Raw genomic sequence first — 72,089 nt, 5'->3', positions numbered from 1 at the left:
CTGCACAGCTCTTCACTAGCTGGCCTCCGTTACACAGCTGGAGCAGGGGCGAGCATGGCCAGTTTTTTGTCTTCTATAGCCACAGTGCTCGGTTTTGATGTCCTCAAAGACTTTCAAGGCCAGTTTATTAAATATATCAAACATTTCCCAGTCAGGCATCCTACAAGCAAGAGCATTTAAACTCACCGGACTGAATGATGTTTATATATTTCATTTTCAGCTGCTGCCATGTACTTTTTTATTGCAGAAGGATTGCACCTACATGACAAAAATCGTAGCTATATATATACATATATATACAGTGCCTCCTATTGTTTTGGCGAGAAATAAACGAAGCGCTTTTTGTCACGTGCCGTTGCCATGGTGAATCGTGTTATCTCCACTCAATTGATGATGGCTTTTTAAAGCCGCAGTGAACACGCGTAACCTTGAGTGAACTTACTCAGAGTGGATTGAACTCATTGAAACCAGCTGTTCTGAAACAGAAAACTCAGAGTAGAGATTATCTGAGTAAATCAACTCAGAGTTCATATTTTAATTCAGTGTTGCTTGAACCTCCTTATTGAAACGGGTCCCTTATCACAACCAGATCAAGTTATGATCATTTGATGCAGTTTAGTGATTCACTTTCAGTTCTAATCTTCTGCATTTGTGGTTTATCAAATAAATGAAAGCTTAATAATTCCTCCACTGTCAGAAATAAAGATTTAAAAACAGAAACCAACCTCTGTGTTCTTTAGTCCTCTGAGTTTCTGTTGTGTGTCGTTCTGGATCTCTCGTGTTCTCAAGCTTCTCTTCCACAAACTCCAACAACTGTGTGAAGATTTCAGTTCTTACACCTGAAGTGATTCTTCTGCTTGTTGCTTTCTGGTATTTATTGGTGGTTTGATGTAGGAGGAGCTTTACTGAAGGTGTCAATCACTGTTGGTGTGAACTGGAGATGTTAGAGAGACATTGTCAATAACTCAACTCAGCTTCACTTATATAACATCACTAAAAACAACAATTGTTGACCAAGATGCTGTCCACTATATCAAATACCAACATTTATCTCCATGTGTAACAAAAATGACAAAAACATCTCGGCCACATCACAAATCAACTACAGAAACCCAAGCAAAGTGAGAGCAGTTGTCATAAAAACATCTAACAATGTTCAATTTCTTTGGTCTTATTCATGATGGATAAATATTCAACTGCTTATTATTTACAGTGTTTCTAACTGTAACTCTCATTATATTAGGGCTGTGTATTGACAAAGGCCTTGTGATACGATACATATCACCATAGATGATAACAATGCAATTGAGTTTCATACTCAACATTTTGCAATAGATTTTTAATAATAAAATGTAATAAAATAAAGTCTCCCTCTTGAGACATTGGCCATACGTACTGTAGCATATATGACGATAAAACACAATTAAAAATATCACAGGTTGTAGCAGTTTGATTATCGATACACTATCATGAAAAAATATTGCGCTGTGAACTTCTCCGCGATTAGTTGAGTTTTAAACGTCTGAAATGTCACATTGTTCGTCAACAGACTCATTGAAAGCGGTCACAGCAAACAGCGCATACAGGCGCGCAGACAGCACTATAGTGACGGGGAGACAAGACCCCTCAGACTCATAGTGACCCGATCTGCCCCTCACTGTCCCAACGAAAGACGACAAACATCAAACATCTGTAAAACTGAGGATTCATGAGGATGTCCGCTATGTACATTAGCCTGAGTAGTGACGGACAGGCCCGCAGCTGCTTCAATATTTTCCCGTCACTGCTTCACAATCGTGTCGGTCATCGACGTTCAGTCTCTGTGTGCTGCTGCTAGCCGATGCGTCCCGGAAACACGATTTGACGTCACTTCCTGTCTGAAATAAATCGAAATACTTTACGTCATTTTCAGGTATTATTTATCGCCTACCGTGACTGCTGTTTTTTATACATTTTGTATTACATTTTTTAAAAAGTGTATTTATCTGTATAAGTTTATTTTTCATGTACGCTGCTTTAAGATATTTCGTGGCTTGTAAAATTTTGGCTGCATTATAATGCCTGTTTGTTTTAAGGTGGATATAAACAATCAAAATTTGTCAAATAAATATTTTAAACACTCACCCTTTTAATTATAGGTCTGTGCCGGAACAGGGAACGTTCCCACAACTTTCACTAACGTTGTTTTGAAGTTATTTAAAGGTTAGGGGAAACATACTTAACATAATGTTTATGGGACGTTTTTAATAATGTTTTCAAAGTATGAGTTACGTTCCTTTAATGTTAAGAAAAACGTCCTCAGAACAACATTCTAGAAACGTTCTATTTATGTTATTTTTACTCAACTAATACTCTTGTAATGTTAAAGGAAAATGTTCTTAGAACAACGTTCTTGTAACATTGTTTTGATGTTTCTTGCAGTTGATGAAGGTTTTCAAAATATTAAGGGAAACGTTCCAGGAATAATGTTTTTAGAACATGGTTTTGATGTTATTTAGAGCTTCATGAAGTTTCTCATAATTGTCACAAGCTGGCTCATAGCTTGTGGCAACAATGAGGGGACACACAACAAAGTATAGGCCAAAACAGGTTTTCTTTATTGTAGACCAATAACTACTAACTTTAAACAAAAGAAAAAAGGAATGAGGTGTGATAGTGCCATAACGTAAGGAACAAACAAAACAGGATCATACCTGGAGGAGCAGAGAGAGAGAGAATGGTTAGTGAAGCAGTTTAAATACCCCTGAACCCAGGTGGCTCCAATCACTAATTACCCTCCTCTGCCTACAGGAGGAACCGCCCCTGCAAAGCAGAGGGGCCGTGACACCCCCCTCCTTAAAATGAGGGTGCTACCCTCAACCCCAAATTTGGCCTGACATTTAAAACAATCCCAAAGTTCCCCAAAAGAAAAGGATACCAGTCCCCACTCCGGAAAGTCACCTCTTTTCCCCTGGCTGACTATTCGCCCCTCAAACTCGGCAGCCCTAGTACCTGGGGAGCAATTTAAAAGACAGAGGCGCAGACAACCAGTAGGGGTCAGCAGAGAGGAGATGCTAGATTAAAGGAGCACGGGACAGGGCATCAGCAATAATATTATCCTTACCACTAATGTGTCTAATATCAAGGTTGAATGGTTGCAAGAACAAAGACCAACGCATCAGGCGCTGGTTGGGATTTTGCAGGGATTTAAGAAAAACGAGTGGATTGTGGTCAGTGAACACAGTTAAAGGGGTCAAACCGGAACCGACATAGACTTCAAAGTGCTGTAAAGCCCAAATGAGCGCTAAAGCCTCCATCTCAATTACAGAGTAGTTTTGTTGATACTTCTCAAATTTCCGGGAGAAGAAACTGACTGGACACTCAACGTTTTCATCATTTTCCTGGAGAAGTACAGCCCCAGCACCAATTTGACTGGCATCTACCTGCAATTTGAAAGGTTTCCCAAAATTTGGTGCTGCCAACACGGGTGCCAAACACAAGAGAGCCTTCACTGCCTCAAATGCCTCTTGACACTGGGTGGACCAGATAAATTCAGCCTTGGCCTTCAACAGATTGGTCAGTGGGGACACTTCTACCGCAAAGTTTTTACAGAAAGCACGGTAGTACCCCGCCATTCCCAGGAATCGCATCAGTTCTTTCTTTGTGGAGGGCTGTGGGAACTGCTTCACAGCCTGAACCTTAGCCTCCACGGGACAGACAACACCCTGACCAACCACCTTGCCTAGGTATGTGACTGTAGCTTTGGCAAATTCACACTTCGCCAAATTTAAAGTCAACCTGGCCCCCACTAGTCTTTCAAACAGGGCTTGCACTCTCTGGACATGCTCCTCCCAGGAGTCTGAGTAAACAACAACGTCATCCAAATACACGGCACACCCTTCCAGACCTGAGATCATTAGGGCTGAACCCTGTGCTTTCCTGCACTACTTCACGAGCAGCTAGTAGCAACCAAGGTAACCTTGTATAATAAGATGCTCAAAAGGTTGCCCTATGGCTGGTATTGGATACAAAGGTGCTGGCTTTACAACTTGGTTTGGCTTGCTTGTGCGCTGACATGTATGACAAGTTTTAATAAACTGTGATACATCACGCTTTAACCGTGGCCAGAAAAAATGACGGAGTATGCGATCATAAGTTTTACGAACACCCATATGACCTGCCACATCACCATGAGAAGTTTGCAACACTTTATTTCGCAAAGTAGTAGGTACAACTATTTGAAAAACGGTTCTCCTAGACCCTGATCATAGTGTGGAACCCATTTCCTGACCAACAGCCCATCAAGAAGAAAATAACACTGGGCAGTATTCCTCACCACTGAATCAGGAACAACTTTATCAAACAGATCAGCCAATGTAGTATCTGCCGTTTGCTCAGCTATCAATGAATCTCTCGAAATAGTCAATTGTTCTGTCTGGAGTTTAACTGGCAACTCAAGACTTTCTGGCTTAATCTCAACCTCCTTACGACAGGCAGCGCGGGTAACGGCACAAACTGGAAATACCTCAGGAGACATACAGCTGCAATCTGGAGATACCCTTTCAGGGGACACTAAATGTTGCTTCCTAAAGATGTTTAGTTTTCCATCTGCCCACACCTTACTACCTGCAACGTCATTCCCCAAAATCAAGTGGACTCCCTCTACTGGCAACTGGGGTCTAACACCAACCGCTACATCACCCTCTATAAGACCACATTTAAGGGTAACTTTATGCAAAGGAGAAGAGAATGGAACTAAGCCCATGCCGCATACCATTACACAACTGCCAGTCTCAGACTCCTTAGAGAACGGCAAAACCGATTCCAGAATAAACGAATCTAGAGCTCCAGTATCTCTTAAGATCTTAATCGGAACATTTTGGTTGCAACCTACCAGGGACACTACACCATCTGAAATAAAGGCTGAAAAATCACAGTGGGAAGACTGAGAACCAAGCTCAACTAGTGGCTGAAAAATCGGACCCTGGTGGCCAGAGGTTATAACAGGAGCTGCCACCACAGCAGGTTTAACTTGACCAAACTTTTTTGATTTCAGTAGAGGACAATCTATCTTCCAGTGTCCTTCAACTAAACAGTAGCGACAGGTTTGAGCATTAACTGGTGCTTTAGGTTCCCCAGAACCAAACATCTGCGCTGGTCTTTGGAAAGAAGCTCCAAAAAAAGGTGCCCCAATATTCCTAGCAGTATAACTATTTCTATGGTACATGTCACGGTTTGACTCAAAATGGCTTTTATGTGTTAGCCTGTACTCATCTGCAAGAACTGCTGCATCACTTGGAGACTTAACTTTACGTTCATTGATGTATGTAGCAATCTGATCAGTCACAGAATTTTTGAACTGTTCTAACACAATCAAGTTAGACAGACCCTCAAAAGTGCTAACTTCAGAAGCTGTACACCAACGATTAAATGCAGAAGTCAAATCACGAACAAACTCAGAATAGGTTTGTGAATCCAGTTTTTTCCTATAACGAAAACGTTGACGATATGCCTCTGGCACAAGCTCGTAGACCTTCAGCACTGCTGATTTAACTTTAGCATAAACTTTACTGTCGGCTACACTCAATGATGAAAAAGCCTCACGTGCTTTACCTGTGAGTACACATTGCAACAACATAGTCATATCCTAATCTGACCAAGCTCTAGCTTCTGCAATACGCTCAAATAAAGTTAAGTATGTATCTGGATCGGACTCCTCAAATTTAGGTAACAAACGAAGATTCTGTGAAACATCAAACTGTAGTACTCCTTCTGGTCTATTGGCATTTTGCAATCGTGCTATTTCTAACTGCATTTGCAACAGCTCCCTCTGCTGTTCAAAAGTTAATGAAGGGCTAGAATGAACGCTTGCGCCCTCACTACTAGCAGACTGACCCACAAAGACACCTACTTCTCTAAGGCCTTGCTTTAATCCAGCTTTAACAGTCTCTTTAAGTTTTTTATCAACAATCTTAATATGATAATGTTCAGCAATTTCAAATAACTGCTCCTTAGTACACAACTCTAAGGCTAACTCCGAAGGAGCCTGAACAAAACTACTCAGAACAAAAGACATTTTCCTCAACCAATACAACTATTACAAATGCCCAAAAACTCAACTCACCTGCTGCCAGTCTGGGTTTAAGGACAGGAGCCACACCCCTCTATCCTCCAAAACAACTAACTGGCCCCTAGTCTTCGTGCAGTCACATGTGGTGGGGTTTTATGCACACAAAACCAGTGGAGTGGAACAGACAACCAGAAACTGGCGGTCCCTCCACATCCACGGAGGTGCTCCCGAGCCGATGTAAGGGAAAAAGGGAAAGGGAAGCTCTACCCACGTTCACTGCCACCTAAAAAAAACCACCACGAGCCTCATATTGACACTCGTTGATAAGCCTCAACAGGAGAGGACTCCCACCTAAACAAAAACCCAGAAAAGGCCCAAAGTGAATTGCTAACCAAATTTAGCTACAAAGCTAACTAAAAATGAACACAGCTCTCACTGCACTCTCCAATAATATTGGCCCAAACAAAGCATCCCCTCAAACAAAAGAAATTGGCAACCTAGACTAACAAAATTACTAACCCAACTTAACTACAAAACAATAATCAAATAAGCCAATCTGATAAATCAGACAAAAACATTAATCAACTGACAAAAATGTTAAAGTAAACCAAAATACTAAAGTAAGACTAAAGTACAATTAACTTTAATTTATGGACGAGCCCCCACTTGTCACAAGCTGGCTCATAGCTTGTGGCAACAATGAGGGGACACACAACAAAGTATAGGCCAAAACAGGTTTTCTTTATTGTAGACCAATAACTACTAACTTTAAACAAAAGAAAAAAGGAATGAGGTGTGATAGTGCCATAACGTAAGGAACAAACAAAACAGGATCATACCTGGAGGAGCAGAGAGAGAGAGAATGGTTAGTGAAGCAGTTTAAATACCCCTGAACCCAGGTGGCTCCAATCACTAATTACCCTCCTCTGCCTACAGGAGGAACCGCCCCTGCAAAGCAGAGGGGCCGTGACATAATGCTGAAGGATAACCATTCCTGGAACAATATTCTCAGAATGGTTTTTATGTAATTTTGTGCTTGATGAAGGTTCTCATAATGCTAAAGGTTATACGTTTTTTACTTTTTTTAGACATTGGTTAAAGAGTTGGACTGTAACCAGAAGGTTGTGAGTCTTAGGACCACCAGAAAATGTAATTGGGGGGAGTGAATAAACGCCACTCTCTCCACACCAAAGGAGCCCTTGAGCACATGTGACTTCTGCGTTTAACGCAAGCACTCTCTGCAGTTTCCAGTTGGGGAGACTCAAAGTAGAGTGAAATGGGAAAATGAGAAATAAGTTCTTCTTCTATACACCACTGCGGTGCGCTGCAGTGTAAGGCATCTGCTAAATTGATAAATTTTCTTAGTTTCCCATTTCTCCCTGCTTTAAGTCTTGCAAACCGGAAACTGACGAGGGTTCTTCCTGTTTAACACGGAAGTAACGCGCGCATGCTCCGCGGGCACCACAGCAAGAATGGATGCAAAAACTGTACTCTCACTGCTGTGTGTGAGCACTTGGATGGGTGAAATGGAGAGTATGGGAAACATGTACTCGGCCAAACAACACTTCTAAGAAAGAAATAACTACATATTTATGGTAGAAAATGTTGCTAGAAAATTAAAATGTCTATGATTATTATGCCCAGTTGTGGTGCGCCTGCCTCAGCTCGGCTTTGGTCTCTTGGTTCGAAGAGGTTTTCTCCCTTAAACGGCACAAACCGAAATCGGGGACCAAGAATGAAACTGACTTTGAGTGAACTAGTCTAGCTGTGTCTAAGTTTATTAAAGATGGGTTCAGTATATATATGCATAAAAGAGGAAGTGAGAGCTCAGGGCTCAGATCCAACCTATTGGTGCACAGAACATATTTCTGAACATATATCAGTTAGTATTTCTGTCTAGGACAATTATTAGTTCTTTGTTCTGGGTACCCAGAACACTTCTGCGCTCCTCCACCCCATCACAATGATATACTCCATTATAAGGAAACATATATTATCCTCGTAGGTCGCTATTGCCGGGACACATGGGGAACCAGGCTCCAGGTGTCTTATCAGAAACCTAGATTCTGGAATCTCACAATAACTTAATCCATTTCTGTTAAAATTTGGTTAATATATGGCACAAATGAACTTTGTTGAATTAAATAAATGGATTCAGGATTTGCAGTGTTCACATTGAATGATGGATCGGCGACAGGAGATTATACACTGGTTGACTTTACAATAGGTCAGAATCACTTAAAACTCTTCTCCTCAAACAACGTTTCACAACCAAAGGTACGCCTGAAGTGATGCGTGACATCAGCATTCTCGCGCAACATTAGCAGCCACGCTTGCTGATCTGGGGGGTATTGCACAAAAGCAAGATAAGGGATTAAGCTGGGATTTTCCAGTTATCCTGGCTGAATTTAGCCCTAACTCTATTGCATGAAGGGAGGCTAAATTAATCTACATTAAGTTACTATGGAGATTTACACTTTGCAGCTAGCCTGCTCCGGAGCAGGCTAACAACCAGGCTAAGATTAATCCTAGTGATTTATCGGCTAGTTCCTCTCTAAATCCTACTAGATATTAATGAGGTTTCTCTCCAGTGTGAATTCTCATGTGTCTCTTAAGGCTACTCGAGACTGCAAATCTCTTTCCACACTGTAGACATACATGAGGTTTCTCTCCAGTGTGAATTCTCATGTGTGTCTTAAGGTGACTCGTATGTAAAAAACTTGTTCCACACTGTAGACATGCGTGAGGTTTCTCTCCAGTGTGAATTCTCATGTGTGTCTTAAGGCTTCCTGTTTGTGTAAAAGTCTTTCCACACTGTAGACATGCGTGAGGTTTCTCTCCAGTGTGAATTCTCATGTGTGTCTTAAGGCTTCCTGTTTGTGTAAAAGTCTTTCCACACTGTAGACATACATGAGGTTTCTCTTCAGTGTGAATTATCATGTGTCGCTTAAGGCTTCCTGTTTCTGTAAAAGTCTTTCCACACTGTAGACATGCGTGAGGTTTCTCTCCAGTGTGAATTCTCATGTGTGTCTTAAGACTTCCTGTTTGTGTAAAACTCTGTCCACACTGTAGACATACATGAGGTTTCTCTCCAGTGTGAATTATCATGTGTCGCTTAAGGCTTCCTGTTTCTGTAAAAGTCTTTCCACACTGTAGACATGCGTGAGGTTTCTCTCCAGTGTGAATTCTCATGTGAATCTGTAGGTTTCCTGTTTCTGTAAAAGTCTTTCCACACTGTAGACATGCGTGTGGTTTTTCTCCAGTGTGAATTCTCATGTGTGTCTTAAGGTGACTCGAGACTGCAAATCTCTTTCCACACTGTAGACATGCGTGAGGTTTCTCTCCAGTGTGAATTCTCATGTGTGTCTTAAGGCTTCCTGTTTTTGTAAAACTCCTTCCACACTGTAGACATTCGTGAGGTTTCTCTCCAGTGTGACTTCTCATGTGCTGTTTTTCACTCTTTTTGTCTCCTGTTCTCAGAGCTTCTTCCAGTGAAACTTTCTGGAATCTTTGTGCACGTTGATGTTTCTGATCAGCATCTTTTACTTCATCTTGACTGTCCTTATTCTCTTCCATCATATCTGAAGTGAACAAAACTATCTGTTAAACACAGTTTTACAATTGTACAAAACAACATCACAAGACAAGATCATAGTTTCATTTTCAGCGAACACAGTCATTCAGTGCACTGAGTATTGCTTTGGATAAAAGTGTTTGCCATATAAGATGAACACATCCTAAGAGAATATTTTAACTTTACTCTGTCTAAATTACAACATAAAATGAGCTTAGACTGTACATTATTGACATTTGTATTTGATTGACAAAATGTATTCATTGTGGAATCCAGAGAGCAAATGAATGTTTATTATAATCATTTTTGTTACTGAATTATGTGTTTTATAATTAAAATCATTACTGCCATGATATCTCAGTGGTTTGGATTGAATGAATCAAGTATAAATCAAGAATGAATGCAAAACATCTTCAGGTACAAAATAAAAGTCATCAGATGTGAAATAACACTACATAGTCTTCACTGTATAAATTGAATATAGATCAATCCTTATTAGAGTCACACCAGTCAAGAGCATTGAGTGACGATTTTCTTTGTCTTTTGTTGTTTTATTAACAATAATAACAGACTGTGATTTATAAAGCTGCTGTCACTTTAAGATCAGTACAGCAGAAACGATGCCCCCAAAAATATAGTCGAGTAAAAGAAAGAATAACAACTAAAAACCAACAGACTGTGTCTCATGTAGTCGAGTAAAAGAACAAAAACAAATGTGATTCTATTGAACCTTTACCAGGGAGCCGTTTCAGATAGGAAAAGGGTAAGTGCAAACTCAGAGTAAATTAACCCCAGAAAACGGGATACTCTGGGTTTTCAGTTTCAGAACGCGAGGTATATCAAACCCGTGACCGCGGGGTAAGTCAAGCCCGTTTCAGAAATCAAGGTATCTTATACTTAAGAGTGAGTAACCATAGTAACCTACTCTGTGAACCTAACCTGGTCGGGAGCAGGTTTTATTCCACTAACCCGAGGTTTGTTACAATCTCCGTCCCTTTTAGAGACGTGAGCGGTGTTGAAATTGCCTTCGCCGTTTGTTTTTTCATTCGTTTTCCTTAATCACGCACAAGTTCGTAACACAAACATTAAAATGGCATGTCTGTTTATTCAGAGAGAGTTAAATTTGCTTCAGGAGAGAATATATGGTGAAGCCCCGTTTGGATGTTTTATCATATGCGGAGGATTTCTTATTTGAGCGATACAGTTTTTCTTTACAGTCCATTACATATATTCACAATCTGCTTCATCCTTACATCACAAACCTCACTCGTCGTGGCCGCGCTCTTACATCTGAGCAGATTCTCTGTTACGTTTCTTTGCTAATGGAAACTTTCTATATAACACGGGGGATGCAGAACACGTTAGCAAGGCAACTATATGCAGAGCAGTAAGAAAAGTGTGAATCGCTCTCAAGCACTTTTTATACATTTGTGTTAAGTTTCCTTTGAGAGCCATCAAAGAGGAGTTTCATAGGACTACAGGTGAATGGTGAACGTCTTTCTGAATTAGGCTGATCAAATAAATGTGGTCTTGCTGCCACATCTGGAATTAGATAATAATTCAAATACCCTTTAGGATTTCCCATTGTGATTGTGTGCACATTTAAAAGGTCCAACTTGCCCCGTTCTACGCGGGCTGAACTGCCGTCGGTCAGAATGAGAGAAGGCGCTGTAACGAGGAGGCTAAAGACCGCAGTCCCTATAGCGTCTGTCGCTAGAGCGTCTCTGTTGGTCGGGGATTGAGGCTTACACACTGCACAGCTCTTCACTAGCTGGCCTCCGTTACACAGCTGGAGCAGGGGCGAGCATGGCCAGTTTTTTGTCTTCTATAGCCACAGTGCTCGGTTTTGATGTCCTCAAAGACTTTCAAGGCCAGTTTATTAAATATATCAAACATTTCCCAGTCAGGCATCCTACAAGCAAGAGCATTTAAACTCACCGGACTGAATGATGTTTATATATTTCATTTTCAGCTGCTGCCATGTACTTTTTTATTGCAGAAGGATTGCACTTACATGACAAAAATCGTAGCTATATATATACATATATATACAGTGCCTCCTATTGTTTTGGCGAGAAATAAACAAAGCGCTTTTTGTCACGTGCCGTTGCCATGGTGAATCGTGTTATCTCCACTCAATTGATGATGGCTTTTTAAAGCCGCAGTGAACACGCGTAACCTTGAGTGAACTTACTCAGAGTGGATTGAACTCATTGAAACCAGCTGTTCTGAAACAGAAAACTCAAGAGTAGCGATTATCTGAGTAAATCAACTCAGAGTTCATATTTTAACTCAGTGTTGCTTGAACCTCCTTATTGAAACGGGTCCCTTATCACAACCAGATCAAGTTATGATCATTTGATGCAGTTTAGTGATTCACTTTCAGTTCTAATCTTCTGCATTTGTGGTTTATCAGATAAATGAAAGCTTAATAATTCCTCCACTGTCAGAAATAAAGATTTAAAAACAGAAACCAACCTCTGTGTTCTTTAGTCCTCTGAGTTTCTGTTGTGTGTAGTTCTGGATCTCTCGTGTTCTCAAGCTTCTCTTCCACAAACTCCAACAACTGTGTGAAGATTTCAGTTCTTACACCTGAAGTGATTCTTCTGCATGTTGCTTTCTGGTATTTATTGGTGGTTTGATGTAGGAGGAGCTTTACTGAAGGTGTCAATCACTGTTGGTGTGAACTGGAGATGTTAGAGAGACATTGTCAATAACTCAACTCAGCTTCACTTATATAACATCACTAAAAACAACAATTGTTGACCAAGATGCTGTCCACTATATCAAATACCAACATTTATCTCCATGTGTGACATAAATGACAAAAACATCTCGGCCACATCACAAATCAACTACAGAAACCCAAGCAAAGTGAGAGCAGTTGTCATAAAAACATCTAACAACGTTTAATTTCTTTGAAGTTTCCCACTCTGGTGTTATGCTGACATTGGCCATATGTACTGTAGCATATATGACGATAAAACACAATTACAAATATCACAGATTGTAGCTGTTGGACTATCGATACACTATCATGAAAACATATTGCGCTGTAGCCTATTGACCGGTTACAACAAGACCCTCAGGTTATAAAACTGTCTGGTGTTTTAAATCACAGAAGTTTTGAGCTTTTAAAATCGATATCAAATTCTGCCTATTTAAAACACAAACATCTGTTTTGTGAAACATTTCCATGAGAGTTTAAGTTATCAGCATAATGAAGGAGGTGAAAATGGGAACTATGGGTGTAGAATAATGACAGCTGTTAACACTGATGTGTCTGTTATACTGAAACAAAAAGAAAACGTTCATGATCATCAGCAGAAGACCGGCAGCTCTATTAACACCAATGGATGTGTTTTCACTGTTAGGCTAATGTCACTAATGAAACAAACCTTTCAGGACAAACATACAAATCAGGATTTTAAGTCTCAGTATATATGAACTAAACATATGTTTATCATTGTTATATCTTCCTCACTGTGCTCCTGTGTTTTGTGTTCATCTCTTGTGCTAAGACTGACTCAACTCTGAATACATCAGACCAAATCCCTCTGAATTCATCTGATCCGACAGAAAAGGTGCATCATGTCAAGACCATATTATATATTATACTGAAGGAAACTAGGCTTTATATTTAACTGTATTATTAAGGCTCGTTACGTTATAATGTTGATTCTAGTTCGTAATAATGACACTTTTCCGCATGTTCACAAGACCGTCAAGAATCCTTGAAATGAAACTTAACGAGAGAATCCGCCGGTCGTTCATTCTCTCTGAACGGATTTGAAACGATACAGCGGCGTCTTATAATAAATTCGTTCCCTGAACTTCTCCGCGATTAGTTGAGTTTTAAACGTCTGAAATGTCACATTGTTCGTCAACAGACTCATTGAAAGCGGTCACAGCAAACAGCGCATACAGGCGCGCAGACAGCACTATAGTGACGGGGAGACAAGACCCCTCAGACTCATAGTGACCCGATCTGCCCCTCACTGTCCCAACGAAAGACGACAAACATCAAACATCTGTAAAACTGAGGATTCATGAGGATGTCCGCTATGTACATTAGCCTGAGTAGTGACGGACAGGCCCGCAGCTGCTTCAGTATTTTCCCGTCACTGCTTCACAATCGTGTCGGTCATCGACGTTCAGTCTCTGTGTGCTGCTGCCGCTGCGACTCCTGGCCCCGCCCCCGGGGTCCTACGAGGACCTGTTAGCTGCCTCAACTGTGCCTGTAGTAGCGGTAACCATACTGATCAAATGCCGTCGTCTATGACTGAACTGGTGATTTTCCTGGACAGAAATAATACTGCGGTCATTAGCCTCCACTTTGAAAATGACGGTCAACCGACTCAATTCAGCCCTCATGTAGGTTTTCTGTGCGCGCATATAATATGAGAGATTGCGGGAAGGACAAATTTCAAAATAAAAGCGCTTTCGCACTCTATCACTTGCTTGTGTTTTACCGGTTGTAAGTGATGTTACTAGGGCAACGAGATACTTCAAATGTTAAAGGGTTGCTATGCAGTTTCTATAAGGTTCTTGGTGATTTCTAGGCCGTTGATAAGGTGGTTGGTTTTAATATCAGGTCTGTCTGATGTGATGTTTTAAAATAAAATGACCCTGAATGTCCTATATAGACTGTTATTTATATATGTTCAGAAAGGTGTTAATAAAGGAAACTACCTGTTTTGTGAAAATTATTTCACCTCAGTATCATAGTCCACAATCTCAGTTTGTCCATCATGCAATATTTGTTTGATGTGGTGTTTTTTATTTAAATAATGTCTCATATATGCTGTCTTCTACATTTTCAGTTGTTGAAGGGAAACTTCCTGTTCCAAGAAAATCATTTCATTATAAACAGAACATTTAGTTTGATGTGTTTTTATTCACAGCTGAGGGGATTTACTCCTTAACTCCGCCTCACTTCAATGATATCCTTTTTTGTCAAGCTTATACGTATAAATTAGTTAAAAATAATGACTAAGATCTAATTATTTTACTGTCCTCTAATTATTCTGATTTGTGTCAATGATTTAAGTCTATGAGATGCTAAAAGTTTTAGCATCTGTCATTTGTTTTTGTTCTCAGTTTAGGCCTTGACTCTTTGCTCGTGTAACAGACTTCAAGTGGTAACCACAGGACACTATGGAAACACGACCACACAACGATTGAAGTGATGATACCTGGTGTTGTTTATTCACCTTAAACAGAGTAATGAGGCACAATGAGGGAGATACCAGAAGACCTACTCTCTCATGCCTGCATTGATAAACGCACGTGTAAACGAGGCTCTAACTCGGTTAAAAGAAAATAATCAAATCACACTTATACACATTATGACATAACCGCTTAACAGTGTTTTGACATCATAAATAAAGTGATTACATTACAGAAAATCAGTTAATACAAGACAAATGAGAGAAAGAAAAACTACCTCAGCTTCCCTGTTCGTCTGAGCGCGAGCGCTTAAAGGAGAAGCGACATCATTTCCTTACGTGTCCCACTAATTAAGGCCCCACATACAACAATCGATAGGAACCATTGAAAATAGTACATAGAAAACAAGTTTTGTTGAAGTTAACAGTTTATATTACATTTCTTATTACATATAATAAAATAAAATAAAAAAACTCTAATGCCTCAATTGACCGGCTACACTCGTGAGTATGTTAATGTATTTTTGTTTTAGTATTTTTTGCCTATTCAATGTTTTGATAAATAATCTTAAAATATTAAAATATTTCACCTATTAAATCTTTACACATCTCATAACCTTTTTTTTGGATGCCTACTGGACGCCTTTCCCGGAAGGTGTTCTGGGCCCGTCCGACCGGGAGGAGACCCCGGGGAAGACATATAGGTCACACTTGAGGGACTATGTCTCCCGGCTGGCCTGGGAACGCCTCGGTGTCCCCCTGGAAGAGCTAGAGGAAGTGTCTAGGGTGAGGGATGTCTGGGCATCTCTGCTTAGACTGCTGCCCCCTGCGACCCGGCCCCGGATAAGCGGAAGAAAATGAATGAATGTTTTTTAGTTTTCTCTTCTGTCCAGTTAAACTATCGTATCCATATTTGTGTATAAACCAGATTTGTTTCTGTTACTTATGAGACTTTAAGTAGTTTGTTGATGAAACAATCTTGAAACATACAATCACGCTGATATATTTTAAGAGATGTCAATGCAAGTTGTTTTCGATTAAGACACATCTAACATTTAAGTCCAGGGTCGTAGCCAGTCCAAAAAAGGTAGTTGTCAAATACATTACACTGTAAGTTATAGCAGGGGAGAAGGTAGTGGTGCATAAAGGAGAAGCAGTTTAACCGCGGCAGTGATTAACCCAGATGAATGTACTCATGGCTGGAGATGTAAATTATGCAATGAGAAGCAAAAAACAATTACAGAGATTAGGAGACAGTGAGATGAACGGAAAATACATACAGATATTTTGAAGAACATTTAATATTAAAATAACAAAATGGAAGCTACAAAGATAAAAAAATTCAAAGACAATTAGGGTGAATAAATAACATTTGGTGTTTAATTTTCCTTGTAGGGTCATTTTTATTATGCATTTAGTAGTAACATAAATATAAATAACAAATACATGCAGGCCAAAAATTATTTAAAATAATAAAATAATTTAATGCCGAATTTGCTGCACAAAACTTTTTTTTAAGCTTATATCTGTCATGATTGTGGATGAGGAGAACCCAATTGCAGGCAGACACAGGGATGAAGGGGTTAACAAAAGGACTTTAATAATAATAACAAGAACAAAAACACCCTCAATGGGGGAAAACACTAACAAAACTAAGATGCAAAACTGAAAACAAAGACTTCCCACAAGGGGGGCAAAAAGAAACAACTAGGACTACTAAACAAGGAACTTTGAAACCATACATGAACTAGGAACACTACATACAAGGCAGGAAACATGTAAGGGAAACAGGTACAAGTATAACGAACGAGCACAAGACAATAGACATGAGGGCATCTTATGGGAAAACTAACACAGGAGATAACAATGGGCAGGTGTGGGTAATGAGACACAGGAGGAAAGCAATACTAGGAACGAGTGGGGCGGGGCCAATGACGAGACTGGAGAGAACACATATTATGTCCTGATTGACTATAATATGTTTCTCTCCACATAAAACACGTGGGTCTATCATGATTCTGCCCATAGACCAGAAAACCAAGACAAGATTAGGCAGAATCATGACATATATCGGTTTAACTGTTTACATAGTGTTTAGTGTTTAATGAGGCCAATAACTGTGCCATGTGTTCAATGGCAAAACCAATTGGATCTGGGCCTCCCTGAGTTTTTTGTTTCCTTTCACATTTCACATTTTGGTCTAATTTTTTAGTCTGTCCTGGTGTAGTAAAGGCTGAATATAAAGGATAAATGAATACAATTAAATAAGGTAACTTGGAATCTGAAGATATTTATAATTTCATTGAAATTTAACCTTTCCATGCTTGATCCAATGTGACTGTTGTGACAGGTGGTTCCATGAACAGTGTCTGGGAGTGAAGAAAAAGGAATTGAAACGGGCAAGAGGACACAGCTGGAATTGCAAGCTATGCTCTTAAATGTATTTTACTAAGATGCAGATATTTATACTTTACCTTAATTTAAATAACTGTGAAAATCTTATGTTTATAACACATTATTTAAAATAACATGGTATGCCAATGTCTATCTGTAATTGATTTTGCTAGTACACATTTTAGAGTGTATTTTAAGAAATTGAACATTGGACTGGTTCACACCGCACCACAGCCATGTGTTTAAAAGAAATGATTTCATTAAGTCGTACACTTGTTTGATTCTTGTGGTTAAACTGATTTGCTGTGGTACATGAGGACTGAACGTTTCCTCTTGAGACTCTTTTATATCTCAGCAGGCCTGGAAGCCCATGACAGAGATCTGGAGAAGATTCAAGTGTTTGAAAAGAATCCTCTTTCTTCATCTGCTGGACAGGACAGAGAACTGTGTGACTATATGACACTGATGAGAAATATGTAAGAAATGCAGCCCGTGTTCTGTTTTAATAAATAAACAGTCAAATATATGTAATCATACATGATGAATGCCAATTAAATATACAACATGTCTAAAGAATTCTCAAGTTTCTCTGGATTTCTCAGTCGACGTGCACACAGACTCCAGTTCTCATACAGCGCGAGGCTACAAGCAAGTTCTCTATTGTGTCTTTCTGCGTGTTTCACTATGAAATACGAGGTTACGTCAAAAACACATGAAAACAGTCCGTTGTGTTTTAATGGAAAGTAAACAGTCGGATCTAAATCACCAGCCTTAAGTCTCTTTTGCATCTTTATTTTAAATCAGTGTGTTTATTTCATTCATACAGTGAAGAAGCAGTGTTTCATTTCTACATTTTTCTGTTTCTTTCTTCAAATGCTAATGGCCTATAAAATAGACCCACAGTATTAATGTTCAGATCAATATATCCTTTATTTTATTACAAATCAGTTCAACGTTTATTTTTTGTTAAAGCCTTTTGCACAGGGACGTTATAGACCTAAAGCTCTACTGGGGCTCGATCGGGACTCCATTACTTTTTCTGTGATAGAGAAAATAATATCTTGCACATCTGCATTCATGACACAATGATACACATCAATAATTACATCTTTTCAAGAATGTACAGTTACAATATTTTAAGAAACCAGTTGTTTTAGGATCCAACTAATATAAAGAACATATTTTCTCTTAAAAAATATTTTTAAATAAATATACCTTTACCTCCAAGTATACAGAGGAATATCCTTACCAGGATAAAACAGGAAAATGTATAAACATTCACAAATCATCAAACTATTTTTCTGCTGCACAGAATAATTCCCATTTGTCTGTCATACTCAGTTCCTCTGCGCAGTCTCTCACATGAGGTTGAAAACACCTGAACCTTATACGTCAGTGATTAAAGTTTGTGATTGGTCATGGACATTACAATTGACCAAACGAGCAATATGGGATCTCATAAAGCAGCACAGTAGACTGTTTGTGCACTAGTCATTGGCTCCAACCACCCTACCACCTGCCCACTGGATCCCATCCCCACCCACCTCCAGGCCATCTCTCCAACGGTTGTGCATGCTCTGACCCACATCATCAACTCTTCGCTCACCACTGGGACATTTCCCACGGCGTTCAAAGAGGCCCGCATCACACCGCTCCTAAAGAAACCCACCCTGGACCCTACACTGCTAGAAAACTACAGGCCTGTCTCCCTTCTTCCCTTCATCGCCAAAGCCCTGGAGCGAGTTGTGTTCAATCAGCTCTCCTCCTTTCTCATGCAAAACAACCTCCTGGACAGCAATCAGTCTGGGTTCAAGACCGGTCATTCCACAGAGACTGCACTGCTCTCAGTCATCGAAGCCCTGAGACTGGCAAAAGCATCATCCATGTCATCTGTGCTCATCCTACTGGATCTGTCTGCTGCCTTTGACACTGTCAATCATCACATCCTCCTGGCTTCTCTCTGTGCTATGGGTGTCTCTGGAATGGCGTTGCAATGGTTTGAGTCCTACCTCTCGGGTAGGTCATTCAGAGTATCCTGGAGAGATGAGGTCTCCGCGTCCCAACAGCTCAACACAGGGGTGCCACAGGGCTCAGTGCTTGGACCGCTACTCTTCTCCATTTACATGACATCCCTCGGCTCGGTCATTCAGAAGCATGGCTTCTCCTATCACTGCTATGCCGACGACACACAACTCTACTTGTCATTTCAACCGGACGATCCGACGGTCGCTGCTCGCATCGCGGCATGCCTTAGTGACATCTCGCTTTGGATGAAGGATCATCACCTGCAGCTAAACCTTGCAAAAACTGAACTGATTGTGATCCCGGGCAACCCAAAGATTCACCACAACCTTGCCATTCAACTAGGCTCATCAACGATTACACCGTCCAGCACAGCCAGAAACCTGGGAGTGGTAATCGATGATCGGCTTAACCTCACAAGTCATGTTGCCAGCACCACCCGGTCCTGTAGATTCATCCTCTACAACATTAGGAAAATTAGACCTTTCCTATCGGTGCACTCCACGCAAGTCCTAGTCCAGGCTCTTGTCCTGTCCAAACTGGATTTTTGCAATGCGCTTCTGGCTGGACTTCCTGCTTGCACAATCAAACCTCTCCAGATGATCCAGAATGCGGCAGCAAGAGTGGTCTTCAATGAACTGAAGGCAGCGCATGTAACTCCGCTCTTCATCAGGTTACATTGGCTCCCTGTTGCCGTCCGCATAAAGTTCAAAGCTTTGCTCCTGGCCTACAAGACCAACACTGGATCTGCACCATTGTATCTCCACTCGCTAATGCAGATCTATGTTCCTGCCAGATCACTGCGGTCTGCAAAGGAACAACGACTAGTGGTACCATCCCAAAAAGGAAAAAAGTCACTCTCCCGTACCTTCTCTGGATCTGTTCCACATTGGTGGAATGATCTACCAGCTGCTACAAGATCAGCAGACTCTGTTGCCATCTTTAAAAAACTCATATCTTCCGTCAACACGTCTCTGATTTTTCCTAAATTCTCTTCCCTTTCCGTTAAAAAAAAAAGTTTGTCTCGGGCACAAATGATTAGTGATGAAGGGGAAACGTTCTCTGATATGTCAGATCAAGAGACACGTAATGACCAGTTTGCTGATTTTGACAACCCCATTGATGACGACACCTTCTTTGGTATGAAATTTACTTGTGTGTCATTGTTGTGTATATGGATTTAAATGTTTGTTACGAATCGCTTGCAATGTATTGCAGATGAAGCTAGTGATGAAGGGGATAAACACTTTCTGATATGTCAGATCAAGAGAGACTTTATGACCAGTTTGCTGATTTTGACAGCCCCATTGATGACGACACCGTCTCTGGTATGTAATGTACTTGTATGTCATGTTTTAAGGATTCAAAAGTATTTAACTGTCAGTTACGAATCGCTTGCATTGTATTACAGATCTGCCAGGGGGCACTGTAATGCAAGAACCATTGGAAGGCTCATCTGAAGTACCCTGGGATGCAAATTCATGACATCATTATCACACTTCAGCTTTGGAGATATTGCAACTCTTTGGTTCTGGTGTGGACCAAGTTGAGCTTTGTCGAGGTAAGTTGGGAAAACCAGAACACAATGACATGTTAGGCCTTTTACCACCACAGTGCTTCGAAACCTGTGGTGACCCGTTGGTTGCAGTTTGAAACCTCACCGCTAAATTTCACTGGACCCTTAATGAAAAGTGTAACGAGATTTGCAGCATTGAATCACCTTTGGACTTATTTCTCACAGATAGTTCTGCTCCAGTTCCTCTTGGCCATTTGCCGCCTAACTGTGGACACACTTCACACACTCATGGAGGTCTTGTTTATGCTACACCCTATAATGGATGTGGTGTTACACAAAAGGTACTTATGGTTAATTTGCTCTTGTGTAAGGTTAAAAGCTATAAAGCCAACTTGACTGTTTGTTTTTCAGGGAGGGAAGTATGTCATGCAGATGCAATGGCAGGGAATCCCTGTTTTCCTCTCTTGTCCCATGTCCTAGTCTTTTGTGAATGTGACCATGTCTGGATATCTGCCTCCTTGATTTCAACCAGACACAACTGTTACACCAGCTTCTACAACACCAACCCAAAAGCCACATCATCCTTTCTGTCCTTAACATATCTTTCCACCTCTCTGATGTCTGAAATAAAGTCAAATGTAAGGAATGACAAATGTTTGGTTTAAATTTGTGAAGTTTGGGAAAATGTTTTTATCTGGGCCAAAGCTTAAACCTTTTGATACCAGTTCTGTCATTTACCATCCCAAACAAGTGTCATCAAACCCATTATACCTTTTGTCCTGTTAAGGAATGGTTTACCTTAAACGATATTGTCATTTTAAAGGTGATTTTGTCTTCAAGACACAAAGGAAGAGCTTATGAAAATGTTTAACCAATAACCTTTCCCATATAATTATATGGACATAAATCTAATGCATGGGAACGGGGATCAAAGGTTTTCTGTAGCCAAAATTTTCAAAATGTGTTCTGCAGAAGAAAGTCATAGAGGTTTGAAGTGACAATCTGGTGAGTGAATTGTGATTTTTTTTTGAATTATCAGAAATGCAATTCCTACTAGTAAAAAACATAATTGTAGATATCAATAATGGTGTGATCACTCATGATAATGTCTATTCTTGATATGAAGAATTGAATTACTACATGTAAAAATGCCAGTTTCTGATATCATTAAATTTCACTAGTGACAATGTTAATCTTTTATATCAATAATGTCATTGTTACTAGTAAGAAAGCCATTTTAGATATCAACAATTACACTCAGATTTATTAATATCTGAAATCTATTTCCTGATATCAGAAATACCAATAATAAAATTCATTTACAGATATCAAGAATGAGCATTTCAACTAGTGAAAATGTAATTTATATCAGGAATTATAATTTTTACTAGTATCAAGTTAATTGTTGATATAAAAAATTGTTTTTTTTTGTAAGAATTGCATTTCTGATATCTGAAAGATTTTTTACATGTAAAAATGAATTCTTGATATCTGATATTGAATTCGAATGGCAGTGTATTGTGATATTTAACTAGTAAAAACGCAATTACAGATATCAAGAATTACGTTTTTCACTAGTTGAATTAGAATTGTTGATTCCAAGAATTCACAATAGCAAATGTAGTTACTGATATCAAAAATTGCAATTGTTACTAGTAGAAATTCCATTCTTGATATCAAGAATTATTGTATTCACTTTCATCAAAAATTCATATCGTGAGAATGAATAAAAGCCAATTAGCATCCAATGCAGCTCCATGACATTTGGTATCCAGTCTGCTACACCTTTGCATATTATTGTGTGAACTGTCTTTTAAAGCAATAAGCCCCAAGAAGCATCGGGCTATTTTATTACGGCTTAGAACTCTGCTCAGCCAATCAGAATCAAGGACAAGAACTGATCGTTTTATAAATGTAAATAGTTTCTGCACCTTCTGGATCACGCTCTCAAGAATTTCACTCCCCAAGTCACTTGTAAGTGATTTTTGATTTGTTCTCGCTGTTTGTGTCGGTGATGTAAAGAGATTCAAATCAAAGAAATGCAAACCACAATGAAAAAGAAACCTGCTGTTGCGGCTCGCAGCTTTTTAACTTTAACCTCAGGGGAAATGTCTCCGGTCATGACAGCATCACATGAATCTACTCAACGTGTTATAGAGATCAGTGGAAATGTAGATTTTTCACACTGAGGCTCTCAGATGTGACTTCAGTGGAGTGAAACATGATGATGTTCATGATTTCAATCTTCTAGATGTGATAAGAGAAGAACTTTCTCCAGTTTATCACAGATTCATTGGATTCATGGATGTGAACAACAGAGCAGATGAGATTCTGATTGATCACTTGTGTCAGTGCTGTTGGGTTCAGTGTCCGCTCTGTAATCCCATCTGCACCAACGCAATACCATTTTTTGGTATTGTGTATCAAACAATTTATCGTTTTTTCTGTTTGATAAAATAGTATATTGGCCCGGTTTCACTGACAAAGTTTAAGCTAAATCTCAGACTACAATGCGTGTTTTTCAGTTGTCTTATACAGTATCCAATGATGCAGATGCCAAATTATCATCCAGTTTTTCTTTTATTTACTGACTAAAGCCCATTTTTGCATTGACCAGTGTTAATATTGCCCGCAGTTTTGTCTTGTGTTTTTGTACATAAACCCAACCCAGTGTTTATCATGTTCTTTTTATTATGACAAGTGTTATCCGTGTCTGATCTGGGACCCGTTTCAATAAGGAGGTTCAAGCAACACTGAGTTAAAATATGAACTCTGAGTTGATTTACTCTGATAATCGCTACTATATAAACATATATACCTACGATTTTTGTCATGTAGGTGCAATCCTGCAATAAAAAGAACATGGCAGCAGCTGAAAATGAAATATATAAACATCATTCAGTCCGGTGAGTTTAAATGTTCTTGCTTGTAGGATGCCTGACTGGGAAATGTTTGATATATTTAATAAACTGGCCTTGAAAGTCTTTGAGGACATGAGAACCGAGCCCTGTGGCTATAGAAGACAGAAAACTAGCCATGCTCGCCCCTGCTCCAGCTGTGTGTAATGGAGGCCAGCTAGTGAAGAGTTGTGCAGTGTGTAAGCCTCAATCCCTGACCAACAGAGACGCTCTAGCGACAGACGCTATAGGGACTGCGGTCTTTAGGCTCGTCGTTAGAGCGCCCGTCTCTCAGTCGGACCGACGGCAGTTCGAAGCCCGCGCAGAGCGGGGCAAGTGGGACCTTTTAAATGTGCACACAATCACAATGGGAAATCCTAAAGGGTATTTGAATTATTATCTAATTCCAGAGGTGGCAGCAAGACCACATTTATTTGATCAGCCTAATTCAGATAGACGTTCACCATTCACCTGCAGTCCTATGAAACTCGTCTTTGATGGCTCGCAAAGGAAACTTAACACAAATGTATAAAAAGTGCTTGAGAGCGATGCACACTTTTCTTTCTGCTCTACATACAGTTGCCTTGCTAACGTGTTCTGCATCCCCAGTGTTATATAGAAAGCTTCCATTAGCAAAGATACGTAAAGCCATACAGAGAATCTGCTCAGTGAAAGTGACCTATTTGTGAGTTATGGAGAACCTTACCTGAAATGTGACCTCTGCATTTAACCCATCCACACACGCACAGCAAGTGGTGAACACACGTACACCCGGAGCAGTGGGCAGCTATCACTGCAGCGCCCGGGGAGCAAGTAGGGGTCAGGTGCCTTGCTCAAGGGCACCTCAGTCGTCACCTGCCGGCCCTGAGGATCCAACTGGCAACTTTCTGGTCACGAGTCCGACTCTCTAACCATTAGGCCACGACTGCCACGACAGATGTAAGAGCGCAGCCACGACGAGTGAGGTTTGTGATGTAAGGATGAAGCAGATTGTAAATATATGTAATGGACTGTAAAGAAAAACTGTATCGCTCCAATAAGAAATCCTCCGGATATGATAAAACATCCAAACAGGGCTTCACCATATATTCTCTCCTGACGCAAATTTAACTCTCTCTGAATAAACGGACATGCCATTTTAATGTCTGTGTTACGAACTTGTGCGCGATTAAGGAAAACGAATGAAAAAACAAACGGCGAAGGCAATTTCAACTCCGCTCGCGCTTCTAAAAGGGGCGGAGATTGCAACAAACCTCGGGTTATTGGAATAAAACCTGCTCCAGACCAGGTTAGGTTCACAGAGTAGGTTACTATGGTTACTCACTCTTAAGTATAAGATACCTTGATTTCTGAAACGGGCTTGAGTTACCCCGCGGTCACGGGTTTGATATACCTCGCGTTCTGAAACTGAAAACCCAGAGTATCCCGTTTTCTGGGGTTAACTTACTCTGAGTTTGCACTTACCCTGCTTTCTGAAACGGGTCCCTGATCACCTGTCCTCTGTATGTTTGTCAAAATGTTTCTTCATTTTACTCTGTGCTCCTAGAAGGTTACAGTACATGCTATCAATACTTCAGGGAATTTTTGCTTTAGTACATCCGATTTTTTGACCAATGAAATGGGAACTACCACAGGCGGTGAGATTACATCTCGCCATACCCTACCTCCAGCTACATTATTCCCAAGTATTACCATGACACCATCCACTGGCAATGATGGACGCACTCGAGCTCTCTTCCAGCAATAAGCCTGTAACTCGGGGACAAACACACAACCACTCACTGAGCCAACACACACTGACACAAGTGATCGATCAGAATCACATCCGCTCTGTTGTTCACATTCAGTTTTACATCAAATGAATCTGTGATAAACTGGTGGAAGTTCTTCTCTTATCACATCTTCTAGAAGTTTGAAATCATCAACATCATCATGTTTCACTCCACTGAAGTCACATCTGAGAGCCTCAGTGTGAAAAATCTACATTTCCACTGGTCTCTATTACACGTTGAGTAGATTCATGTGATGCTGTCATGACCGGAGACATTTCCCCTGAGGTTAAAGTTAAAAAGCTGCGAGCCGCAACAGCAGGTTTCTTTGTCCTTTTGGTTTGCATTTCTTTGATTTGAATCTCTTAACATCACCGACACAAACAGCGAGTTCTCATTTATCGTTTTTACTTTTACATTTATGCATTTGGCGGACTCTTTTATCCAAAGCGACTTACATTGCATTACATTGCATCATCCTATACATGTTACATAGGTATCTGCAATCCCCTGGGATCCAACCTTGCGTTGTTAACACAATGCTCTTATCCCCTGACCACTGACAAAGCTTAAGCCAAATCCAAGACTACAATACATGTTTTTCAGTTGTCATCATACGGGCATCATCTTACTTTACTCTGTTACTTCCGGGGAAGAAGATGGCGCCAGTGTGTGTGGCCCGCCGTCTGATCCTGCAGTCATTGTGTGTGTTTGTGCTGTTTGTGTCACTAGTTGTTCAACATGTTGACTCTCTTTTTTTGTTTACTGGATCTTCGACTTACTGTAAAGTTTGATCATGGTGGACAAAATACACTGCCCCCGTCCTTGTTTGAGATCCCAGCTTCCCTCTGCCGTTTTACGGCTTTACATCACCGGCGTAAACGACACCTTCACCGGGGTAAAGGCTTGGCTGGCACACCTTTCCATTATTTCCTGGACCAAGTACCGAGCGGGGACACGTCTTGATCGCTGGACCCTGTCGACGCCTTGTTGGTAGGCTACCTGTCGTCGGACCGACTGAGGAGTTCCAGGCCCACGCTCCGATACTGATACTCTTGCAATAATTTGGGTAAAGAAAAATCTATCACTGTAAGATATCCAGTAAAACAACATGAATTTTCCGGCAGCAAAAAGTTTTATGTTTTTGACCTGTTGCATAAAAACACACAAAAAAACTAGATAATGGAAACTATTGTTGTTAAAGTCAGTTTTAAACTAAATAATTCAATCTTTAATCAAAAGAGATCATCAAACAAACAATCATTCAGTATTGAGAAGGCCGCTGACTCACAGACGGGTCAGTCTGAGGTAGTTTCACAGGACTCGTGTTCCCTTTACTTTTCTGATATCAGCAAATTGATGTTCAATACTTTTTTACACCATAAACTGTGTTTAAGTGAAACATAGAAACACGTTCATGTTTGTTTGCATGTTTTGTGATTTTGAAACTAGAAGTAAACTAAACCGACACCCGTTGATCCTTTTTTTTAACCCAGGTAAAGTCTTTAGGTCCATTCCTAGTATTACATTTGTATCTGATTTGTTAATTTGACCTGAAATAGCCGGAAAATAAATGCTTTTCTAAGATTCAATGATATGTTAAACAAATTCATCAAACTGCCAGTGATGATGTAATGAGGGTGGAGCTTGAAAATCAAATCTCCAGAGGGATGTATTGACGTATTGATAGGAGAGAGGAGGACTCATATTCATATTTAAGTTCTGCACATAACCCATTCGAAACTCAATTCTCTTCGGTTCTCTCTCATCTGTCATCTCTGGATCTCAATGACATGGACAAACTCATTCATCTGATTTTATTTTCTGGTGAGTACAGCTTATGTCATTTCATATAAGACACAGATGATGTTAACAAAGATTGAAATCCAGGGCTGGCTCAACCTCTGTTGTTGCCCTAGGCAAGATTGATAGACATTATTGAGATCAAGAATGAAAAATGTCACTTGTGAAAATGTAATCATTGATATAAAAAATATGGCAGCCTCTTGTGTTATTTCACTAGTCTAAGAATCATGTTTTTTACTAGCTGAAATGAAATTTCTGATATCAAGAATTATAATTTTACTATTCAAAATTGAATTGTTGATATCAAAAATTAATATCCTGAGATGGATTTAAAGATAATTCAACTTGCGATACCATCTTTCATCTCACTTAGCCAATGTAGTCCCTGGTATTCCAAATATCATAAGTTTTCTCTATATAAAACAACTTTATAAATAGGATTTTTGAGTATGAGACTTTTTTCAATATGGCATGAAATTACTTGAGAGTCTAGCTGAAAGACTTCAGACTTGACTCGGACTCTAGCTGAAAGACACATTAGCTGGTCTCCATTACAAATGCGTAATTAACTTCTTAGGATAAAGAATTAAAATCACCACATGATGAGGCAAGAAGCTGTTCACATATCGTGTCTTTCTGCCCTCTCGTCTGGCACCCCTCCGGATATTTTGTGCCCTAACCACCAATGTCGCCCATGCCACTGCAGGCCCTGTTTAGATATTTTATACTACTTTTTTAAATGACTGACTTTGTAACAATTCATTAAGCCTCTTATGAAGAAACCAAACTTAGACTCCAATGAACTAGGAAACTAAAGACCTCAAGACTTGACTACTGTAATGCGCTACTTAGTGTTTGTCCTGCATCATCAATAAACAAACTACAGTTAGTTCAGAACCAGGTCCAGAAAATACCATCACATAACCCCAATGTCATCAACTGTAGCACCTTAACTCTGGAACAGTCTTCCTGATATTATTTGAGGATCAGACACACTCGCCCAATTTAAATCTAGACTAAAGACACATCTTTACAGCTAAAAATTCACTTAATTCAAAATATGCTAAATAAACCACCGGGAGACTGATGACATTAGACATTATTTACTAGAATCATTTAACTTGTTATATAAACAACATGTACTGTGTTTTACCTTTTTGTGATTTTCGGTTTTCCTTATTTTCTCCTGTAAAGCTGCTTTGGAACAATGCACATTGCTATATAAATAAAATTAAAATGTAACTTTTTATTAATGTGAATTGCTGTTGAAATATTTCTCAGCAGGGCTTCTTTCCATTGCAGGTGGTTTGAAAGGTAAGACATTCTTTTAATTCTTCATATGCAAAAATATATCAAGTTATGAATAATAATTCAGTCCTTATAGCAAGACAGGGGCTTAATTTTAACTCATGATTTTTTTATGGTTAATTATGACAACGCAAGTTTGTTGGTTGGATCCCAGGGGATTGCAGATACCTATGTATAAATGTATAGGATAATGCAATGTAAGTCGCTTTGGATAAAAACGTCTGCAAACAGCCTAAATGTAAATGTAATGAATATATTCAGTTTTTTGTTTTGTCAATGTTTTTTCTAGAGAATTTAGCATTGAATGGAACAGCTACACATTCATCAACAGATCGCAACTGGGTAGCGCAAAAAGCCATAGATGGTGTAAGATATGGCGCAGTTGAAGCAGATCACTGCTCTAGTACACCAATTGAGAATAACCCATGGTGGAGGTTGGATCTTCTGGATTATTATGAGATTAATACAGTGATCATCGCTCCTAAACCAATCTGCTGTCCTGAATTTACCAACGGAGCAGAGATTCGTATCGGAAACTCACTGGACAACAATGGAAACAACAATCCCATGTAAAGTTATTCAGTTAAACACCTTAATACAGATTCATTGATTTAAACGCTTCTCTAGGGATTCATTGTTTCTCTCTCTCTCTCTCTCTCTCTCTCTCTCTCTCTCTCTCTCTCTCTCTCTCTCTCTCTCCAGATGTGCTGTTACTTCTGGTTTTCAAGTTGGTGTCCCCATCAGTTACTCATGTGGTGCAATGGAGGGACGTTATGTGAATTTGGTCATGCCTGGACAGACAAATTATCTCACTATTTGTGAATTGGAGGTCTATGGAAAACGTAATTCCTAAAAAATGGCACTGTTTTGTAGACATTTTGTAGAAACATTTATTATAATGAATGACAAAAACTAGCAAGTAAATGTATCTTCCACAAACTTTTAATTACATATCATAGCTTAAATAGCACCTCTACTGGCAGCAAGTGAAACCTATACCAACAACTGGCCTATTTGATCAGTCACTGTGGCCTGGTGGTTAGAGCGTTGGGCTTGTGATCAGAAGGTTGCCTTATTTAACATTCGCAAGGTTAGACTCTACCTCACTGAGCATGCGGCACAACTCCTTGTCCAGGGCCCTGGACTGTGCCTCTGACCGTCCCACTGTTTTTGCTGTACTTTATTTAATTTAAACTGTATTTTATTTTATTTTATTATTCTTAACTGGTTTATTGTTTTATCAAATGGAATTTTTTATTTATTTTATGTAAAGCACTTTGAATTACCATTGTGTATGAAATGTGCTATATAAATAAACCTGCCTTGCCTGGCACTGTAATATTTGGCATTCATTTCATCAGCTCTGTGGAAAGGAGCGCTGTGATCTTCATCATGATTTGGTATTGTGTTGGTGCAGATGGGATTACAGAGCGTAATTACTGAGAGCCTCAGTGTGAAAAATCTACATTTCCACTGGTCTCTATAACACGTTGAGTAGATTCATGTGATGCTGTCATGACCGGAGACATTTCCCCTGAGGTTAAAGTTAAAGAGCTGCGAGCCGCAACAGCAGGTTTCTTTGTCCTTGTGGTTTGCATTTCTTTGATTTGAATCTCTTTACATCACCGACACAAACAGCGAGAACAAATCAAAAATCACTTACAAGTGACTTGGGGAGTGAAATTCTCGAGAGCGTGATCTAGAAGGTGCAGAAACTATTTACATTTATAAAACGGTCAGTTCTTGTCCTTGATTCTGATTGGCTGAGCAGAGTTCTAAGCCGTAATAAAATAGCCCGATGCTTCTTGGGACTTATTGCTTTAAAAGACAGTACACACAATAATATGCAAAGGTGCAGCAGATTATACATAAACTGGATACCAAATGTCATGGAGCTGCATGTAGTCCAGTTGAACTGTGTTAGAGTTCAAACTGCAATGTGTGGAATACCGTAAAGTGGGAGTAACTTTGCAAACTCGTGATCTACAAACTAATGTAAGAATATGTATTCATCACTCCTTTAACACAGATGTGAGGTTGTTAGCGCCTCTCTAGGAGTGTTTGACTGATGAATCTTGTAATGGAAATTTTCTAGTCTAGCTTCTTGATGTGTCTATCTATATGTTTACGAAGTGTTTATCTATGTTTTCTTTTCTATGTTATCATGTTTTTCTCTATACGAGTCATACCACTCTGCCTTTGCCCTCGAGCAGAGACCAAGATGTTCTGTTTGGAATAACGGGCATCACTTCTCGTAAACCAGCTCGGGATTCTTGTTAGGGGGCAAAGGGATGGGGTGTCACATACTTCATCATATATATACTATGGGTGCAGGAGGAAAGAGCGCCTTTGCTCTGCACCATGCTCATTGCTTATGATGCAGATTAAACGACAATAAAATACTTTGCAAAGTACCTGATGTCTCTGCATATTGCGTTTGTCAAAATTGACTCACCTTGATTAAGGAATAAGAAAATTCCACAACAATCTTCTTCAATGTAGCAGAACAGAGGTCTATGCGAGGTTTTGGTCAACCAAATTCTTCTAGAATGAATGATATCTTGTGTTATTGAGAAGGGAATATGTGCACGGCCTTGTATCTGTGGATTAGACTGAAACATAGAGTCTGTGGGAATTAAGATCAATATATAGATCGATATAAAAATGGATGATTAATTTTGTTTAAATCAGATGTATTTTCCTACATGACATGATTGTGAACAAAAGCTTGAAGCTGAGAGTTCTACAGTTGCTAGATGTTGCCAGAGATCTGAATGTGGTCAGTAAGTGGGGGGTTGCATGTTCTGCTTATATGTGTGTGTGTGTAACAAGAACCACATCTTCTTTTTGGGGAAGAAATGTGTACACTGAAGGATCTTATTGTGGTATTAAACGTGCCTTTACATTTAATATGCTTTAGGATTTCATTATTGTTAACCAACTGTGCATAATATGTTGAAAATATAACCAAGTGTGTGAGTTGTGTTAGCCAAGAGTTGGGGATGCTTTTGAGAGTATTTTTCCACAGGAAACCAGTGTGTGTGTGAAGATTAGATTACACACGGATTGTGGGGGCCTCTATATAATTTGTTACAGATGGTGATTTGAAAAACAAGGCAGTGAGCTGATTGGCTGGAGACCAGACAAAGGGGAGAAAAACTGATTGGACCCCAGCTGAAGAGACTCGGCGAGAAATACCATATAAAAGGCTGTGAAACTGTTTTTCGGGGTCGGTTCTTGGTATAAGACTTTACGTCTGAGAACTCACCCAGCAGCTGCTGTACCCAGCTGTTGTATTGTTTGAGACTTCTGATCAATAAATTTCAACATTTTCTTAACTGGCCTCTCTCCAATTTTGAACACGCAGAACATTGCTCAAATGTTCATCAAGTCCCGATCTCTGCAGACTGAATGACACAATACACATCGTTTCATTTATCTTTCATACTTATCATGTCTTCTTGTGTGCTGTGTGTGTGTAAGTTTGTTTTCCCCCTTAAATAACAGGTTTTTGACATTTATGTGCAAGCATGTACTGGCTATTGAGACTACTGGGAGATTCCTGCCGGCGTAACGTCTGTTAGCTGTAACGTCTGTTACCTCCTGTCTAGTGCCCTCGTGCTCCTTCCATAAAGTTCGATCGATTATAATAAACGATGTTCGTCAGCATTGTGAGACAACTACCCTCCTGTCTAGTAAAATGGAGACAGCTTGGATGCTATTGTTATTCGCATCTAGCAGGGAAGTAGGAGTCGTGAGCACAATAAATGTTTTTCACTCCGTGATACCAGTTGCCTATAGCCATGTTCAGCACATGCAGAGGTTATAATTATCATACTTTTGTATATGTACTTTAACACTATCCAATGTGCATTATGGGCACAGACCTGTATTTATTTAAGGGGGCACAACACACAGAAACATGTCCCGTACGTACAAATACATACATATCTCTGAAGCGTATTCCACACCATCGCACAAATCATAGTGAGAATTAAATGACAATACGGTCTGATTGATATATGAATCTTCTTCCCAGTAAAACAAATGATGAATGTTTTTAAGTCTTTATTAGTCTGGTGTATTTTGAGAACAAATATCTTTGTAATATAAGAGTAAAAGTCATTGTTTGCATACAAATGGACATCAAAAGAAAAGCTAATAAAATGTATACCCTTTGTTACATGTCTGCCTTTAATACAGATTTATTATCCAGGACAAAATTCCTTCCATCATAAAAATATATAGTAGACTACGGATGAATCCAGAATTTTGCATATTGTGAGCGATTGTCTTCAAAAAAAAAAAAACAATTCCTCCTGTTTCCTGGTGCTGATGCGGTGGTAAGTAACAGGGTGGCGATAACATCGAATAATTGAACGGACTGGAGTCAATTATTCTGCTTACACCACGGTTACCGTTCAAATGTTAATTTCATGTTCTCGTCTTTTAAATGCTGTTGATGGTAGAACTACTTTCTTGTGCATCTCAATTCAAGAGTTTGTGATGCAGAGTTCACATTGCCAGATTTTCAGAGTCGATGCATCAATGTTCTTTTCTCATTGCATGACTATCTGCGGCAGCATTCAGTTGCTGCAGTGTTTACATTGAACGATGGATCGGCGACAGGAGGTTACACACTGCGTTACTTTACAGTTTTAAACTATTTGCACCACAAAAAAATAATTTTACTGGATTTTACTATGGGCGCAGTGTTTGCAAACATTAAACAAATCATTGCTTGCGTTTTAAAACAGTAGAGATTTATATTTCAGTATTAAATGCTTGGTCTGTAAAAAGATCATTTTTATCAACCGTATCAATATTCTGTTAACAATTGCACTTGACTGTTGCTGCTTAACTCACACATAAGTGGACTTTCATACTATAAACACGACGATATTATTTATCCAAAGCAACTAACGGGCCTTTCAGTCTATGCATGTCTTTATCAGTAGCCGGTGCGACTTGTTTCCATATTACAAAAAGTTATCGACTATAAGGAGATGCAATAATGTTGCGTAACAATTGTAATGTAATGATCGATTTACTTCTTCTGCAGAACACATTTTAGAAAAATGTTGGCAACAGAAAACCTTTGGTCCCAATTGACTTGCATTAGATATATGTCCATATAATAAAAGGGGAACAACAGTTATTGGTTACAAACATTTTTCATAATCTCTTCATTTGTGTTTTGCAGAAGACAGAAAAATCACCTTTAAAAGGACGGCGGTGAATGACAATTTTAAGGTAGACCATTCCTTAACAGGAAAAAGGTATAATGGGTTTGTTTACACTTGTATGGGATGGTAAATGACAGAACTGGTATCAAAAGGTTTAAGCTTTGGCCCAGATAAAAACATTTTCCCAAGCTTTACAAATTTAAAAACTTTTATTCTCATTCCTCACATTTGACTGTCATGGATAACAGAGGTGGAAAGATATGATAAGGACAGAAAGGACGATGTGGCTTTTGGGTTGTGTTGTAGAAGCTGGTGTAACAGTTGTGTCTGGTTGAAATCAAGGAGGCAGATATCCAGACATGGTCACATTCACAACAGACTAGGACATGGGACAAGAGAGCAAAACAGGGATTCCCTGCCATTGCATCTGCATGACATACTTCCCTCCCTGAAAAACACAAACACACAAGTTGGCTTTATAGCTTTTAACCTTACACAAGAGCAAATTAACCATAAGTACCTTTTGTGTAACACCACATCCATTATAGGGTGTAGCATAAACAAGACCTCCATGAGTGTGTGAAGTGTGTCCACAGTTAGGCGGCAAATGGCCAAGAGGAACCGGTGCAGAACTATCTGTGAGAAATAAGTCCAAAGGTGATTCAATGCTGAAAATCTCATTACACTATTTATTAAGGCTCCAGTGAAATTTTGCGGTGAGGTTTCAAATCGCCACCAACGGCTCACCGCAGCCCCTCCCTTTCAAAGCACTATGATGGTAAAAGGTCTAACATGTCATTGTGTTTTCACTTTGCTGAAAGATATAACTCACTCTGTAGCGCAGTTTTCCCATTTAGGGCTACAGTGGAAACATAGCAAATTCAATAAAAAAGCAACAGTTAGATTTTATAGGATATTTGAGCATCGTATAAAGTATCCTATATTGAGCCCAACTGACACAGGAAATAAACATTACAGCAAACATTTGTCAATTTTGCCAGTGAAGGTCATACAAGTCAAAGACAAACAGGAATTCCCAACTTACCTCGACAAAGCTCAACTTGGTCCACACCAGAACCAAAGAGTTGCAAATTCATAAAATCTTTATCACACTTGAGCTTTGGAGACATTGCATCCCAGGGTACTTCAGATGAGCCTTCAAATGGTTCTTGCATTACAGCGCTGCTCGGCAGATCTGCAATACAATGAACGATTCATAACAGATTTGAATTCTTGTTAAATCCATATACACTATGACGTATAAGTGCATTACATACCAGAGACCGTATCGTCATCGATGGCGTAGTCAAAATCAGCAAATTGGTCATGAAGTATCTCTTGATCGGACATATCAGAAAGCGTTTTATCCTCTTCATCACTAGCTTCATCTGCAATACACAGCAAGCGATTCGTAACCAACATTTACATCCATTTTGAATCCATATACACAACAATGACACACAAGTGCATTACATACCAAAGAAGGCTTCGTCATCAATGGGGCTGTCAAAATCAGCAAACTGGTCATAAAGTGTCTCTTGATCTGACATATCAGAGAACGTTTCCCCTTCATCACTAGTCGTTTCTGTCCAAGACAAACTTCTGCAGTGTATTAAAGTACTGAGTGTACTGCCCGTAAACACAAGTAGAAGAACAAATTCATTTCCTCTGCTTTTGCAAAACGCCATTGTGTGCACAAAGATACGCTACTAGTGCACAAACAGTCTACAAACAGCCGCGTCACTCTGGGACCCTTAGCGAAGCAGAAAATTAGCTCATATTCCGGTTAAATGGACGAAGAGCAACAGTTGTCCTGCGTCACTTTCTAACTCTCATATTTCGAATTGTTCAGGTCAGTTTGACATATTTTATATGAATACAGAGGGTTATAAGCAAAAATGAATCTCAAGTGATGTGTGTTTGATGAGCTAACGGTACGTTAAGTGTGTAAATGGTCATGTCTAATGATAACGTTGGGAAAATGGCGGCCGACGCTAACGCTAATGTTTTCTTTTATATAGTCTTAATTGTTCGGGAATATGTCTGAGTTTATTACTTTGTGTGTGTGTGTGTGTAAGACTGTACATTAGTGTTATTTATTACCCGTAATACATCGAGTTAAAGCAGTTTGCAGATGCAGCTTTGGGTGAAACGCACGTGGTAGTAGTAGACGCATGTGGTAATTTTGCACTATAATACAGTTTCAGTTCATAGGAGTTAAGCATTTAAGTTGAGACAAATATGTTTAATATTGAAGTTTGTACTCATGTCATGTAAATACAATTTAACTTTACTGCAAATGGGATTTATCCTGTTATATAAGTGAAAACTTACAAAAATGTATAATGAATACAGAAACATTTGTTAATCAGAGATAACAGAGAATATGGATATGGACAACCGCGACAATCTCCTTCTAGGGCCGCTCATGCAGGCTCAGCTCCGGTGCCGGTCGTGTGCAGCGCTGCACCCATGTAAACAGAGTTTGCCCTTCCCCTTCTGACTTTCACTTTCGTTGCCGAATATGGAAGTGAATGAGGCTCTGCAGGTTTTTTTTATCTAGACGTATGTGAAATTCTGGATCCATTGTACATGATTGATTTATTTATTTGTTTTCCACCTCGGAAGGGCAACGTGAGTCGAGAAGGGCATATGGGCAGTTGCCCGGGCAACCTGAGCAACCCCCATGTGCACGTCCCTGGCTTTAAGGCTGAGTAGAATATGAGGTTATTTTGTTTTACACCTGAAAAATCTCTTTAAATAGGGGATTTAATTATTTTATATATTTTATAAAGGATTGTGTTAACTATCAAAGTAATGTTTTTTTAATTACTCCGTTTAAATGTAAATCCAAAATTAAATAAAGTTTAAAATGAACTTTGTTTGCTGTACAGCTGTTTAAGGTTGAATGTTCAAATTTTAATAGCAAGTAATTAATTTACAGATCAATGGCTGTAAATTTACATTATTAAACCGTTTTTAAAACAACAGTATTTTGCTGTTGAAAATTTGCACACATTTCACATCTTTTGAGGTTTACGGACGTCTGGAATTACGATGCAAATATAATGGCAGTTAATATTTATATGAGCGAAGAATTTAGTTGCTGTTGCTGATAAATGAACTGTTTCATTGCTCAAACTGCCTGAATAGCGTCATCTAAACCAGGGCTCTCACGTCTCACGCATTTACCGTGAGACAAGAAAACAAGAGATAACTAGTCCGGCTTTATGCAATTAACGGACAAGACGAATTAAATGTGAAGAGGAACGAAACGTGTCCGTATACACAGCACTGAGCATCACAACCAGTGGTTAGAGTGTTGTGCTTGTGATCAGAAGGTTGCTGGTTTGAATCTCAGTGTCAGCAGGTCATGACTGAAGTGCCCTTGATCAAGACACCTTACCCCTGATTGCTCTGCAGTGATGTGACACTGTAAACCAAATACTTGTAAGTCGCTTTGGATAAAAGCTTCTGCCAAATGAATAAATGTAAATTGATCTGTTGTGGGGTAAAATAAATAGATATAAATAAGAATGTAAAAATGTAAATGTTATACATTGTTAATACTAAAAGCTAAAGAGTTAAAATATAGTTAAAAAGCAATGGAATTAAAAGGTATGGATTTATGGCCTAATACTATATATAGCCTAATCAAATATCAGGAACATCAATTCCTGTCATAAGTGATCACATAGTGATCAATCAACATGCGAGCAAAAGAAAAAGCAACATTTCAATTCAATATGCCTTAGTGACTAGCCTATAATATCAGCCAAACGGATTATCTGAGCTTGTTCTTCTTTTGTTTTTTCACGAGCTACAGCTCATCATTAAAGGTGATTGTCTGAGCTTGATACAATAAACTAAGTTTTACTGATGAGTTTTGTCTTCCTCCCATCATACTCCTTTCACAAACTCTGAAGTTTCAGCGTCTGATCTGGGGCTTCATTTATAAAAGTGTGCATAGAAACCTTCCTAAACGTGAACGTACGCCAGAATGCTTAAAAGGGTGTACTCAAAAAATCTAGGTTTAGAACACTTTGCACCTGCACGCAATTTTCCCTTATAAACACAGATCCCTGCAAGTGTGCATATGTGAACCAGCCTCATATCCCACCCTGTACACGCCCATTTTTACCCATAAATAGTCAATGCAATTGCAATCTCATGAATGCTTATTCATATACTAATGAGCCTGGCATCCAATCTGCTTGTTAACCTGACGTCACGCACCATTATGGACGTATACTGTTTGCGGGTCCAACCGTCAGATGCCATAGAAAAAGAACAAAAAGTGCTGTAAGACCCCCGATCCCATCCTTTATCTCCATAACGAAATCACAAATGAGCTTCACTGAGATTTCCATCAATTGTTATTATAATTATAGTAAAGCTGAAGATGTTCTCTGCAGCATTTACAGCATTAGACTGATCATTAAAACCTCATTAAAATCACATCATTCATTAGTGGTGTCCTTCACCTGAGATCATATTTGAAGACATAATTGTAAAAGACGAATGTTTCTTCATTCTGGTTTTGTTATGAACTTCGTAAGAACCGATATCGAGGACATTTAGAGAAACGATTGTGTGAGAGCTTAATGGCTGTATTTCCAGACTTTGACATTTGATGATTATGAACAGTATTTAGGAAAATATATTTAGCTCTTTATTCACATTGCGTTCTGCAGTTATCGTATTTGGTGTGTTTATGGTTTAAACAACTAGAACTTATATACAGAACAAAACAAGTTTTAAAGCTTGAACTGATTTATTTCTTCCATGCAGTCTCCTGTAAAACATGTATGATGATACAGTACAGATTAAAGACAAACACAACTAGAACAGTAAGAGTTATCTTGTGTTTCTTCAACTGTGAAATGTTTCTCTCCGCTCTGAGTTCTCGTATCCTTCTTGAGCAGGGCTGGACTAGGACAAAAAAAGGGCGCTGGCATTTTTGCTCAGACCGGCCCACCACAATCGGTCGGACACAACCAACCAGTACACCATCCTTGCGGTCCCTGTAGATATGCACATCTACTGTTCCATTCCCAAAAAAACCTACAAAGCTGAGAACTAAGTGCCATGGACCAGTGTACTAACTCTCTCTTGACTGACTCCCTGGTGATAGACCTACACCTACTTACGGTGTGATTCGCGTGAATTGAGCGTTAGTAAGAGAAGCCAAACAATCCAAAAGTGGGACGAGACAGCGGGTTATTACAGAGCTCGCGCCGCGCTGACATGTCATCTGCGCGATTCAATTTTCTTAGCACCAACCAATGGGCAGCGCGGCGCCAACCAATCCGCTGCACTGACCAATTAAAACATACAAGTTCATTGGGCGCAACTCATTTACATTTTACCCATAAACCTCTGCTATTATTAACGTAAATAGTTGAGGTAAAATGGCTAGGGGCAAAACGTACAATAATAAAATAAATTACCTGAACATATAAACTGTCTGATTTAATTACCAGGAGGATGACGTGCTCCTCAAGACTTAGACATTGGAAGTCATTGAAGTTATTGAAGGGAGCTCTGTAATACCCCGCTGTCTCGTCCCACTATTGGCTTGTTTGGCTTCCCATAGTTTGCGTGATTCAAGCAAGTAGAAAATTTTCGCCGCGTTTACCCACCAGGAGCTTGATCTACTGTAATAGTGATGTGATTATGACATAGGCAGACCGAAACAACAACGAAGGACTGCGCCTCTGAAGGATTTGATGGATCCAAACACAGCGCTGAACAAGTGTAAGATGATTTCTTTGTCTAGGTATACAGCTTTCATGAATTGAAGGGTCTAATAGATGGAGCAATCAGAGGAACCGGATCCGGGGACCAAGAATGACACAGACACAGAAGTGTAGTTTACTCAAAGTCAAAGTTTACTAAAGATGGGTTCAGTATATATATGCATAAGTGAGGAAGTGACGAACATATCACTTATATCTGCACATCTCACACAATAACAAGATAACAATAAATCTGACATTTGTTAGGTCAACGTGTACTGAGCACGCCGTCATAATGGAGATCCCTCAGACAAAACATTTATCTGTCCTTACATGTTGAAACAGCTGGAACACAGAGAATTCTGGATTCTCACAACGAGTCTATATGTCTATCTTCAGCCTTCCATAGCACATAATGCGCATACACTCTCAACAAAATCCATGTCCTCCATTTTGCAATTAGATGGGAGCCACCTGACAGAAGCCCCTTCCATGACGCCCGGTGTGCCAGATAACCAGCCCAGCCGTGGAATACTGAGGTTACTCATAAGCCCTTCCACACTGAAGTCATGCAAAAGACACTGATGACACACTAAAGGTTTCTCACCAGTGAATCCTCATGTGTGTCTGAAGGCTACTCGCAGCTGTAAAACTGTTTCCACACTGTAGACATACATGAGGTTTCTCTCCAGTGTGAATCCTCATGTGTCTCTTAAGGTGTCCTGTTTGTGTAAAACTCCTTCCACACTGTAGACATGTGTGAGGTTTCTCTCCAGTGTGAATTCTCATGTGTGTCTTAAGGTGACTCAAATGTGTAAAACTCCTTCCACACTGTAGACATACATGTGGTTTTTCTCCAGTGTGAATTCTCATGTGTGTCTTAAGGTGACTCGTGTTTGTAAAACTCTTTCCACACTGTAGACATGTGTGAGGTTTCTCTCCAGTGTGAATTCTCATGTGTCTCTTAAGGTGTCCTGTTTGTGTAAAAGTCTTTCCACACTGTAGACATGTGTGATGTTTCTCTCCAGTGTGAAATCTCATGTGTGTTTTAAGGCTACTCGGATCTGTAAAAGTTTTTCCACACTGTAGACATGCATGAGGTTTCTCTCCAGTGTGAATTCTCATGTGTGTCTTAAGGCTTCCTGTTTGTGTAAAAGTCTTTCCACACTGTAGACATACATGAGGTTTCTCTCCAGTGTGAATTCTCATGTGTCTCTTAAGGTGTCCTGTTTGTGTAAAAGTCTTTCCACACTGTAGACATGTGTGATGTTTCTCTCCAGTGTGAAATCTCATGTGTGTTTTAAGGCTACTCGGATCTGTAAAAGTCTTTCCACACTGTAGACATACATGAGGTTTCTCTCCAGTGTGAATTCTCATGTGTGTCTTAAGGCTTCCTGTTTGTGTAAAACTCTTTCCACACTGTAGACATACATGAGGTTTCTCTCCAGTGTGAATTCTCATGTGTCTCTTAAGGTGTCCTGTTTGTGTAAAAGTCTTTCCACACTGTAGACATGTGTGATGTTTCTCTCCAGTGTGAAATCTCATGTGTGTTTTAAGGCTACTCGGATCTGTAAAAGTCTTTCCACACTGTAGACATGTGTGAGGTTTCTCTCCAGTGTGAATTCTCATGTGTGTCTTAAGGCTTCCTGTTTGTATAAAAGTCTTTCCACACTGTAGACATGCGTGAGGTTTCTCTCCAGTGTGAATTCTCATGTGTGTCTTAAGGCTTCCTGTTTGTGTAAAAGTCTTTCCACACTGTAGACATACATGAGGTTTCTCTCCAGTGTGAATTCTCATGTGTCTCTTAAGGTGTCCTGTTTGTGTAAAAGTCTTTCCACACTGTAGACATGTGTGATGTTTCTCTCCAGTGTGAAATCTCATGTGTGTTTTAAGGCTACTCGGATCTGTAAAAGTCTTTCCACACTGTAGACATACATGAGGTTTCTCTCCAGTGTGAATTCTCATGTGTGTCTTAAGGCTTCCTGTTTGTGTAAAACTCTTTCCACACTGTAGACATACATGAGGTTTCTCTCCAGTGTGAATTCTCATGTGTCTCTTAAGGTGTCCTGTTTGTGTAAAAGTCTTTCCACACTGTAGACATGTGTGATGTTTCTCTCCAGTGTGAAATCTCATGTGTGTTTTAAGGCTACTCGGATCTGTAAAAGTCTTTCCACACTGTAGACATGTGTGAGGTTTCTCTCCAGTGTGAATTCTCATGTGTGTCTTAAGGCTTCCTGTTTGTATAAAAGTCTTTCCACACTGTAGACATGCGTGAGGTTTCTCTCCAGTGTGAATTCTCATGTGTGTTTTAAGGCTACTCGGATCTGTAAAAGTCTTTCCACACTGTAGACATACATGAGGTTTCTCTCCAGTGTGAATTCTCATGTGTGTCTTAAGGCTTCCTGTTTGTATAAAAGTCTTTCCACACTGTAGACATGCGTGAGGTTTCTCTCCAGTGTGAATTCTCATGTGAATCTTAAGGTTTCCTGTTTGTGTAAAACTCTTTCCACACTGTAGACATGCGTGAGGTTTCTCTCCAGTGTGAATTCTCATGTGTGTCTTAAGGCTACTCGTAGCTGTAAAACTCTTTCCACACTGTAGACATACATGAGGTTTTTCTCCAGTGTGAATTCTCATGTGAATCTTAAGGTTTCCTGTTTGTGTAAAAGTCTTTCCACACTGTAGACATGTGTGAGGTTTCTCTCCAGTGTGAATTCTCATGTGTGTCTGAAGGTTTCCTGTTTGTGTAAAACTCCTTCCACACTGTAGACATGCGTGAGGTTTCTCTCTGGTGTGAATTCTCATGTGCTGTTTTTCACTCTTTTTGTCTCCTGTTCTCAGAGCTTCTTCCAGTGAAACTTTCTGGAATCTTTGTGCACGTTGATGTTTCTGATCAGCATCTTTTACTTCATCTTGACTGTCCTTATTCACTTCCATCATATCTGAAGTGAACAAAACTATCTGTTAAACACAGTTTTACAATTGTACAAAACAACATCACAAGACAAGATCATAGTTTCATTTTCAGCGAACACAGTCATTCAGTGCACTGAGTATTGCTTTGGATAAAAGTGTTTGCCATATAAGATGACCACATCCTAAGAGAATATTTTAACTTTACTGTTTAAATTACAACATAAAATTCACTCAGACTACAGAAATGACATTTTCAGCAGAAAAAGAAACAAAACTGTAAATTATTCATTGTGTAAACCAGAGAGCAAATGTATGTTTATTAATTACTGCCATATCATCTCAGTGGTTTGGATTGTATGAATCAAGTATAAATCAAGAATCAATGCAAAACATTTTCAGGTACAAAATAAAAGTCATCAGATGTGAAATAACACTACATAGTCTTCACTGTATTAATTGAATATAGATCAATCCTTATTAGAGTCACACCAGTCAAGAGCATTGAGTGACGATTTTCTTTGTCTTTTCTTGTTTTATTAACAATAATAACAGACTGTGATTTATAAAGCTGCTGTCACTTTAAGTTCAGTACAGCAGAAACGATGCCCCCAAAAATATAGTCGAGTAAAAGAAAGAATAACAACTAAAAACCAACAGACTGTGTCTCATGTAGTCGAGTAAAAGAACAAATGCATGTTTTCTTTTCAATAAGACGATAAAAAACCAACAGACTAATGAAAATGTGAAACAAAGGGTCAAAATGCTGTGCTCTACAAACTCAAAGCAGAACGATGGTCACCTTATAGCCAAACATGTGATTCTATTGAACCTTTACCAGATCACAACCAGATCAAGTTATGATCACTTTATGCAGTTTAGTGATTCACTTTCAGTTCTAATCTTCTGCATTTGTGGTTTATCAAATAAATGAAAGCTTAATAATTCCTCCACTGTCAGAAATAAGGATTTAAAAACAGAAACCAACCTCTGTGTTCTTTAGTCCTCTGAGTTTCTGTTGTGTGTAGTTCTGGATCTCTCGTGTTCTCAAGCTTCTCTTCCACAAACTCCAACAACTGTGTGAAGATTTCAGTTCTTACACCTGAAGTGATTCTTCTGCTTGTTGCTTTCTGGTATTTATTGGTGGTTTGATGTAGGAGGAGCTTTACTGAAGGTGTCAATCACTGTTGGTGTGAACTGGAGATGTTAGAGAGGCATTGTCAATAACTCAACTCAGCTTCACTTATATAACATCACTAAAAACAACAATTGTTGACCAAGATGCTGTCCACTATATCAAATACCAACATTTATCTCCATGTGTGACATAAATGACAAAAACATCTGGGCCACATCACAAATCAACTACAGAAACCCAAGCAAAGTGAGAGCAGTTGTCATAAAAACATCTAAGAATGTTCAATTTCTTTGGTCTTATTCATGATGGATAAATATTCAACTGCTTATTATTTATTATTATTATTATAATATTATTATAAATATCAATGATTGTAGCGTTTGGAATATCGATACACAATCATGAAAAAATATTGCGCTGTAGTCTATCAATATTTTTGCACAATCGACATTAAAAAACGATTCAATTGAAAAGAATGAGAGTTAAATCATTCAATAACTTCTGAAGGACTTTGATTTGATCGGTTACAACAAGACCCTCAGGTTATAAAACTGTCTGGTGTTTTAAATCACAGAAGTTTTGAGCTTTTAAAATCGATATCAAATTCTGCCTATTTAAAACACAAACATCTGTTTTGTGAGGACATTTCCATGAGAGTTTAAGATATCAGCATAATGAAGGAGGTGAAAATGGGAACTATGGGTGTAGAATAATGACAGCTGTTAACACTGATGTGTCTGTTATACTGAAACAAAAAGAAAACGTTCATGATCATCAGCAGAAGACCGGCAGCTCTATTAACACCAATGGATGTGTTTTCACTGTTAGGCTAATGTCACTAATGAAACAAACCTTTCAGGACAAACATACAAATCAGGATTTTAAGTCTCAGTATATATGAACTAAACATATGTTTATCATTGTTATATCTTCCTCACTGTGCTCCTGTGTTTTGTGTTCATCTCTTGTGCTAAGACTGACTCAACTCTGAATACATCAGACCAAATCCCTCTGAATTCATCTGATCCGACAGAAAAGGTGCATCATGTCAAGACCATATTATATATTATACTGAAGGAAACTAGGCTTTATATTTAACTGTATTATTAAGGCTCGTTACGTTATAATGTTGATTGTAGTTTGTAATAATGACACTTTTCCGCATGTTCACAAGACCGTCAAGAATCCTTGAAATGAAACTTAACGAGAGAATCCGCCGGTCGTTCATTCTCTCTGAACGGATTTGAAACGATACAGCGGCGTCTTATAATAAATTCGTTCCCTGAACTTCTCCGCGATTAGTTGAGTTTTAAACGTCTGAAATGTCACATTGTTCGTCAACAGACTCATTGAAAGCGGTCACAGCAAACAGCGCATACAGGCGCGCAGACAGCACTATAGTGACGGGGAGACAAGACCCCTCAGACTCATAGTGACCCGATCTGCCCCTCACTGTCCCAACGAAAGACGACAAACATCAAACATCTGTAAAACTGAGGATTCATGAGGATGTCCGCTATGTACATTAGCCTGAGTAGTGACGGACAGGCCCGCAGCTGCTTCAGTATTTTCCCGTCACTGCTTCACAATCGTGTCGGTCATCGACGTTCAGTCTCTGTGTGCTGCTGCTGCTGCTGCTAGCCGAGGCGTCCCGGAAACACGATTTGACGTCACTTCCTGTCTGAAATAAATCGAAACACTTTACGGCAGTTTCAGGTATTATTTATCGCCTACCGTGACTGCTGTTTTTTATACATTTTGTATTACATTTATTAAAAAGTGTATTTATCTGTATAAGTTTATTTTTCATGTACGCTGCTTTAAGATATTTCGTGGCTTGTAAAAATTCGGCTGCATTATAATGCCTGTTTGTTTTAAGGTGGATATAAACAATCAAAACCCAGTAAACACAAAAACGTTTTTTTCAAGTTGCGAAAAAGTTGTGATAACGTTTCTCTCCAATGTATTTAATACGACAAAATGTCGGGTTTTTTTTACGTTGCTTTTACGTTGTTAATTAACATTGGGGCGTTTAATAACGTTGTTTTTGGCTGTGCCTTGAATGTAGACTGCCTTGCGGTGTTTGTCACTGTCCTGCTACATCCGTCTTCTATGGTTTAACTGTGTGTGAAGTGTCGTTAATATTCAAGATATAACGATTCTTTCTGGACCGATAAAAACACTGAGAAGTCATTGGTAAAGAAACATACATTTTTTATTAATTTCATAAAGCAATTTATCAATATTTTGAACACAATAACAATGAATCAAATGTACAACACAATATAATCGAACATCTCTATTATAAATAAACTGTATTTGAAAACCATGGAAATAATGATAATTTGATGACAGAAAGAACTAATAATGCTAATATACGGCATACATTTGGACAAAAACTAGAACTCTATACAACAAAAAAGAACAAATAAGCAACACCTCAACTTCAATCCTCACCTTCAGAGTGAAAGAGGGAAAGAGACTGAAATTCATAAATCGAATAAAATTCATTGTTTGTGTTTAACTTGCGAGATATGTTTAATAAGTTATAATTTAAACAATACATAAAATTAATGTACCTGTCCAAGCTGCGTCTGTCAAAGAAAAAAGCATGCTATGAGCAGAAGTATTGTCCTACAAGACCAGTAACATTTTTTTAATATAGTTTTGTAGAGCCATGAACACAATACACAGTTAACATTGTTAAATTAGGAACTTGTGTTCCTGAGGAGCAAACACTTTGCCTAATGAGCCAGTAGGTGGCAGATCGACACCATTTATCATTTTTCTCGGTCGCTGTGGCGCATTTCTAAGATCACACTAACGTTTCTCAAAGCGTCTTATTAAAGTATATTCTGTTGTTTCTTGCATTATCTATTGTTTATGCCACGTAGATCATAACACATTAGGCCTATAGGCGTACTGATTCTAATTGGTTAATTAATTGGTCGTAGGTCTACTCCCCCCAAAACGTTCCAGGGCTAGATCTGTGAGTTATTGTGGGGGTTGGTACAACAAAAGAAACATAAAAAAACATTCCATCTGTGAAACCAGCTGTAAAAACTTTAAATCCGGGACCCACCGGTATCTAAGACTATTTTTAATAGAAAGGTAGGGGGAAATATGTGTAGCACGAGGGCACTATAAACACTGGAAGATTAAGATGCCCAATCAACATCGCCTGACTACGCCACCCTGAATCCCTCTCAGGGAGAGTTAAGTTAAATTATGGACACAGATTCATTGTGTGCTTTATAAAAAAGGAATAGAGACGAGTTTCTCAAATAGTACAAAAAAAGCGTCTGCCAAAATGAATAAATGTACAAAATTCACAATTTATTGACAAACATCTTATAAAAAATGGACACGTCCTATTAAAAGGCCTGAATGCTTAACCAGGATAATCACAATTGGAGCGGTAATCTTAAAATAGAGAACACAAACTTTGAGACAGAACAAACCCAAAGAAAACAAACTAGCGGATACTCGAGGAGGACTGACCGGCCACACTATTGCCCCTGTGATATTCACCCGTACACGTGCCTAACAAAAAGGAAACACACACGCACGCACTCAAACGCACACGCAAAGAGAAATAATTGTGAACAACAGTGTACATGCAGCACCACAGGAGAGTATCCACAAAGAGACCACACCCGTGTTCCAGCCAGCACTCCCTAGTGATCCGCTAAACAAAAGACAAAAAGACAAGCCCGTAGGCAGGGGGGGTTCGGGTGGTTCGAACGAACCCCCCCCCCCCTCACTGCCAAAGGTCCAGAATTTAACTCGGGTTTTTTTTCATTTACATCAAGTCATTTGGCAGACGCTTTTATCCAAAGTGACTTACAGATTTTCATGTGATTATTGTCATCATTGTTTTAATCAATGCTTGAGACAAATTTCTGGGTTGCGGTTTCAAATTAATATGATTATTATTGCAGGACGCGTGTGTGTGCGTGCGCAGACAGAGAGAGTTCTCGCAATACACTTTTCAAAGCAACGTGAAGCATCGCCTCTGAATGATGCGGGGGGAGGGGTTATATATATATATAGTATGTGGCCAGCCCACAGATTGGAACCGACCCTCTGAACAATGCCTTATAGTGTGTTCACACCAAACGCGAATGTAGCGTAAGCGCGAGTGATTTACATGTTAAGGCAATGCAAAGATGCGATGACCTACTTGCGGCGCGATTTGCGCGAATGACGCGAATAATTGAGCGTTCGCGTGATTCGCGCGAGTTGAAAAATCTGAACTTTGGCGAAAATTCGCGCAGCGTTAACCAATCAGGAGCTCGCTCTATTGTCAGAATATTGGCTTTCAGACCCAAATTTCTCTAAGCTACTCACATAGCCTAATAATTTGTTAAATTCATAATGTACCATTGCGATAGAACTGACACGCGAACCATCGGAACATTTCAAAGAGAAGACAAAATGGCCAAGTGGTTGGGAAAGAGAAAGGTTAATTAATATGCATGAGAAAATATGTTTTGAAGTTGAGTAGCACTAAACTATTAATAAACTATTATACCATTAGGAGGCATAATAAATACATTTCAAATCATAATTAAATCTCCACGATAATTCTGTCATGATTCTGCCTTCTCTTGTCTTGATTTTCTGGTCTAGAGGCAGAATCATGACAGACCCACGTGTTTTATGTGGAGGTAAACATATTATTGTCAATCAGGACATAATATGCGTTCTCTCCTGTCTCATAATTTGGCCCCGCCCCTCTCGTTTCTAGTATAGCTTTCCTCCTGTGTCTCATTACCCACACCTGCCCATCGTTATCTCCTTTGTTCGTCTCCCTATTTAATTCCCTTGTATTCTCTGTCCTGTGCTCGTTTGTTTCTCGTACCTTCTCGTACATCATGGTGCGCTGTGTAACTGCTCTATTGAGGATTTGTCCCTATGCTGTGTCCCAGCATTAGCACCCTGTTCTGTTACGCTCCTGTTCTGTTACGCTCCTGTTCTGTTACGCTCCTGTTCTGTTACGCTCCTGTTCTGTTACGCTCCTGTTCTGTTACGCTCCTGTTCTGTTACGCTCCTGTTCTGTTACGCTCCTGTTCTGTTACGCTCCTGTTCTGTTACGCTCCTGTTCTGTTACGCTCCTGTTCTGTTACGCTCCTGTTCTGTTACGCTCCTGTTCTGTTACGCTCCTGTTCTGTTACGCTCCTGTTCTGTTACGCTCCTGTTCTGTTACGCTCCTGTTCTGTTACGCTCCTGTTCTGTTACCCTCCGTGAGTTTTTCGTTCCTGTTTTTTGCTCTCTTTGTTATCCCCTGGATTTTACCCCCTCGCAGGTTTTCTGTTTTACTTTATTAAAATCCCTGTTACCCCTTATTGCTGCCTGTGCTTGGGGTCTTCTCTCACCTACCTGTTTCGTGACAAATTCAAGTAGTACCTTCGGCCCATGTAATTTTCTGTTACAAACCGACCCGGCCCCCCATTACAGGGAGAAGACATGTGGCCCAAGACAGGGAGAATTATGTGGCCCTTGCAGAAAAAGGTTTGGGGACCCCTGGTCTACAATATAATAGCCATATAAACGTAGCGTAATAATAAAACATAACAGAGAGGCATTGACAGTCAAGAAATGATGATGAGAAGAATTATTATTAATATTTCAGTAAAGTTCATTAACTCTATTCTGTTGTTAGTGTGGTCTTTAAACTTATGAACTGTGTATGGACTGACAAAAGTGTTACATGAGGAAGCAATTTGACAACAATGCAATAAATATTTTAGGTGCATCCAAAAGCGTGCTGGTTAAGATACCAGAAGACAAGCTAATCCAGCAGAAATTAGTGCATAAAAGGTCACCAAAATGAAGTATTTGAACCTCATAATTAAATACAAAAGGAGAAAACTGCAAAAAGGTCCACTTTTTGAAAAAAAAGAACCTCCCCTTTCAACTGGCTGGCTACGGACCTGAAAGATGAAACAAATTAGTTGGTTCTCGGAGTAAAACTGATGCTCAGGAAGCTGACGATTGTGATTTAAACAGCCCTGATGCAGACTAAGAGCAATCATCCGCAGCCGTATTAGACATGTCATAAAATTATCCGACAAACCCCACAAAAAGAAAAGGTTACATAAAACCAAAAGGGGAGAAAAGACAGCAGCGGCAAAGAAATTGGAAATCCTAAGGAGAACAAAAACCAAATGTTACATCAAATAAATATAAAATCATCTACACAAATACTGCCACTGCCGCAGCTAAATCACTCCCAAAACACATAACATCCTACCGATGCTCTAAAATGATGAACGGTACCACTTTCCAGGGTCACTAACGTGCATCCACCAGCCCCACGACCATCAAGGAGATCTAACCAGCCTAAAACACATCCCCAAAGCAAGGTTAAGAGCAAATTCCCACATGCAATTGAAATCAAATTGTAACTATATACACGAGCATAGATGAAAGCAGCCTACAAATAAGGCACACAGGTGTACGTCACTTTAGAGGCAATAAATACGGAATGAGTCAAAGCAGCAACAATTACCTTCTTGAGCCTCAACCAGAAAACAAAGCCAGTGCAAACAACTGCTTCCTGGTCTTATAAAGCACCTGGGAATCTAATCATGTGCACAACTCCGCCCCTAAGGAAATGCTTTTAAAGGGGAAATGCTCTTAAGGGGGAAATGCTCTTAAGGGGGAAAATGCCCCCTGCTACATATGCATTTAATTTCACTAGTTTCATGAACAGTAGCTTGCTATATTTAAATGCCCATAGAGCTGCAATATTTTGGCAAAAATCATAATTCTTATTAATCCCCTTGATATTACAACATATTTTGAGGTAAATGCATACAATATTTTCATAAAACATTCAAAACAACTAATAATGAACAAATTGATCACTGTTGTAGTCTCCAGTAACTTTAGTACGTACTTATTTTGTTCAAATTAAATGATTAAAAACGTAATTTCGGAAATCGTAAAAAAAGTTGAATGTATTTTGGAGTAGGGATTGAACGATTCACCTCGAGCCGGTTGAAAATCGATTATAAAATGTGATGAATCAAGCTGGTTGTATTTGAATCGCAATATATGTTTTGAACAGCAGAGGCCGCTGGTTACTGCAAACTTGCGTTCATGTTATGGCCTCTTATGGCTCTACACATCATGCATGATTCATGAATTAATGAATTACGTACTGAATTTCGTCTTATGTCGAATTTGACACAGAAGACTGTGATAATGGTGCTGAAAAGAAAACATAAACTAAAAGAAAATTGTTAAAATATTAACTAATTTTGTTACTGTTGTTTGGTGAGAAATTATGCAAAGTGTAATTTTATCGAAATGCTAATTGATTTCTTGATTACTAATACTTAGACTTTATAATGTATTGAATCACACAATTAACAACAATTAATCTGAGAAATCTTACATTCACAAAAACACACACATACTTTCCCAATGATAAATACCATGAGGTTCTTTTGCCCTCCTCTTTTATGTGGGACATGCTTCAGAAACTCTGATACTTCTCCCTGAACCTCTGGCATCTTTGCATGTTTATATGCCCGCAGGCAAGCTCCTGAAAATAATCAATAAGACATCAATAAGACACTGCTGACATTAGACATCATTTACTAGGTGTTTATATAACAAGTTAAATTATTCATGTACTGTGTTTGACCCTTTTTTGTGTTTTTCTTATTTCCCCCTGTAAAGCTGCTTTGGAACAATGTACATTGTGAAAAGCGCTATATAAAATTGAATTGAATTGAATTGAATATAACAATAGCAATACAAATATAAAAAAATATTTAAAATATATAATTAAATTATTTAGTTTATTAAATGCTTTTTAATGCTTTACATTTCATTATTTTTATTTATTTTAACCCTTACAATCCTGACGTCCTCAGAAGAATCTCTATTATGGACTACATTACAGAATAGCATTACATGAATATTACACAACGATTTAATTGTTTAATTAAATAAATGGTACATTTGTTTAATTATTTATTGTGTGTGAATCGTGGTTTGTAAAAGCCATAGCACTGGTAAAATATAAAACCATGGTTTTGACAATAGTGCTCAGTAGCCTACTCAAAATAAAAGGGGTTACAACACTTTTACCACAAAAAAATCATTGTTAGATTGACTAGTGCATGTGCTCCATACTAAACAACAAGAGGCCAAACAACTGTAATTGTTTGTTGTTGGATTTGTTTTTCTTTATTTGAATATAACCCCTCTTTATGGCCCACAGTTTGTGGAGCCCTGATATAAATGACCCTTTTGAAGACTAATGAAGGCATAATATGAGATTAGTGTAGAGGGTTTAGGCATGATACAAATTGGGTTAAAGGTTAACACACTTATTCAGAATTAAATACAATATCCAGGGTTGTATTTAGTTTGCAATGTGGTTTATAGTTATCTTATTGGTTCTGATAAATGCTATTTCTTCAAGCGATCGATATCCATTCGTTCAGCACCACAGCAATGGACAGCACCTGGTAACCTGGTGCATAAGAAAGTGACCGAGGCTATTTCAGTGAACACGCCTAGAAAGGTTTACCTGTAGTAACGGTGCACCTGTAGTTAAAGTGTACCTGTAGTTAAGGTGTACATGTAGCTACGGTGTACCTTTAGAGCATTCGTAGCAGGCCAAGAGACTAGAAATCGGGAAACGCAGCCCAGCTCATTTGCAGAGACTCAACGAACTGAAATGGGTGTGGCAGACAAAGGAGAACATAGGGTATTTTTTCCTGTAGATGGCGTTAGCAGTAAAAAGGTTTCTTCTCGTTTCCTCGCCTCTTCGTCATTCAGGCCGTGACCCTGGAAACTGATCGAGCCACCTTGAACGACAGCTTCATTTAAATGCCCCACGCGGAGACGAGGAACAAAGAGAATATGGGGGTTTCATGACGAATGTATAGGAGATAATGTAACTTATTTTATTAGAAATGGGAAGCACTCGGAGTTTAAAAGTCTGAGCGACATCATAAGAGCGGCAATCACAGGATACGCATCGATAATTTCGCAGGTGAGCAAAACTGTTAATTTTTTTTTACAATTTAAGTCAGTGCGCTGAAAGTTACTCTTGAACTAAGCAATAATTGACGATTGACTGTTGATTTACTTGGAAATAATGTGCTTTCAACATGGTAACTGTCATTGTAACGCGCATTAAGCACCACGTGTGTAGACAGCGGAGGTGTTGTAACAATTTATAAAGGGCATGCATTCACTTCACTTTCCCATGTGAGCGTTAGTGCTGTCTGGAGTTTGAAATTGTTTTCTCTTGTGATGTAGTGTGAGTGATTTGATTTGATTTGATTCAATTTATTGTCATTACACACATACAAGTACAGTGCAACTTATTGGCGGAGTATTCACTATGTAATTTAACTTGGGGCCCCTGTGGTATAGGTGTTATCTACATATCTACATCTTATTTTTAGCTTATTCTGATTCTTTGCCAATTCCACTTATTTGTTAGCTATTTTTTGATTATTGTTAAATAAATATTATGTACAGAGAAAAAAACTGTGGTTGGTGCTTCATGTTGAGTCATCGTCATCTCTAATGAAATGTTGGGGTTACACATAATTTACTCTGCTAATTAACATCATCAATGGAGAATCAGTCTTATCAAAGCGTACATTGCAAATCTGCCACCTCTCACACCTGCCGCAAATTTCAATTATTCAAGGGAAAATGTTTGATGGATGCGTCAAATATTACCAATGCCAGTACATCAGTAGGGTTGCCATCCATCTTTTCAAAATATGAATTTTCCCATATTAAACGAAGTGTCACAGTGTCCCAAGAAAAATATCAGAATAGCTCCAAATCAGCTGACAGAGAGTCCTAGGCAGGGATCCTGTTTGAGGTGTGTCGATTAGGCTTGAAGCCAAACTCTAGGACAGTGGCCCTCAGGAGATCCCGGATGTATGGTCTATGACTTCAGTGTTTCTCTGTTGACTGAGATTATGATCATTGATTGACGCTTTTTCCTCCCTTCAATTATGAAATACCAGATATGAAATATCTGGACCTCTCGGACTCTGTGACTTGAGTTCTGACTGAAAAACACACTGGCGATGATGTACAGCCAATGAAAGAATTCGCTTTATTGGCCAAGTGTATGCAATTATCAATTAAATAATTAAAACAAGAGGTAATAGCATTCTACTACTAATAATAATAATAATGTTGTATTCATGTACAGATTTGTGAAGTTACTTAAATAGCTTTTTGTCATTAATAGTGGTTTGTTAATAATTATTTACTCACCTGTGATAAGACCCATAAGGGGAAGGTCCTGAAACACCTTTTTTTCCTTTTCTTGCTCCATCCATCCATCCATTTTCTTCCGCTTATCCGGGGCCGGGTCTAAGCAGAGATGCCCAGACATCCCTCACCCTAGACACTTCCTCCAGCTCTTCCGGGGGGACACCGAGGCGTTCCCAGGCCAGCCGGGAGACATAGTCCCACCAGCGTGTCCTAGGTCTTCCCCGGGGTCTCCTCCCGGTCGGACGGGCCCGGAACACCTTCCGAGGAAGGCGTCCAGTAGGCATCCGTAACAGATGCCCAAGCCACCTCAGCTGACCCCTCTCGATATGGAGGAGCAGCGGCTCTACTCCGAGCTCCTCGCGGGTGACCGAGCTTCTCACCCTATCTCTAAGGGATCGCCCAGCCACCCTGCGGAGGAAGCTCATTTCAGCCGCCTGTATCCGGGATCTTGTCCTTTCGGTCATGACCCAAAGCTCATGACCATAGGTGAGAGTAAGAACGTAGATTGACCGGTAAATTGAGAGCTTCGCCTTGCGGCTCAGCTCTTTCTTCACCACGACGGACCGGTACATCGACCGCATTACTGCAGAAGCTGCACCGATCCGTCTGTCAATCTCCCGTTCCCTCCTCCCCTCACTCGTGAACAAGACCCCGAGATACTTGAACTCCTCCACTTGAGGAAGGAACTCTCCACCAACCTGAAGTGGGCAAGCCACCCTTTTCCGACTGAGGACCATGGCCTCGGATTTGGAGGTACTGATTTTCATTCCAGCCGCTTCACACTCTGCTGTAAACCGTCCCAGTGCATGCTGAAGGTCCTGGTTTGAAGGGGCCAACACGACGACATCATCCGCAAATAGGAGAGACGAGATCGTGTGGTCCCCAAACCTGACACCCTCCGGCCCCTGGCTGCGCCTAGAAATTCTGTCCATAAAAATTACGAACAGAACCGGTGCCGGAGTCCGACATGCACTGGGAACAGGTCCGACTTACTGCCGGCAATGCGAACCAAGCTCCTGCTTCGGTCGTACAGGGACCTGACAGCCCTTAGCAAAGGACCACAGACCCCATACTCCCGAAGCACCCTCCACAGGATGCCGCGAGGGACACAGTCGAATGCTTTCTCCAAATCCACAAAACACATGTGGATTGGTTGAGCAAACTCCCATGCACCCTCCAGCACCCTGTAGAGGGTGTAGAGCTGGTCCAGCGTTCCACGGCCTGGACGAAAACCACACTGTTCCTCCTGAATCCGAGGTTCTACTATCGGCCGTATTCTCCTCTCCAGTACCCTGGCATAGACTTTCCCGGGAAGGCTGAGAAGTGTGATCCCCCTGTAGTTGGAACACACCCTCCGGTCCCCCTTCTTAAAAAGAGGGACCACCACCCCGGTCTGCCATCCCAGAGGCACTGTCCCTGACCGCCACGCGATGCTGCAGAGGCGTGTCAGCCAAGACAGCCCCACAACATCCAGAGACTTGAGGTACTCAGGGCGAATCTCATCCACCCCCGGTGCCCTGCCACTGAGGAGTTTCTTGACTACCTCAGTGACTTCGGCTTGGGTGATGGACGAGTCCACCTCTGAGCCCTCAGCCTCTGCTTCCTCAATGGAGGACGTGACGGTGGGATTGAGGAGATCCTCGAAGTACTCCTTCCACCGACCGACGACATCCCCAGTTGAGGTCAACAGCCTCCCACCTCCACTGTAAACAGCGTTGGTAGGGCACTGTTTCCCTCTCCTGAGGTGCCGGACGGTTTGCCAGAATCTCTTCGAGGCCAGTCGATAGTCCTTCTCCATGGCCTCACCAAACTCCTCCCAGGCCCGAGTTTTTGCCTCCACAACCACCCGGGCAGCAGTCCGCTTGGCCTGCCGGTACCTGTCAGCTGCCTCAGGAGTCCCACAAGCCAACCAGGCCTGATAAGACTCCTTCTTCAGCTTGACGGTTTCCCTTACTTCCGGTGTCCACCACCGGGTTCGGGGATTCCCGCCTCGACAGGCACCGGAGACCTTACGGCCACAGCTCCGAGTGGCCGCTTCGACAATGGAGGCGGAGAACATGGTCCACTCGGACTCAATGTCTCCAGCCTCCCTCGGGATCTGGTTGAAGCTCTGCCGGAGGTGGGAGTTAAAGATCTCTCTGACAGGAGACTCGGCCAGGCGTTCCCAGCAGACCCTTACAGTACGTTTGGGTCTGCCGAGTCTGTTCAGCTTCCTCTCCTGCCATCGGATCCAACTCACCACCAGGTGGTGATCAGTTGACAGCTCCGCCCCTCTCTTAACCCGAGTGTCCAAAAGATATGGTCGCAGGTCAGATGAAACGACCACAAAGTCGATCATCGACCTGCGGCCTAGGGTGTCCTGGTGCCACGTGCACTGATGGACACCCTTATGCTTGAACATGGTGTTCGTTATAGACAAACTGTGACTAGCACAGAAGTCCAATAACTGAACACCGCTCGGGTTCAGATCAGGGGGGCCGTTCCTCCCAATCACGCCCCTCCAGGTGTCACTGTCGTTGCCGACATGGGCGTTGAAGTCCCCCAGTAGGACGACGGAGTCCCCAGTCGGAGCACTTTCCAGCACCCCTCCCAGAGACTCCAAGAAGGTCGGGTACTCTGCACTGCCGTTCGGCCCGTAGGCACAAACAACAGTGAGAGACCTAACCCCGACCCGTAGGCGCAGGGAAACGACCCTCTCGTTCACCGGGGTAAACTCCAACACATGGCGGGAGAGCTGGGGGGCTATAAGCAGACCCACACCAGCCCGCCGCCTCTCACCATGGGCAACTCCAGAGTGATGAAGTGTCCATCCTCTCTCGAGGAGTGTGGTTCCAGAGCCCAAGCCATGCGTAGAGGTGATCCCGACTATCTCTAGTCGGAACCTCTCAACCTCCCGCACCATCTCAGGCTCCTTCCCCGCCAGCGAGGTGACATTCCACGTCCCTAGAGCTAGCTTCCGTGTCCAGGGATCGGGCTGTTGAGGCACTCTCCTCCGACTGCCGCCCGGTCCACAATGCACCGACCCCCTATGGTCCCTCCCGCACGTGGTGAGCCCACGGGAAGGCGGCCCCACGTCGCTCCTTCGGGCTGAGCCCGGCCGGACCCCGTGGGGAAAGGCCCGGCCACCAGGCGCTCGCATACGAGCACCGACCCCGGGCCTGGCTCCAGGGTGGTGCCCCGGTTGCGCCATACCGGGTGACGTCACGGTCCTTGTTTTTGTAAACATCATACGGGGTTTTTGAACCACTCTTAGTCTGACCCGTCGCCTAGGACCTGTTTGCCTTGGGAGACCCTACCAGGGGCATATAGCCCCCGACAACATAGCTCCTAGGGTCACTCGGGTACTCAAACCCCTCCACCACGTTAAGGTGGCGGTTCAAGGAAGGGCCTTTTCTTCCTTTTAGGCTGAATTTAGACCACAGCATATTGGTCCCGAATGCCCGCAAAATCCTTCGGACTGATTGGCCAACTGTCCCAGAGCAGAGTCTTGCACTGAACGACATCTGTATAGACAAAAAAATAATTTCCAGTATTTGTGATATTTTTAGTATTCTTCATGGATTGAAATGTTATGTCATATGTTTATATTCCTATTCTTATATAGAAAGGTAATCACCATCGATTTTCTAAATGGCCGTTCTTTGCTGAGCTTTAAACTAAATGTTGACAGATCTTCTTCTGTCTGCATCTGCTCCACATTTACAGGTTCTTCTAACACCTGTTGCTGGTTGTGTTGCATGATTACTTCTCGCAACTGACGCACCTCTGCTAAAACTTGATCAAGTTTTTGGAAAGGAAGTCTGAGAAAAAAACATTCAAATTCTTCTTGTTTGCACTGTATGATAAAGTCAAGGTAAACTCAAGTTAATGTAACAAAAGTAATTAGCTTGCACTTCATGAGTCCTTTGGGGTGTTGTTTCAGAGGGTGCTGTTGATGATGCTAAAAAAAAGTTTAAAAGCCAAAAGGTAAAATAAGAAATCAAAAACTTTGGATTTGGATTAACTGAGATTCATGTTAATATCATCAAAAGAGCCAGTAGATACAGTGGAGAAATATACAGTATATATAGTATTTGATACCTGCTAATTATGTAAATTTGCCATCTTGCAAATAAATGATGGGTCTGTATTTCTGTGGTAGGTTTATTTTAACTGATAGAGAAAGAATATCAACAAACAAATTCCAGAAAAAAAACATTTTATAAAGGTAATAAAATTGATTTGCATTTAAGTAAGTAAAATAATGTTTTTTCTGGACTTTTGGTTGATATAATGTTTCTTTATATTAAAATAAATCTACCATCAATATGATAGACCTTTTATTTCTTTGTAAGTGGGAAAACTTCGAATCATTTTCTCCACTGTATATCCTACTTTGTTTACATATATGTAACTATAATTAATATGTGAATTTATTAATCAGCCTCATGTTAGGGCATGTCAGTTTAAAACTGTGCTTATTTACAGATCAAATTGCAAAACTCACAATCTTTGACATTTGGTTAATCATTGCCATAATGTTTTTCATTGGCAATGATTGCTTTGATATTCATTGCTACTGTAGTGAAACAAAATGATTTAAGACTTACTTGATGGACAATGGGTGGGAGCTTTTCTGTCTGTTGATTGAATGAAAAATATTTAGTAGTTTTGTATATATTGTTTATTTATTCGTTTTAGGAGGCTACTTACTGTCTTGAGACAATGGCTCATGATGTCTGTTTGCCACGAAGACAGGAGCTTGAGGTTTATTTCCAGGCACACTTTTTATCTTAGGCTGCTTTGCTGGGGAGACTAAAGGGGAGACCCTTTTAAGGAGAATTGGAACTAAATTCATCATGTATCATCACACACAAGCCATGTAAGTAACACATATAACCCCTAATGTAACATAACTATATGAAGGGCTTGATTTGAGTGGGGTGGTAAATGGATGGCATAGCCCTTCTTGAAGAAAATGACAAAAAACATCCCCTCTTTAACCCCCCCCTCCCGTCCAATGTATAACGATATAATATGACAATATACATTTTATAATGGAAATCATCTGTAAATCTTCAAATATTTGATCACACCACCTTCCCTTGAAATTTTTCACGATTTGACCACCTTTATGGTTGGTTGTATAAATCTAGAAAAAATGTAATAGATTTTCAACTGTTCTCAAATGGTTTAAGTTTTAAAATCAAGAACATTTTTTATTATTAAATAGCCTGTTGAACTTTGTTATATTAACAATGTATTTAATTTATTTACCATCCTCTGTTTCACTTTCAAAGCGGCTTGGTCTCTTGTGAGGTCTTTTCCTGTAAATCTGGGAGTCTCCATCAGTTTCGACATTTGACAACTCCTCAGCACGCTTCAGGTATTTCATGGCTTTATGATAATTTGCTAAAAATATATTTATATATGATTAAATGATGAACTAAACATTTAAATATGTATATACTGTGTACACACACACACACACACACACACACACACATATATATAGGGACAGAGCAGAGGCACATTTTTTGTTATTTTAGGTTTTTATATGTATTCAGGTTAGAGTGATATAACTAATAATGGCTTAAAGTGCATGCTTTATTTAGTATTCATATCCAAATTGGCAGAACGTTTTAGGGATTACAGTTCTTTAAAACTCTATATAGCTCTCCCCTTTTCAAGTGACCAAAAGTAATCGGAATGTTTTTGTTACATAATTTCCTCATAAATTAAACATGTTAAATGTCCCGAAATTTATAATAGGTGTAGATTTTCATTTGAAAGATGTTGCTGTGAGCCCACATCATGTGGTTCAGGAAGATCTCCATGCAAGTGAAACTAGCTTTAAAAAATATTTTTTATAGAAATTAAACTTGCATCAAACTGCATAAGACTAACGGGAATACAAATGATGGCTTTGAATATATCATGATATAAGCAGGCAACATCTTAATTCAAATTGTGTTCAGGCAGTGGGATTTCATTTCCATGTATGGCTCCCTAGAGCACTGGCTCACTGGTGTTTTCTGGTCATTGTAATTGAAGACAGAAGCATCATGAGTAAATCTTCACTTGTCTCATTATGGTGAAATATGCCATCATCCACCACGTTAAATTGACATCCAGATTTTTCTCAGAATGTACTAAATTGTTCATTTGAATGTTTTTGCTATCTGTCTCATGAATTTGGCTTTGTTCTTGAGGCTTCTGTATCACTTGCTTTACAGCAACAGCTTCCAAATGCAAACACCAAACCTAGAATAAGTTCCAGACCTTAACACGATTAATTTATGAAGAAATTATTTAACAAGAAGCTCATACCCGTCCATAAAACAGCTTTTGATTTACCTGTAACATTACTTTTGATCATTTGAAAAAGAGGGTGCTACATATTAAAGACCTGAAACCCTTCAGCCAATTAAAATGTGAAAACCCTCTAAATAAAGATGAGAGTGTGCTCTTTAAGCCAATATTAATTATATAACCATATGAATACATTTTGGTTAATAACTAAAATAACCAAGAGTGTGCCTCTGTCTCAATACTTGTGGGCCTGACTACATACGTGTTGAGGCAGTGGCAAAATGATTTTCTGATGACACACACACACTCAATAAAAAAATATAATTAGCCATTATTGCATAAGTGTGACAATAGTCTCTGCTCAACATAGAGAACTGGTCACCATCTAGTCCCCATTTAGTCCATCTATTGTTACATGGATAAAAAGAAAAAAAATTAACAGACTAAATCCATCAGATATTTTGCAGCGTGTTTAAGATGCTTACCTGCAAAGTTACAGTTAGGGTTGGGTATCGAGATACGGTTCCAAATTTCAAAGAAACGGAACCGAAAGGATGCATTTCGTTTCTTTTTATCGATTCCTGACTTTTTCAGTCACTCGCGAACGGCAGTTTAATCTGTCTGCCAGGACCTGTGACAAGGACCTTATCTCACGCACATGCGCAGTTCATTACCATCGGTACTATGAATGCAGCTAACGTTAACATTTTTTGTTAAACTTTGTGAAAAAGATAATAGCATTGCCTCATGTGTTGTATCTGGCAATGCTAGTTTTTGCTCTTTCCAAAAAATAATGGAAACTGAACAGAGAATCGATCAGAAGAACTGATATGCAGAATCGCAATCCTAACCAGAATCGCTAAAATTAAAACGATACCCAACACTAAAGAACTGGAAAGTTTTAGGCATTCTGTGAAGTTGGGATGCTTTCAAAAATAATGTTAAGCTTTATTAACTAAATCAAATCAATATTGAGTGTAACCACTCATTTGGTTTGAAGCAGCTACTTGACACATGCACACAGTTTTTCAGGTAGCTTTGCAGGTAAGTTTCTTCAAATGTCTTGAGACATTGTTTTTCTGGATTTGGTCTGTCTCATTTTTTCTCTTTCTTAATGTAATAATAGACACGACCAGATCTCTGTGTGGAGCACTGGCTGTTGTCACACTTCCTGTGCATACTGTATATATATAATATATTTAAATATATTCTTTTTAAATAACAGAGCAAGAACATCAAAGTCTAAGGACTAAAAACAAATGTTACCTGTGCTGTGATTTTATACCAATTTATACCAGACTAGTTTGCCATGTGCTTAGTGTGCCATCAGAAATTCTAATCAGAAACTTAATCGTTTACTGATCACTTGTTGTGTGTTGCACATACATATAATATTAGCTTTTAACTCTTACTTGTAAATAAATTTTCAATAATTCTTATCTTAAAGAGCTTCCAAGTCGTCTTATCTGGAAGTTCTCCCTTTTTTGCCTTCTTTGATGGTTCAGATGGAGGCCAATAGCAGCCTAAAATCTGTTTGGTCATTTAGACAAGTACCACAAAGCATTCAAAATGTGTAATGGCTTCTTCACTATATATACAGTATATATTCTTTGTTTTCACCATAAAATCTAAAAATAACAATACTTACATTTCCATTTCCCACAATCCATTTTCTGCAAACAACGGCAACAGTCTTCTCCTCTTCAAATTCAACCACAGCATAGATAATCATCTAGAAAATATAATTTGGTTATTAAAAATTTACATTTTGTGGGGCATGTGTGGAATGGTTTAAATTGATAAACTTACAAATGTTTGATACAAGGTTGCAAGATTTCCTGAATAAAGTCATGATATTCAAAATGTAAAGGATTTTACAAAATCATGATTTAGATTTTACTGATTGACGGAGGTGTTGCATGATTTTCTTGTGGTATCGACGTTCATAATTTTCACAGGATTGAGCTTTGTCCTTGATCCGTGTGTAATATGTAGAGAAATATAATCTTGTTCTCCTCACCACTGTCAATCATGATTGCTTGTGATTTAAGGTCAGATTTGAATACCCTCCGAATTGTTGTCTCTTTTGCTTTGCCAACATATGAACCAACAATGCGAGAGTCGCAGGGGTCTGTGTAGATGGGACCCGTCTTATCGTAGACCCTACATAGGAGTGATTGTTTTTCAAGCCCATCATCTTCAATTACCTCAAAGAAAGTCTGCTCGGCTCCAAAAAAATTGTTGGGTCTTGTGCACTTGATCCTCTCCTCCACCAGTGTGGTCTTGGGAATGTTTTGCCCTTCAAGAATCCTTCTTGTAACCTGAGCCAGTGGATTTCTTCCAGAGTGGACCATTCTTTTAAGCTTCTGATTGAAGTTTTCAAATGCGAAAGCACTGCACTTGTCCAGCCCCTCAAACTGTTTTGCAACATCTGCAATATGTAGCATCTGATGGACATTGTAAACAAGGAAACTCTCTCCATAAAGTTCTCTGCACTGTTGTACGAAATATTTCAGGATATCACTTGCGTATTGCCAGTGTTTCTTGGCGAGTTCTGGATGGACAAGAATGCACATGGCAGTGGAAAAACACATGAAGTTGTCATACAGCTCTTGTTTGAGAAGTCCATGTAGGACAACCTTTCCTGTGTACAACATGAATTGTCGGAACTCAGTCGCTTTCCATCTATCAATTTCTTTCCATCCTCTGGGGCGTCTGGCAAACACATTTGGAATGCTGGTTTTAAGGATTTCTAGCTTCTCATTTAAAATACTTATTTGTCCAGCAGACATTCTTGTCTCTCTTGGCCCTCGCATCCATGTCAGGATAAGTTTTTTCATCACTCCAAGGCAAGCTTGATGCATGTAATCAATCGGAAAGCAGGACACCATATCAATATTTAGCTGGCAAAGTGGAGTTTCGTGTTCCCCATCATGGTGTTCCTCCTGCTGCCTCTGTCTGAAAGACCTGACAGTACGCAACTGTAGAGTTTCCACCTGCTGAAATGTCATGCGCCCTAGCCACTGACCTTTCTGAATGCATCGGTCACATCCATAATGCCCAGAGAAGTATTTAATGGATTTGATGAAGGCCTTGGCAGGTGCATCACAGATGATGCAGTTCATTTTTACTGGGAAGTGTTTTCCGTTGTACCACAGACCCTCTTTCTCCAATTTCATTATTTCCTCAACTGTGTCACATAAAAAGTCCAAATTGCTGGGCTTTGAATTTCCACATGTTAATGCCACTGGGAATACATCCATAGGTTTCACATTGGTGCTACAAAGAACTGGCCAAAGGCATGTTTTTGAACTTTTAAATAGTGGGAGCCCATCAACATTAAGTCTTAACTCAAAGACATGCATCCTTTCAGTCATCTCTACATTGTATTTTTGCATGTGGTTTTTTTACATTTTCTCTACTCCAAAGTAGAAATACTCCATTCCTGATTTCTTCTGAATATTCACAATTTTTGGAGTGTCAAACAAGGTTCGGGAACAGGATGGAAGATCAGTTGATCCATGTTTCCTCAGCAGTTTCAGAAGACTATCTACAGCATTGTGGACAATTCCATTTCCCAGGCTCCAATATTTAATGTCACTGGCCATATTTGAAGTTGAGCTATCAATAATGGCAGAATCATGATCTGAAAACTCTCCCGCAGTATCTGAATCTTCAGAAATGTGTTCTGTTTCAAAGATAGGGTTTTCAATGTCAACATCCTCCAGTGGTTCATGTTCCTTGTGTTTATCTGTGGCTTCCCACATATTTGCGTCAGTAGTTTAATTCTCTGTATCGGTCAATAAAAGTTCTTCACTCTGTGTATTTTCCTTTGTTCTCTGTTGTTTAATAAGTCTTTTGAAAGTAACCCATTCCCTGTCATACTCTCTCTTCTTTTTATTCCTGTCCATGTCTTAAATTAGAGTGAGGGAGAGAAAGAGAGAGAGCGTCTTAATGAACTTAAAGGACTAGTTCAGTCACACATGGAAGTCATCATTTACTCTCCCTCGGTAAAGGTTAGTTAAGTGTTCTTTAGGCTGCTAAGAAATGAGTAGTGCTAAAATGGTTCTGTGGGATTGCTTTGAGAAGCTTTTTGTTTTTGTCATTTGTAGCCTTTTTGCTATTTTCAAAGTGAAGTATATAAGTGTTGATGAATAATTTATTACAACATTAAACCATTTTTAGCTGGTCAAAATACTAAAGTAATTTGTTTAAATGTTTTGCTATGGTGTGTTAGTAGGAAACATCCAGAAGAGCTGTGGCAACGTCTCCACGATGCTTTAAGAAACCACAAAGCTACAGTATTGTTAAAAGTTTTAGGCACTTTAGTAAAAATGCTGTAAAATGAGGAGGCTGTCAAAAATATTGTCATAAATAGATTTTATTTATCAATTAACTTGTATTAACTAAATAAAATCAATATTTGGTGTGTCCATTCTTTGTGGTTAAAGCAGATTATGCCCTAGGTGCAATTGTGCATTGTTTTTCATGTAGCTTTGCAGGCAGGTCTCTTGAAGCATCTTGGCAATGTTGCCACAGTTCTTCTGGATTTTATCTGTCTCAGATTGTTCCGTTTCTTCATATCAGACAGACTGTATGATGATGAGATCGGATCTCTGTTTGGAGCACTGGCCGTGGTTTATTTATATTGTCCTGGATTATTACAATTAATGTCAAAAGGAATATTTGGAAATGTGAGATGATATTTCCTACTAACACAATATATCCTACTAAAACAATATAGTAAAAGTTAAAAATAAGATGCGAGTAACTTTAATATCATAGAGAAAATTAATCGGCTATGTTAATTAATTTACACTTTACAAGATTGCCATATGTTTAAACCCTTAAGTATAATTTCTAAATAAATGCATTTAACTCTTTTGAGCCATTCAGAGAGAATACGTCAAGGTTAAGAATATTGACAGGACTTGTGATTTAGTGTAATTTTCACAATCAAATTGAACTAACTGCTTAGATGTGAGTGACTGGTGGATCTAAAGCGATCCAAAACGACAGCTGAAATGAAAGAAATAAGAATGTAAGTTTATGAAAGCTTTACTGGTGTAGACAACAGTTAAACTTGTTAGTGTAGCTCAAGGTCATGATAACACTATGTGCTAATAAAAACATCGCTTTTGACTCGGTCTGTTACAGAGAAACTAGAGTGTCTCTGACTAAATCTATTAGGAAAAAACTATTAATACTAAGGTTTTTTTTGTTTCCAACGTTCTTCAAAATAGCTTCTTCTGAGTTCTGCACAAGAAAGGAAGTCACACATGTGTGAAATCAAAAGAGGAGATGATGAGTTTGCATTTTTGATTGAACTGTCCTTGTAAGTGTACATTGGTTGAGCGTGAAGACGGGACTTCAGTGTGAGGTTTTTATGTGCAAAAGGGACTTACTGGTATTGAATGTAAACGGCGATCTAAAGCAGTCCGAAACGACAGCTGAAATGAAAGAAATACGAGTTTATCATAGTGTTACTGAAAAGGAAAATCATATCATATGAAAATCAACTCCAAAGTGGTTACAAATGTATTTCTATTTATACACATACCAGATGATTATTTCATCCAACTTCAGATAAAACTTAAACCTGCACATGAATGCTTGCATGCAATATAAGCGGGTAACTGTAAGGGACTATAGGATTCCCATTCCCACATAATAAAACTGGACATATCATCAAACTCCAAATATATGCAGTACATGCGGTGCAATGATTGGTGCATATGAACTGTGGGCGGTCGCTTGTGCAGCAGAGGAATAAGTGCAAAGGGGAGAGTTTACCTCAGTGTGTGTGGGTCAGTCAGTCACAGTTTAATTCAACTTTAGTCTCAAATAAATCATTGTTATTCGTCAAATTTGATATATCTGGAACGAGTTTGTCTCGTATAAAAACAAATGCTATACCTTTAGAAGGCAGAGCCTACATTTGATTTGATTATTTATGAGTGAAAGTGGCTGTTATGTATTTGTTTTGGGAAAAATTCTGTCAGAAAAAAATAAACTGAAACCTTTACAGTTACAGTAATAAGACGATGTTTGACATAAAATGAAACAACAGTAATATTTCTAAATGGGTTATTCTCAACATTTTTCAAATAAATTTCAATAAAATCAGATTAAATAAAAAACAATTACCTGAGAAAAACTCTCTGGCGATCTGACTCTGTTAGGACTCTGTCCTTCCTGTCTCGAGCTTTCAAGCTCCCTGGGCAGAGTCATGACATTGCCACGTCTTTCGGGTTTCTGTTGTGTTATGTGTGGAGACATGTGGCTTTATGTTGTTACGTGATGCCACGTGTCTTCCTGTTATGTCTCTCAGCCCCACCCTCCTATGTCCTGTAATTTCATTAGGGTTTCATTCACCTCGTTAGGGTTTCATTCCCATCAGCTGTCACCACTCTCCCCATGTAATCACTCCTCGTTAGTGTCTCCCTTTATATGGTCTCAGTTTTCTCTCTGTTGAGTGTTGGTGCATTGTCTTTATCTATTGTCTCTTGTCTCTATGCCCAATGCTGATGTCCGTCATTGGATTACATGTTGTTCCAGTTTGTATACTTATTAGTTCATTTTTCCTAATACCCTTGTTTTCTCCTCCTCGTGGGAGGTGTTTGTTTGCCTTGTTTTTTGGTTCATGTTTTTCCCATTGTGGATGTTTCATTTAATAAAAGTTTGTTTACGTTAACCCTTCGTCTTCCTGCATCTGGGTTCTGTCCAAAACCAGTTCGTGACAGAATGCACCAACCTATAAGAACCCAGCAGGTGGCGATTTTCCCTGCAAGGCCTCGCCAGCCTGGTCCCCTCTCCAGCATTCGCCAGGGGAACTTGGACCGGGACGAGTACCTGGACAGGTTCCTGGAAGCCGCAGTGGAGGAGCTCTTCGGGGAGGAAGAGGTGACGGCGGCGTTCAACAGCGGACTGAGGGTCCCCCTATCGCCTGCGGAGATGATGAGGCTGAGACCGCTTGGCTTCGAGGGTGTGCTCCAGTTCGCTATGAGCCGACCGGAGCCCAGTGTCTCCGTCTGTCCGAGGTTGTCTTCCCCGTTGGGCCCCATCCCCGAGGATCACACCCTGGAGCTTGGGGTGGTGACCACCACCGCACCATCAGCCTCGGACCCTGCAACCTCTTCACCACCTACCAGTCTTCAGGGCAAGCGTGGAAGGAGAGAGTCCTGGGGGTCCTCTTCGGAGGCCTCCAACGCGGAGCCAGCCCCGTCCTTCACCTCATTCCTCCAGCCGACTACCAGGAGATTGGCTCGGCAGAAGAGGAAGAGGCAACGGAGGGGGGCACGTAAACCAGCCCAGCCGGTTCTCCTGCCGGTTCTTCACCCGGTTTCACAGCCGGCCTTCCAGTGGGCGATCCAGCAGGCATCCAGTCCTGCCCTTCAGCAGGCATCCAGACCTGCCTCTCAGCAGGCGTCAGGACCTGCCTCTCAGCAGGCGTCAGGACCTGCCTCTCAGCAGGCTTCAGGACCTGCCTTTCCGCAGGCTTCAGGACCTGCCTTTCCGCAGGCTTCAGGACCTGCCTTTCCGCAGGCTTCAGGACCTGCCTTTCCGCAGGCTTCAGGACCTGCCTTTCCGCAGGCGTCAGGACCTGCCCCTCCGCAGGCGTCAGGACCTGCCCCTCCGCAGGCGTCAGGACCTGCCCCTCCGCAGGCGTCAGGACCTGCCCCTCCGCAGGCGGCCGGACCTGCCCTTCCGCAGGCGGCCGGACCTGCCCTTCCGCAGGCGGCCGGACCTGCCCTTCCGCAGGTGGCCTTCCAGCCGGTGCCTCAGCCAGTTCTCCGGCCGGCATCACCTCAAGCTTTTTCCCCCCTTGGACACACACCTCTCCCTAGCCCCTTCAAGTCCCCGCCGGTCTCGTCCGGTTGCTTCAGGTCCCCGCCGGTCTCGTCCGGTTGCTTCAAGTCCCCGCCGGTCTCGTCCGGCTGCTTCAAGTCCCCGCCGGTCTCGTCCGGCTGCTTCAAGTCCCCGCCGGTCTTGTCCGGTTGTTTCAAGTCTCCTCAACCTGTCCCACCCTTTTCTGGTGTCCCCAAGGTTTGGCCTCCCATTCCCCCACCCCCCCTCCCATGTTTGTTGTTTTTGTTGACCCACCCGAACCCCTTCATAGCCTCCCTTATGTTCCCCTTAGTTTGTTCTGTGTTGTGCTTGTGGTGTTTGTCTTTGTGCTTTGGTGTTTTGGCCCGCTGAAGTTTCTCCCTTGAGACGCCATGGGGCGTTTCTGGGGGCGGGGGTAATGTTAGGACTCTGTCCTTCCTGTCTCGAGCTTTCAAGCTCCCTGGGCAGAGTCATGACATTGCCACGTCTTTCGGGTTTCTGTTGTGTTATGTGTGGAGACATGTGGCTTTATGTTGTTACGTGATGCCACGTGTCTTCCTGTTATGTCTCTCAGCCCCACCCTCCTATGTCCTGTAATTTCATTAGGGTTTCATTCACCTCGTTAGGGTTTCATTCCCATCAGCTGTCACCACTCTCCCCATGTAATCACTCCTCGTTAGTGTCTCCCTTTATATGGTCTCAGTTTTCTCTCTGTTGAGTGTTGGTGCATTGTCTTTATCTATTGTCTCTTGTCTCTATGCCCAATGCTGATGTCCGTCATTGGATTACATGTTGTTCCAGTTTGTATACTTATTAGTTCATTTTTCCTAATACCCTTGTTTTCTCCTCCTCGTGGGAGGTGTTTGTTTGCCTTGTTTTTTGGTTCATGTTTTTCCCATTGTGGATGTTTCATTTAATAAAAGTTTGTTTACGTTAACCCTTCGTCTTCCTGCATCTGGGTTCTGTCCAAAACCAGTTCGTGACAGACTCGGATACAGCTGGAGCTGAGCTGTGCGCGTGCTGGGTACAGACCCCAACTCATACGCCGGTTGGTTGTTTTTTCGTGGTTACTGCACCAGACTAATAATTTAACGTTATGACAGTTAAAGCTACAAATACAAAAAGTATTGATTTTAGTAAAATTAATGCCTTAATATTTTACATTATTTTCAATGAGTATTTTAGTTTTCAGCTATTTTGCTGTGTTTTTTTAAATGCATTTTATTTAATTGTAGTTTAGAAACTGTAAAAAAAACTGGAAAGTTTTTAAACATTTAATTTATTAATAAAAATAAAAATCTAATTTAAGTGAATTTGAAATAAAATATGTATTTAGTAACAAATAAGAAAATAATTCACATGCATAACATTGAGCGATGTGAATAAATTGTTAGAGACACTGACAACGTTTAGTTTCATGAAAGTGTGTTCCAATTGTCATGGTGTATGTCCGCCACCCAGTGGCCATTTTCCAGTATTGAAGTCTGCGCAGTGTTGAGATCTAGATCGCCTAGTTTCGGTTCACAACACGAACAAACTTTGCTTGGAGAAATCTAAACCTGTAAGTTTATTTACTCTCTGTTAGCGTTCATATTATGTGTTAACATGATATTGATTCTTTAATCAATATAAAACAATTTTAACAACTAAAAAAGTGTCACAAAAGTTACCGTTTGGTCTTCGTTTTAACACAATTTATGTTTTAAACTATTTTGTAAAACATAGCACTCAGGTATTTTTTCTTAAGTTTTAAAAACCTTTTATTTTAGTTGCATAATTTTTTAAATATAGGGTGTGGTTTTTAAAACGTTGTACTGCAACATTACCTAATTGTAACCAAAATGCAACGTTGTTAAATGTTGTAACTAGGTTATATTTTAGTTGCATATTTTTTTAAATATACCGTGTGGTTTTTAAAACGTTTTTAAAACGTTGTACTGCAACATTACCTAATTGTAACCAAAATGCAACGTTGTAAAAACGTTTTGTTTGCTGGGAATTTGTCAAATAAATATTTTAAACACTCGCCCTTTTAATTGTAGGTTTGTGCCCGATCCCAGCTAACAGGGAACGTTCCCACAACTTTCACTAACGTTGTTTTGAAGTTATTTAAAGGTTAGGGGAAACATTCTTAAAATAATGTTTATGGGACGTTTTTATAATGTTTTCACAGTATGAGTAACGTTCCTTTAATGTTAATGTGACGAGGTGGTGAAATTTGAGACAGAGTAAGTTTTATTCACAAATAAAGTCCGACTACGCCACCCTAGGGATTAACCCCAGAGAAAAATACTCAAACTATGAGCAAAGCACACAGGTTCAGTTCCCTCATGGAAGTAGACAAGAGACGTGAGTAATACAAAAATACAAATGTTTATTAATAGGAAAATCCTTTAAAATGTTTGACGGGACATTGAAACCCCACTTCAAATAAAACAAAAAGACACACATACAGACCAACTTGATATGGAGCAGTTGTAAAACAAAAACTAAATACCAGCAGGGCTGACGCTCCCGACGGCAGGAAGCACTGGGGAGTTCGAGTCTACGGGGCACACTTCCACACGACACTCACACCCGTGCAGTTTAATCACACTATCACACACTCAAGTGTACACTGCACACGATAAAGGACCACCACCAGAAAGAGCAATCCACCCGTGGGACCTCAGCTCCTGCAAAATAATAAGAAACTATAACAAATAGAAATAGCAGTATGGACATTAATGGAGTCCAAACTAATAAATGTAAATAGCAAAAATAAAGAAAAACCATTCAAGCTTAGGGAGATCAATTGTTGATCACCTGATTACTACGAGACTTTAACTCAGATGGTCACACATCAATAGGATTTCACAAATAGATGGTTGATCACAGATATCCCCAGCTATGAGCAATTTACTGCTCTTACAAGAATAAGGATCAGAGAGAAAGCAAATAAATAAAACAAAACAAACCGTACTTCATAGAAATAGAAGTAACAGAACAAAAGAAAAGGGTTAAATAACAGAAGGAAGCTAGCTCCGCTGCAAGCGGGAGGAGCTTAATAGTCCTTCCACACAAAGCAGAGAGGTATGAAGCGGGAAAATATAACGCCCCGATAACAAAGCGAGCAGTCCCCTTTGTTTACGATGATGGTCGCGTATACACTGGCCGTATAAACTGCAGCACTTTAATCGCAGCGTAAAATCACGGCATAGAACGAGAGGGAGAATCCTATAATAAACAAACGGAGATGTTACCCATTATAATACTATGCCCACTCTTAGTCATAGTTACGTTTAAAACCCTTACCATCAGGTTATCAAGCTAGATAGCACACTTAATGGACACGGATTGGTCAGTCATGCCCACCGCGAACACAATAGGATACAGGGAATCACGCCTATTTGATAGCCGAAAAGCATGTTAAACCCACGCAACCATTTTTGCACTAGATCACAAGCTTTTAACCATAAACGTACCTGAGAGGTGAACAGTCATCAAACCCACTAAGCAGTACGCCGGGCAACACGGCACCAAAGCTGCACTGATTAATAAAAACAATTTAAAACTACGCACAACAACAATTCCAAGAATTATCTCATTAAAACATAGCACGCTTACCTACAATCAGAGTCAACGCGATCAAAACAACGGGGAAATCGGACGTGACGCATACCAGGTAACAGCCAATCAGCCTTTAAATGGAAGGTACTACTCGCTGATAGGCTAACCCTGCTGTCAATCACCTAATCCCATTACATTCCAACACCAGTTTCTGCAACGTCGACCCGACGGTGAACCACACAAAATCCCACCTAGGAACTCTCAGTTCCAAGGGCTAAACAAAGTACCTACTGGTCCTCGGTTTTACATCTACCCCTCACACTATGATTGCGGAGGTATACCAGCTGACCCTCCTTCAGTGGTGCTTCCTTCACCCGCCGGTCATGCCGGGCCTTTCGCCGATCGGCTGCATCCCCCAACCGTTCACGAGCACCCTCAAACGCAACCTGCAACCGATCCTGCTGCTCTAGAATCCACCTATTAACCCCCCCAGCTAATGGCTCTTGGACTCTGCCCAGTAAGAAATCAACAGGAAGTCTGGGCTCCTGTCCAAACATTAGAAAAAAAGGAGATTCCCCGGTTGCCTGATGAGGAGTAGTGTTATACGCAAAAAGTACCTGAGGAAGGCAAAGTGGCCAATCACCCTTTTGGGAGGGCGGCAAAGTGCGCAAT

The 72,089-nt window shown here is 40.1% G+C and overlaps 1 protein-coding gene and 1 long non-coding RNA gene across 2 annotated transcripts; both read right to left on the bottom strand.

Annotated features, from left to right (window-relative positions):
- Positions 1-6,776: 6,776 nt before the first annotated feature.
- On the bottom strand, positions 6,777-9,626 carry LOC306894706 (uncharacterized protein). Its single transcript, XM_079457435.1, has one exon. The coding sequence runs from the start codon at positions 9,623-9,625 to the stop codon at positions 8,621-8,623; it is 1,005 nt and encodes a 334-aa protein (XP_079313561.1). The 5' UTR covers position 9,626; the 3' UTR covers positions 6,777-8,620.
- Positions 9,627-39,558: 29,932 nt separating this feature from the next.
- LOC306894148 lies at positions 39,559-45,113 on the bottom strand. The gene is made up of 4 exons (XR_013786663.1): positions 45,003-45,113; positions 43,329-43,537; positions 41,686-42,369; positions 39,559-41,098 (listed from the first exon to the last, which is right to left on the bottom strand). It is a non-coding gene; the product is annotated as an uncharacterized lncRNA (long non-coding RNA).
- Positions 45,114-72,089: the final 26,976 nt, after the last annotated feature.

This window comes from Barbatula barbatula (genome assembly GCF_947034865.1).
Source record: "Barbatula barbatula genome assembly, chromosome: 5".
Classification (NCBI taxonomy): domain Eukaryota; kingdom Metazoa; phylum Chordata; class Actinopteri; order Cypriniformes; family Nemacheilidae; genus Barbatula; species Barbatula barbatula.
The sequence above is the reverse complement of the archived record's forward strand: the minus strand, read 5'-3'. Positions and strand labels throughout refer to the sequence as shown.

What these genes read in the sequence shown, in the direction of transcription:
- LOC306894706 (XM_079457435.1), bottom strand. Translation starts at nt 9,625, where the DNA reads ATGGAAGAGAATAAGGACAGTCAAGATGAAGTAAAAGATGCTGATCAG.